Source organism: Echeneis naucrates, chromosome 4, assembly GCF_900963305.1.
Source record: "Echeneis naucrates chromosome 4, fEcheNa1.1, whole genome shotgun sequence".
Lineage (NCBI taxonomy): Eukaryota > Metazoa > Chordata > Actinopteri > Carangiformes > Echeneidae > Echeneis > Echeneis naucrates.
The window spans coordinates 24,156,588-24,228,676 of NC_042514.1; the positions used below are offsets into that span (position 1 = coordinate 24,156,588).

The 72,089-nt window shown below is 42.5% G+C and overlaps 2 protein-coding genes across 3 annotated transcripts; one reads left to right on the forward strand and one right to left on the reverse strand.

Annotated features, from left to right (window-relative positions):
• Nucleotides 1-22,625: 22,625 nt before the first annotated feature.
• LOC115041939 (regulator of G-protein signaling 13-like) lies at nucleotides 22,626-29,468 on the forward strand. 2 transcript variants are annotated; one of them, XM_029499861.1, is made up of 5 exons: nucleotides 22,626-22,769; nucleotides 25,050-25,128; nucleotides 25,330-25,388; nucleotides 28,397-28,563; nucleotides 28,812-29,465. In XM_029499861.1, coding segments are annotated over exons 2-5 (405 nt in total). In that variant the 5' UTR covers nucleotides 22,626-22,769; nucleotides 25,050-25,126; the 3' UTR covers nucleotides 28,989-29,465. The 2 variants fall into 2 exon arrangements, with proteins under 2 accessions (XP_029355721.1, XP_029355719.1); XM_029499859.1 differs by lacking the exon at nucleotides 25,050-25,128 and having other exon boundaries at nucleotides 22,647-22,769; nucleotides 28,812-29,468.
• Nucleotides 29,469-37,368: 7,900 nt separating this feature from the next.
• LOC115042188 (piggyBac transposable element-derived protein 4-like) lies at nucleotides 37,369-38,865 on the reverse strand (the record flags this gene model as incomplete). Its single annotated transcript, XM_029500258.1, has 1 exon — nucleotides 37,369-38,865. A coding segment is annotated over one exon (1,497 nt), but the record flags the coding sequence as incomplete, so codon positions are not given.
• Between the last annotated feature and the right edge of the window lie 33,224 nt (nucleotides 38,866-72,089).

Genomic DNA, 72,089 nt, shown 5'->3' on the forward strand with positions numbered 1-72,089 from the left:
GTGTAACAGTAGAGGTGGTACATCCCTGCTTTTATATCCGCGGGATAAGGAGCCGTCTTCAATTCAAACTTGATCCATTCTCCGGGTTTTACACCTAGGATGTAAGCCACGGGTGGAAAACAACGAAGATGAAACTGACCCCCAGCGTTATCTTCAAATTTCTTGTGAACGTCGTTAAAGACTAGTTTAATGTCCGATTCGATACGTCTAAGAAACGTATTGAACTCGTCCGCAAATTGCTCTGCGCTTCTGTAATAACCTTCCGTAAATCTTTGACGACGACCCCCCGTCTCTTTCTTGGACGCGCTCACAACCGCTGCTACCTGCACATCGCCTTTTCTCTTTACGAGAAGAACGGCCTTCACCTCTTCTCCCGCTTCCTCATCCTCTTTTCATCCTCATTTCTTTTTCCAATCAAAGTATCCTGCGCCTTTTGGTACGTTGAACCAGGTGTGTGGGTATGAAATTTCTGTCAAGGCCACCTGCCACGGGCCCTCTAAATCAATGTGTTGATTTCCACCTGGAAAACGCAGACCGTAAGACGTTGCGGCTGGCGTTGGAGGGAAGGGTGATGTAAAAACCCTCACTAGCTGTCCCGTTCATGATTTTTTGTACAAACCGTACGAGGGGTAAAATGAAGTGCGTACGCGGACGGCTCGCGGGATTTGTTTTATACGTTTTTCAGATCGTTGGCTCTGATCCAACTGTTGAATTTTTCGGGCCAATTTTTCCATCACACCAAGACTTGCTTTTCACCCCCCACCACCCTCCTGGCTAAAATTTTCTCCACTCTATGGAGCTTATCGGGAGCCGTCTTTACTTTTTGCAACTTGGCTTCGTAAAAAGTACCCTCGATAGGCTCGCCATCGTAGTCTTTGAGTTTATACACCGGCGGTAGACGCGGTATGCATTCAGACACTTTAAATAGCTCGTCGGTAAAGCTCTGTTCGTATTTTTGATCAAACTTTCCCTTCAGTCGGGATATTCTCACCGTGTCCCCCTGTTGTATGTGAGAGGAAAAGAACCGGACAGGTTTTGAAAAACTTGAGAGGTATTTTCTTCGGTCACCTGCTGAGGGGTCATTTTTATACTTTTATGGTAGCTATTGTTATAACTTTTCACCAAATCCTGTAAAACCTCCAAGTGACCTGCGGGTGTTTTTAGCGGTAAAATACCTCCACATTCTAGTTTTCAGCATACGGTTAAATCTTTCCACGACCGCAGCTTTCAGATCGCTGGCCGTGGCAAAATGTTTTACCTTGTGTTTCTTCATCAGCTTCTGGAAATTCTTGTTGAAAAATTCTTTACCAGAGTCCGTTTGTAACTTTTCCGGGCCCGGCTCTCTTTAAAAACAGATTCAAAAGCCTTCGCAGTCTCCGAGGCGCTTTTATTCTCACGTAGGCCTTTTTGGAAAATACATGTATGACCGTCAAGAGATAACGATAACCGTTGTTGTGCTCAGCCAAAGCCTGCATATCGCAGAGATAAAGCTGTCCGGGTGAACCGGGTTATAATATGCTTTTTTGATAACGCTTTGCTCAGACATGTTAACGCCCGTGCCTCTCCAGAGTTTATGAAAAAATTTGCGAGACTCTACTTTTTTAATACAAATTTTATTTTTTATAAAGCATCAGAAATACGTTGCAAATATATGATGGTTCAAAATATGTGAAGGTTCAAAATACATTGAAAAGATATGATGGATCAACACACACACACACACACACATTATAATATTCAAACATCGAGGCTGTACAGGGCTGTCCTCAACACCGAGGCTCCGATGGTGGCTCTAATAACACAATGCAGCTTCAGCAATTCACTCGAGACGTGTGTAGGCACACTGTTTTCTACACGTCGATTTATGACATCTACAATCAAAGCATATATCATAAATAGATGATCCACATTGTCATAATTCATCTCTCTGATCATTTTATCAAATGCTTTGGGTAATGACCGTTCATCCGTGAATTGCGAGGCAATTGTGATGAGTAAACCCCACAAGGGTCCAGCGTGATTTCGAACCGAGTCCAACCTCTTTCTCATTTCATTGACACGATTATCATTTGTTGTGTTTTCAATCACCCCTTCTAAAATAAAGACTAACCAGCCGGGAGTCCATTGATCCTCCAAATGCGCATCAGTTTTCCACAGTAATCTCCCATTTCTTCAACTCTTCTCCGCCGTTCCACAGGGTGAAGGCTTCTTCGATGCTTTTCAACTCCAGAACGTTTCCTTTTTCAACTAGTTTATCGTACAGGTCGGCAATTTTCTCGTTCACGCGCCTTTTGAATTTCAGATCGTTGAGAAAGGCTTCTGCCAGACCTTGGATCCTCTCACCCGACACGTGGAATAGCGATTTTTCAAGGCCGTGGCAATGGCGGCAACAAATTTATCCGTCCAAAGTCTCTCGTTCACCTGCTCAAAGTACTTCAGGTAGAAGTAGTCCGGCGCATCCTCCAGACACTCGTGCTCCCTCTGACTGGGGTGGTTGGTGATACAGCCGTAGCAGATTTCCAAACGAAAAACGGAGATGACGTGGTTCAGCAGATGAGACACCACGGCTTTCACCGTGTTCAGAAGAATGGCGGACAGCAGTCCGTCGGTCACATCTCCTCTCTCAACTGTGCTTTCCGTCGAAGATTGGCTCGCCTGCGGGGAAGGTGGTGTGTCAGGAGCAATCTGCGCAGCCGTCGGGGAGTTTGGCGGCGGTGCGTGATATCCGATCAACGGATAAGGAGCGATCCGCGTCAGATGTCTTTTCCTGTGAGACTGCAAAGTCAGCGTCCCAGGAGGACGAGGACTCGGTGGACGGACCGTTGTGGGTATGAAAGACATGATTTTATCTTCTTGTTCTCATCGTTCTTTTTAAAGTACGGCTGAGAGGAGGCGGAGTGACTCGCACACCGTGTTAGCCGTGGAAGGGTGTTGGAATTTGTCGGGAGGAGAAGCAGGAGGAGGCCGAGGGGTTATTCGTAGACCAATGGCGTAGAAGGGTGTAGTCTAATACACCAGAATTTTTCTCACCAGCAGAATGTCTCTGAAAGTCTGACTGCTCGCAAACAGAGTCTTCATTTTCTCCGTGTGTTCCTCCATCACCCTCAACCAGTTCTTGAACGGAATGTGCAAACATCTCTGAAACACTTGTTGAAATACTCCGACGCAAACTCGTCCTCACACCCTTCACTCACCCAACAGGCGGCTCTGTAGTACTATCGACCCGACGGGCTGCTCTTGGTCTCCCACACAATGTTGGCTGCAATTGGAACTCCTGATGATCCCTCTTCTTTTTTCCACACCATTCACTTTTAAATTTGTTACACCTACCAACGTCAGTGCCGACCAGTCTGTTGACGTGAGTGTTGCTCTCAATCCCGCCGGGCTGTAAACCTCATCTTTTTCCAACTGGTAAAAACACATCTCTTGAGAGGTATAGTTGAACACGTACTCCCAGGCACTGCCGTCCGACAGTTTCCTTCGGGTGCTGGAGTCTGAATCCGACACAAATACGTCACCTGTTTCTTCGGAGCTCCTCGTAATTCGTGATAACTCAAAACTCAAAACACATCCAAACTCTTTGTCCGTCACCCTCTATATGAAGTGAGCGCCATTCTGCTCGTACCCGCCCCCCGTATGATCTGATTGGTTGTGACCTCAGGGTGGACACACTAGGGGACTGGTTATGGACGGATCAGTGGGTGAAAACCTACCTCCTCTCCAGTCAACCCTGAGTAGAGAGAGAAACACTGTGAATATCGTCCTCTCCTTTCATTACAACAGAGGTTTGAACAACAGACGAAAATTACAAAAGACTCTAGTAAGTAACCCCTTCACAGGGAGAAAACACAACTTTCAGATGATTTAAACCCATTGTTTTGTACTCCCTCTTTGTAGAGAAACACTCTGTGAATATCATCCTTTTTTTAAATATAAATACATACTCAATCTGCTCCTTTCACTCTAGCAAAACACGTCCTCCCTCTTAGCCTGTCAACCTGGAAATGAATTTGCCGCCATTCTACTCGCCCCCGCCCTCAAATGATCTGATCGGTTGTGACCTCATCACCAGGGGCGTGGAAACACCAGGGGAGTGGTTACAAGCGGGAAACGCTTTCATTTGTCGAGACGGGAGGGGTCAAAAGTTCAACTAAGATAAAAGGACCTGTCAAGTTTGACGAGAAGGTGTACATATTACTCTCTGAGGGTTGATCTGTGGATCCTGATCAACCCTGACTGGGTGCCTGGGCCAGAGTGTATGTTGTGAGAATACTTTATGAACTCAGGTCACAACACTGATGATGTGTCCCAGTGCATCCTGGAGATGTTTCTTGAATACCCATTTTTTCAAATATCGAATTAGCCCCCAAAGCACACACTCACGTACAAACACACACTCAATTTTCCTCATGACATGCACACTTTAGATATACTGTACAGTACAGGCCAAAGGTTTGGACACACTTTCCTATTCATTTGAATGAGAAGGTGTGTCCAAACTTTTGGCCTGTACTGTACATAGCTACAGAAGGACAATAGGGTCTTCAGTAGCAAAATGAAAAAAAGAAATGTTGTGGTGGAGCATTGAAAGCAACATGGAAGCAAATTCATTTTTTGTGAAATGCCATAACACCCTTTCAGATAAACAAATCAAAAGAAGACAAAACAAGTGGCTGTGATCAAATTGGGCTGTAATGACATCTAATTTAGCCCAAGTATAGGGCCAAAAGACATGGAAGGACATGAATTGCTTCATCTGCTGCTAGTACAGTGCTTACTCTGATTTTGCAGCTGTATTGTCTCTTTGTTTCCTGCCGCACTGTACAACCTCCTTACCTTCTCATGGGCAGCCTGCAATTGTTGTATGAATGCAACCCAGAAGTGCAAATACAGATTTCTGAATAAGCAAGTAAAACTAGTCATCTTAGTCATTGATGCTATATCAATGCAGATACAAAGCTCTGCATACTGGTGATGTCCATAGAGCCAATGCAGTTGTGCAGACAGATTCAAAGAACATTTAGACATGGGGAATGGTGGGAAAAATTTGCATGCAAATTTGTCATAGATGCTGGCAGGGTTTTGGCAAACATGGTTACATTGGTGTAAAACATTGATGAATATTCTTACATCGCAATGTTGCCTCAAACAAGGATAGGGGGTTGCTACCTCGGCCCAAAGTATCACACTGTGCAATAATGATGCGTTGAAAAAAGGGACAAGCATAATAAACATACAAATGAGACGACTACTTATCAGACTACTGATCAGAGTAGTCTATTTTAACTTGTTACAAGTTAAAATAGACGGCCAACTTGTTTTTGCTTTCACTAAGGAGATTATGCATCCCATTTGTTAGTCTATTTGTCAGTAAGAATATGCAAAAAGTACAGAACTGGTTTGAATACAAACCTGGAAGAGATATAGTTTATGGGTCAGGAAGGGGACCCATTAAAATTTGGGTAGATCAGGATCTATGAATTTGATGTTTTTGTTTTTTTCTGTTAAGTCCGGTTAATGTTGCTTGTCATTAACCATGATGGAGGCCTGTACTGAAAACACAATTGCAGTAATTTGGAACACTGATAAAATTCATTTAATGCATGCATCATGTGTTCATGTCTGTACGACATATGAAAGCAGCCAATGAGGGTGTCTGGTCTATTTTTGGGTGAACAAAGCCCTCTTTGGTCCTTTATAATACAAACAATGCTTAATGAAGAGACATCAAGAGTCCTGTTTATGAGTCTTAAAGTATTTTGATGTAGCTTTACAGTTTTTTCTGCTACAGAGAGGCTCATTCAAAAGTAAACCTAGCTGTCCTATTCATACTTTGTTTCTTATAATAGGAAGTGAAGAAAATAATATTGATATTGAACATTCTATTAATAATTCAATTCAGAAATAATTTATAACAATAATAATTTATATTCTACACAAAAGGCTGCACATGAGCCAAAAGCCAAATCAAATTTTAACTGAATGAAAATTGACTCAGCAACTGAAAGAACATAATGAGACAATAACAACAGACTTAGGTATAATTTTCTCCTTTAATACAAGCAGTTGGAAGTATTAAACTCGAACTTGAATTGTACAAACCATTCCACAATGTGGCCACATGCATTCATCTATTTCTAATGAACCTGTCAGGAATTTCAGTACAGTGAATAGTTTCAAGATTTTAAGTATTGTCATGATCACAAATGGAAAAATTTACATTTTTCCCATCACTCAGAGAACCAGGATTTAGAGTGTTTTCACAAGTCTTGTTCAAAAATGGTTCAAAAATGAAAAACTCTTTACTCTGAACTGTTTTTTTTTTTGTTGTTTGGAGTTTTAGAATGAGAAATTCTGAAGCAATACCCTAAGAGGAATAAATATACAGCGGGTAATTTTTTATTTTTAGAGAAACACAAGAAACTTGTGCGACAAAAAAATGGACCAGACTCAGTGAACACCCTCCTACCAACAAATTTTCACACTGCTCTATGCTCCCTACAGATGATATCCAACTAGGCCAGTGAGCGGTGGTAGCTATCAGGTCTTCGGGGTCATCAGGTGGGAACCTCCTTTCACCGATGTTTCGTCTAGTTAGGCCCACAACACCTCCAGAAGGCTAGACCGTGAACACTGGCGTCCCAGCGTCACCCCCCTAATGCCAGCCATCACCACTCCTCACACAAAGACAACTATCTCAAACAGCACTGCTATCACCTACTCTGACCTCTCACCAACTGCACCAGTGAAAGCGGGGTGGGGATACAGACCCTGGTTCGGGTAGGGGGGGAGAAATAGAAGAGGTGGAGATAAAAGTAGGGATGGGATACAGACCCTGGTTCGGGTAGGGGGCATGAAAGTATAGAGGGTGCAGGAGGTGGAGGCAATACAAGCTGCATTAATAGATTCAGCAACTAAACTCACCTAAATGGTCTTATACTCAAACAACACTCCAACACAGGCCAGCTCACCTGTACTAACTGCATGATGTCAAAGAGGCACAAACACAAATCTCAAACACCACTGTCAACTACTCTAACCTCTCACCAATTGCACCAGTTAAAAGCGGGGTGGGGATACAGACCCTGGTTCGGGTAGGGGGCATGAGAGTATAGAGTGTGCAGGAAGTGGAGGCACTACAAGCTACGCTAGCACACCAGCAGATTCAGCAACCAAACTCACCTGAACAGCCAACACTCCAAAACAGGCCAATTCTCCAAGGCTAACCGCATGGTGTCGAAAGACACCAACACACAGCATTATTTCAAACAACACCACTGTCAACTACTCTAAAATAAGTATTGAACATCATCATTTTTCTCAGTAAATATATTTCTAAAGGTGCTACTGACATGAAATTTTCACCAGATATCGGTAACAATCGATCCAACGCACGCATGCAAAGAAATAAAACCTTAGATGTCCATACATTGAGTTATGTGTGATAAAGTGGAATGACACAGGGGAAAAAATATTGAACACATGAAGAAATGGGGATGCAAAAAGGCAACAAAAGCCAATACACCAGCTGAAATCTATCAGTAATCTGAAAGCAACCCTGCCCCTGTCAGTGCAAATTAATTCAGCTGGTTCAGTCCCAACTGATGGCCAAAAAAAGGTGTCACACAAGAAACATCTCATTATGGGTAAAAGCAAAGAATTCTCTCAAGACCATTGCCAGCTGCCAGGTCCTCCTCGCAAGATTTCTGACAGAGGATTCAAAAGAATTATCAGAAGTGTTGTCCAAGAGCCAAGGACCACTTGTGGAGACCTTCAGAAAGACCTGGAATTAGCAGGTAGAATTATTTCAAAGAAAACAATCAGTAATGCACTCAACAGCCATGGCCTGTATGCACACTCACCACGGAAGACTCCATTGCTGAAGAAAAAACAGGCATAAATGTTAAATGTTAATGTAAAGATAAATGTGAAACTTTTCCAGATTTCGGGGCACTTACTGGCTGAGATCCTGGGGGAAATCTTGACACTTCCAGCCCAGCGCTGCCTTACTTTACCTGTTACCATAATAAATGTTTCAACTGTGAACTGCAGATTTCTCCAGCTCATTCTTGGGCCTCCAATAAAAGATTTGGGTCAACAGCAACATCATGGTGTGGGGCTGTTTTTCAGCATGCAGCACTGGAAACTCAATGTAATTGAAGGAAGGATGAATGGAAAAATTTACAGAGACATTCTTGTTAAAAAATCTGCCATCTACCAGAGGTGTAAAGTACGAAGGAAGCTCAACAGAGTTGAGCTTTCTTTGGGTGAGCTGGCTTGACAAAACCAAAAACTCCAATCACAGACAACAGCTTGATTTGTCGACCCAGGCTTGCCTCATCAGGCTCTGTGCGCATTTACATTCAAAGGAGTGTTTAGGCATCATTTGACACATTATTTCAGCAGACTTTTTAACTATAAGCTCTGTCATACAGGAAAGTTTTAAGCCTGGTCTTGAAAATTACTAAAGAGTCTGCCACCCAGACCGATACTGGAAGTTGGTTCCATAGAAGAGGAGCCTGATAACTGAACGATCTGCCTCCAGATTTACTCTTGGAGACTCTACAAGTAACCACAAGTAAACCTCCATCTAGAGAGCGGAATGGCCTGCTAGGACAGTAAGGAACTATGAGCTCTCTGAGATATGATGGAACTTGGCCATTAAGAGCTTTATATGTTAAAAGAAGGATTTTGAATTCTACTCTATATTTTACAGGCAGCCAATGAAGAGCAGCTAACACAGGAGAGATATCTCTTTTCCTAGTTCCTGTTAATATTAGTGCAGCAGCGTTCTGAATTAACTGAAGGCCTTTTAGAGATTTGATTGGACATCCAGATAGTCATGAGTTACAGTAGTCCCGCCTAGAAGTTAAAAATGCATGGACTAGTTTTTCTGCATCATCCTGAGAAAGGATGTTTCTGATTTTCCTAATGTTTCTCAGGGGGAAGAAAGCTGCCCGACTAACCTGTTTAATGTGAGGGACAAAGGACATGTCCTGGTCAAAAATTACTCCAAGGTTTCTTACAGTGGAGCTGGAAGCCAAAGTGATGCCGTCCAGACTGATGAGATGATTAGATGCGGTGCTTAGAGCCGAGTACAATAACTTCTGTTTTGTCAGAGTTGAGAAGTAAAAAATTTCCAGTCATCCAGACTTTTATGTCTGTAGTCTGACTATCTGAGTGACTTCATTTGGTTTCATTGATAGGTACAGCTGAGTATCGTCTGCATAGCAGTGGACGTTGATGCTGTGTTTCCTGATAATGTTGCCTAGAGGAAGCAGATAAAGCGTAAAGAGGATTGGTCCAAGTACCGAACCCTGCGGGACTCCATGACTGACTACAGTACATGAGGAGGAGCTGTTGTTAACATGAACAAACTGATGTCTATCTGATAAGTAGGATTTGAACCACCTTAGTGCAGTTCCTTTAATTCCAATTTCATGTTCCAGTCTCTGTAGTAAAATATTATGATCTATGGTGTTGAATGCAGCACTGAGATCTAGAAGGAGAAGTATGGAGGCTGATCCATTGTCTGAAGCCATTAGAATGTCATTGGAGACTTTAACCAGCGCTGTTTCTGTGCTATGATGGGCTCTAAATCCTGACTGAAACTCTTCACACAAACTCTTCCCATCCAGATGGTCGCGTAGTTGCTACAGCTTTCTCAATGATTTTAGAAATAAATGGAAGATTCGATATGGGTCTGTAGTTTGCCAAAACATCTGGATCAAGATTAGGCTTTTTAAGCTAGGGTTTGATGACCGCGGTCTTAACTGCCTGAGGTACATAACCAGAAATAAACTCAGATTAATCAAATATAGAATTAACGGCTCAAATAAATAAAAGATCCCTTCAAAGAGGCTAGTTGGTACTGGGTCTAATAGACAGGTTGATGATAATGGAGCTATGAAGAGTTCAAACCAATAATAACAGCTAAAAGCAACACTGTTGCTGTAAACAAAGTAAGAGAGGAAGCCTGGCAAAAAATTGAAGATCGGGTAAATAAGTAAGTTAATATAGCCGATATAATATATACAGTATATATCATTATATAACTTTAATTCTCTCTTTGACATTGTCTCACAATTAAGGATACATGGAAATCACCTAGATTTGGGCCAAATCAAAGTGAAATTAATTTGATTGGTCTTATTTGTGATAAGCTATTTCCTAAATTGTTGTTCTATTAGTTGTAGTGCCAGCAGTGCAAAATGGTCTTGACAATAAATCTGGACCAAGCACAAAAGTATAATCTAAAGTATATTTGCTGTGCATTCATCACTCCCTTTAGTGTCATGTGGATTATACGCTGCGTAACATATTACGTGTTAATATTATCTGAATCAAACAAGAAGACAGAGACATTCTTGTTAAAAAACACAGACTGTTGACCTCCAGTGGAGAATTTTAAACGGTGCTGTTGCCACAAATATTTTTATCTCTGTTCTTAATCCTGCTGTTTAAAGCAAATATCCTTTTTGTGATCTCTGTGAGACTGTTTTCCACATTTTCACTGAATGAAACAAGCTCATGGAGATCTTTTTTGTTTTAACATTGTTTTTTAGTTTTTTTGGCCTTGCTTTTATGGAGAAAATCTTTATCATGGGAGCTGGCTGTAACAAGGCACACAAAGACAAATGGCAGCTCCTTAACTATATCTCAGGAGAAGCAAAGGGTATTTATTTAAGCAGGAGAAACAGGATTGAGAGCATGCAAAAACAATAAGGCAGGCAAAACTGAGGGGCAGCTAACACGGGAGAGATGTGATCTCTTTTCCTAGTTCCTGTTCATACTCGTGCAGCAATGTTCTGAATCAACTGAAGGCCTTTCAGAGATTTGTTTTGACATCCAAATAGTAACGAACGTCAGCCTAGAAGTAACAAATATATAGACTAGTTTTCTGCATCATCTTGAGAGAGGATGTTTTTGATTTTCCTAACGTTTCTCAGGTTGAAGAAAACTGCCCTACCGGAGGTTGATCCATTGTCTGAAACCATGAGAATACAATTGGAGATTTTAACCAGTGCTGCTTCTGTGTTGTAATGGGCTCTAAAATCCTGAGTGAAACTCTTCAAGAAAACCGCTCCCATCCAGATGGTCATGTAATTGGTTTGCTCCTGCTTTCTCAATGATTTTGGAAATGAATGGTAGGCTTGTTATAGGTCTATAATTGGCCAAAACATCTGGATCAAGATTTGGCTTTTTAAACTGGGGTTTGATGACTGCGGTCTTAAAAGTCTGAGGTACATAACCCAAAGATTAATCAGATCTAGAATGAACGGCTCAGTTCAGTAAAAAATCTCTTGAAAGAAGCTAGTCGGTACCAGGTCTAATAGACATATTAATGATCTGGATGATGAGACAATAGAAGCTAGCTCTGAGAGATTAATGTAGGTAAGAGCTGATGAATTCTTTCTCTGATTGTGAGAATTTTATCTGAAAAAAGTCCATCAAATCATCACTGCTGAGAGCTAAGGGGGTTGTTCTTGTTTTCTTCTATTAGTGCTGAGTAATATGAACTTCTAGCACTGCGGAGAGCTCTTCTATTTGTTTTTAAGCTATCTTTCCAAGCTCTGTGAAACTCTTCTGAGTTACTGGAACGCCAACATCTTCCAAATTTCCTTGATGTCTGCTTTAAGGCACAAATTTGGGAATTATCTCAGGGAGCCAGCCTCCTCTGTTTGATTACTTTCTTTTTGAGAGGGGTGGCATCATCAAGATTTGAACACAGTGTGTCCATAGTGCTAACCACAAGGACATCAACTTGTGTATGGGAGAAATCCTCATTTGAATGTAGATATGGTATTGTTGGTGAGCGAGTGATGACCAAATGTTCTTTTAAAATTTAGCCACAGCATCAGATAAACATCTTCGATTGCTGAATTTATTCCTCAATGCTGTGCTGCCAATTAAAGTAAACTCAAATGTAACGAGGTAATGGTTATTCAAAAGAGAGTTTTGAGGTAAGATTGCTGACTTGACAATTTCAATGCCATATATTAGAACAAGGTCAAGAATATGATTGTAGTGGCGAGTGGGTTCATCCACATGCTGGGAAAAGCCAGTTGAGTCTAGTAGGTAAAGAAAACCAGAACTGAGGCTGTCGCTTTCTACATCTACATGTATATTGAAATCTCCCAGTAAAATGATTTTATCTGTACTGAGAGAGAAAACTCTGATGGGAATTCTGAGTGTGGACCAGGTGGACAGTATACTGTAACTAATAGAAATGGTATTTCACCTTTCCAATTTGAGTGGGAAAGACTAAGAGTGAGGCTTTCAAAAGACCTACAGCCAGATTTTGGCCTTGGGTTGATTAATAGGCTTGATTGAAATATCGTGCTGCAGCCAGGTTTCAGTATACAGTATAAATCAACACGATGATCATTTATGAGATAATTGAGTAGGGATTTTGATAATAGTGGCAGGGAGGATGAGAGGATGTAGTGTTAGCAGGAGCTGCTCAAGTTCAGCCAGCAGCTGAGCTTGAAAAAAGAGTGGAGGAATTAAGCTGCAACACTTCATTGCCCCATTATTTCCTGTCGTGGCATTGAAAGATAGTTTAAGTCTGGGCTAGCTGTTAAGCATGCTAATTTAAATAGATATCTTTGTAAGACAGTAAGTCTTTGCAAGGAAATTGTAGTTGGGGTACATTTTCTATGTTGACCTAAAAATTCAGATATTGGATAGCCCCCAGTGTGAGGAGAATGGTCAATCCCCTACTAAGTATCCATGATCTGCAATGACATTATTCAAATATGCACTGTCTGTGTGCAAACAACAGTAAGATGAACTGTTTCCTCGGGTCTCTATTTTACCATGTACTAACGATAAATAATGTTCACTTACTCATATTGCCACCACAAAGGGACAAAACAACGTGAGGAAGGAGAAATTTCTCCCGCTACGGAGCAGGTAAAAAAAACAACAGCATCCGGTGAGCCCACATCACTTCCTGTCAGAAACCATGGACGCAAAAACACATGCCTGAAATTACTGCGCCACCTAGCGGCCGAAAAATGCAACTGAATGAATAAAGGTACACAGTTCCATAACACTCATAGTAATTTGCCCCTGGAATTGCTCCCTTCTCTTCTGTTGTTAAATTTCTAAAAGCTCGTCCAGCTCTTCCGTTTAGTTGCTACTTTGTAATTATTTGTTTCTACATTCATTTGCTACTAGGTCAGTAAAGTCTTTCGTTTACCACTCTCTGAGCCTCCCATGTCCGCTCTTTCGTCCAGACTCTGTTACGTAACATAATGTTCATAATTTAACTCTGAATGTTTTCAAACCAGACAAATATAGGCAGAGGCAGCACCTAGAAATTTAACCCTATAATGCCTTGCGCATCATATTTGATACATACATTTGATACCATCCCATTGGCAAAGTAAAAGAAAAATACTGAAAGGGGCCTGAAAAGGGCAGCGGTTGCAGATATCAAGATACAGATGTTACAGATGACCAAGGAGAAACGTTTCTGTGATTGCCTGAATTGGATGCAATGCCCAATGTAACAAATATAATTTAAACAAAAAGGCAAATATACTTTTTTTTTACATTTGGTTAAAGGGCCAAATGAAGATTTCAGATAAAAAACAACAATTTTCTGGTCATTATTTCTCTGGTCAGGTATTATAGGCCTTAGAAAAGGCAAGGGAAAGCCACATATTCTGATCAGCTTTATTAGCCATCCAATAAATTTATTTCCAGGTTTTAAAAAGATGAGGAAGCTCAAAGAGGAGACCACAGTGCTGAGATGGGAGAAGTATATGGAAAATTTCGCCCCCTCCCCGTGTTTATTTTCTTTTGAGAATGTAACATTAAAAGAACTGCTAAAATACCATTTCATTGTAGATTTCCTTGAATTATCTTAACTGCAGCAGTGTTCGATGTGTGACACTAGACGCCATGCCATAAATTAGTTATACAAACTATTATTAGGGACATACCGACAATTAACAATAATAAAATAGCAGCGCCAGTGCAGCACAAGGGCAGTACAGTGGCATAGTGGTTCGTGCTGTCGCCCCACAATAATTCCTTTCCGGGTCATGGGGAGCGCAAAAATCAATGTGTAAATCCAGCAAGTTCAGTAATTGGAAAGCAGATACATTGCAGATGATTTAGTAATGAATACCACTCTCAAGTCCACAGGGTTTTGTTGCAAGCATCATACTCTCAGCTTCTCCATTGGGGTTATTACAGATACAAATCCCAGTCGCAGCTGTGTTTTATGACACGTTCTTGTTTGATGTTTTGATGAGGCCTTGCGGTTTAAGCCACCACCACCACTGCTACACCCCACCCCCTCTTTTCTCTTTCCTCCCATTCACAGCTTTGACATCTCCCATCAGTCATTTTCATAGCCCCATTTCTCTTCCCGCTTTTTTATATGAGGACAACTTCACCTCTGCTTGATACTTGAGCATCTGCTTCTCTGCCATCCGTTCATATTTGATAGGATTATCTAGGATTTGATGCTTATAGGAATTCTGTGTGAGATGGGTGAATGAGCCTTCTATTTCCCACACAAATGCGTGGTTCATGGAATGGAAATGAGCGCCAAAAACATGCTGGACAAAATATTGCGACATAATCAGAGGTGAATACTCCAACTGTGAATCACTGAGTAATCCAGTACCTGCTACACCCAGCATGTGTAAAAATAGATCCAAACCGCTACATTCTGCTGATATCGCAAAATAAGTTTGACAGTAAAATGGTCATGAGGATGTACATCTGTACATCTATTTATTTACTGATAGGATAATTAGATGCAATATAATTCAGCCCAGTATTCCTGAATATATTTCCCTGTTGTTTAATTCTTTACAATGCTAAGAAATAGTATGATTCTGTCCCATTAATGTGAAAATTTGAAAGGTGGATGACCCTATACAGTAGCACATCTAATCTGGATACAGTAGTTAAGACACTTACCTCTTATAAACATTGACTGATATACTGTATTAGCTAGGTGGTATGGTGGTGTAGTGTTTATTACCACCACCTGGAAAGAAGTTTCTGTGTTTCACCAGGGACCTTCTTGTGTACATGTTTCCCTGCACCTGTGTGGGTGCACTCTGAACTTTGGGAGGAAACTGGAATACCCAAAGACTTTTAGGTTGTTTGGCTTCAAATTGTACATGGGTGCAACCTCCTCAGGATCGGTCACCCAGTGTCAGCTGTAATACGTTCCACACCCAAATGTCCTAATAAACATATTAGGATGAATGTGTGTCATCAATTGCAAGGAGTTTGATATCATCATCAAATACAACAACTGGACATTACTGTACAAAAGATCCTCCCTCTGCATGTGTTTTTCATAGTTTTTTTGCCAATTGTAAATTCCTGCACTGCTCAGGCCCTTAAATGCACCATATGCGCTCAGCTCAGTCCAGAGAAAAAGACATCATCTGAACACCATAACAACAGTGTGTGCGTCCATAGAGCAGTGAGTGATAAGTTGATTCTTGTGTTACACTTTGTGAATTTTCATGTTAATCTATATAAGTCTGTTTTCAAGACTTTACAGTAGTTTTTGCCATCGGGTTGTTTTATGTGATGCGCAATCAGCCGCTAAAGAGCAACGTGGAGCTAGCTGCTAACAAGCAATAGCCTGAGAGGTTTAAGTGGCTATATTGTTTATTTCTGTTGTTTATACATTACTGGATGTTAACGGATTAATGACAGTTTATATCCATCTTATGTTTCATCCAAGCCTGCAGATTAATGCTTATTCTGGTTTCACTGATAAATGCTGTCTGTAAATTCGTAACTAATATTGAGCTGTATTTTCCGTTGTTATCTGGATAAAGATATCTACCTCAGTATATTTTTATGTCTAATTTGTACTTTATTTCTAATCTATCTGTATTACTGTGCTTATATTGCAGAAACCACACACACACTAACTCAGATAAACAGCTTGAACTTTATTAAAGGACTCTGCTTCTTCTTCATGCACCCTGAACATTCAAACCGTGTCCTGACCCGACACGCTGAAGCGATTGCGTTGCAACCGCACTTGCTATGCTCCTCTCATGGTTGCTGTCCCAAAGCCCGAATTAATGCGAAGACAAGTAAACCAGGTAAGGATAAACACTTCTTTATTCAACGATCGTTGGAGAGCATTAAATGTAAGCGCTGTGTGTGAAAATGCTCTGAACAACAAAGAGAGGTCCTTGTCTTTTGTAGCCCCTGGATTCCCCTATGCTCTGGTTTATTACCCCATTATGGAGTTGTTTTTCTGTGTTTGCATGACAGTGAGTCTTTGCAGTTCTCGGGTCTCCCCCCCTTTTTTCTTGTTCAGAGCAGTTTTCTCAAGACCATGATTACGTAAGCTGTCCTGCTTTACTGTTACACGACCAGATTATGATTCAAACATATTATATGAATTCCCCACAATTCCCCCTTTGGATTTCTAATAAGAGATCTCTAATAAGATGATACCAGGTGTCACCTTTGCCCTTGAGTCTTACAGCATGTGACGTTCTCTGCGACACCTGGAAAGGACCCGTCCACCTGGGCTCAGTCCACTTTCTTTTGGGCACCTTCAGCAGGCCCACTTTTGGCCCGGAATGACTGCTGCCTGGTTTCCTGAGCGCTGCTCGCCGACCTGCTTAGAGAAAGCGGACAACAATGCTTGTAATTCAGCAAAATAAGCTTTCGGAGTCTGTTTTCCGCCTCTGATTTCCTCATTCCAGGAGCCTGACCTTGAAGTCCCGGGAAAGGACGCCCCGTTTGTAATTCGAACGGAGTGAAACCGGTACTGGCATTTACGGCTGACCTTATAGCCATTAATGCTAGTGGTAATGCAGTTACCCACTCCATTCCAGTCTGTGCACAGATTTTGGCCAATTAGTTTTTTACGGTTTGGTTCATTCGTTCAACCTTCTGTCCTGCACTCATCTTTAATGCTTCTACTACTGCCCTTACTTCTGCTCTCTGTGCAGACTGTGCTCCTTTCAACTTTTCTGCCTTTCTCACAGTGAACTGTCCTGCTTGTTCCTGCACAACTGCATATCCTGCTTTTAACCCTTCCTTCTCATCCCTATAACAACATCCGTCTCTGAATAGGTTCACTCCCCCTTCTAAGGGCTCAGCTTGTAGATCTGGTCTGACTTTCTCTTCCTTTGCTACCTGTTCCTCGCACATGTGTGGCTCTCCTACCCCTATCTTCTCTGCCATATTGATTCCCTCATGTGTGTATGCGATGTTGGGGGCATCCAGCACTCTGCTCAGTTTCTGTTGCCGCAGAGAAGTTAACGTAAATGCCTGACAGTGTATGTATGCTACTACACTATGTGCCGTTAGGACTTTCAGGGAGTGTCCCATGACTATGTGGGCGGTTTTCTGAATCAACTTGGCCAAACCTGCTGCATGCTGTGTACATTGCGGGTGTCGTTGTTCCATTCTGTCTAGCATTACACTCACATACATCAACACTCCCCCCCCCCCCCCCCCCTTTTTCTGGAACAGGACACCATTCATCACTCCTCCTGTTCCAGAAACATCGAGGAAGAATGGGCAGCTATAACCTGGGGATCCACAGAAGTCGCCAGAGCCTGTTTTAATGCAATACAGGACTGCTCTGACTTGCTTGAGACCAAACGACATCCGAATTGAGGTTCCTCATCCCCTGCTCCCAAATACAGGCTCTCAAGGGCTGGGTTAACCCGGTGTAGTTGGGGACATACTGACGGCTATAGTGAGACCTAGGAACGACAACATGTTTTTGACCTTCTGCGGCCGTGGATAGTACAGGATAGTGGTTCTGTGTGCTGGTGAGAGACTGGCCCCCTGTTAAGATAGTACATGACCTAGGAATGTAACCTGTTTACGGGTCACCTGAAGTGTCGACTTACTGACCTTAAACCCTGCCCTAGCCTTACTGCCGTGGGTGCGGCCAGAAGTAAATCATCCACATACATTCTTAAGGAATTGATTGAACGGTCCTGGGGACAATGCAAAGCCTTGCGGTAAACAAGTGTACCTCCATTGAGTTCCCTTGAAAGTGAATGAAAAGACATTGCGATCTTCCGCTAAGGGAAGACAGAAAAATGCGTTAGCCAAATCAATACAGGTGAACCACTCATGCGAACGGGCCAGGTTAGTCAGGACCACATAGGGATTAGGCACTGGTACGATTCGAGTCACTAAAATGTCATTAATGGTGCGCAGATTGTGTGCCATTCTGTATTTACCTGTGCCTTTCTTTTCGACTAGCAGAATGGAAGTGTTCCAAGCAGACACAGAAGGTTCCAATACGCCCTGTGATATGAGGCCCTGAATGGTGTCTGCGATTCCCTCCTCTGCTTGGGGCTTGTGGGGGTACTGATTGATCCACACTGGATCAGAGGTGTTAACCTCAAAAGTTAATGGTTCACATTGTACCACTCCCACATCTGTCGGTCCCTGCGCCCATAGGCCTAACTGCCTTGTTTAGAGGGGTTCCTGGAACAGGGCAACTCAGTCCCATCTGGTAGAGTCACCGTGAGTCCATCTGGTCCACACATTATGGATGTCCCCAGTTTTATCAACAAGTCTCTACCTAGGAGATTGACAGTCACGGTTGGAGAGTAAATGAACGGATGTATAAGGCTTTGCTTCCCCACAGTGGTTAACAGTGGCTTGGTCAATGGCAGAGTTTGTGATTCCCCAGAGAAACCCATGACGGTGGTAGTTTGGTCTGACAGTGCAGCTGGTCGAGAGGTGTTCATCGTGGAGCACATTGCGCCGGTATCGACCAGAAATGGCAGCACCTGTTTGTTGACTGAGATGGTAGCATTGGGTCTGCCATTAGGATGTCACCCAAGTCTCTCTGTGGGGTGTGTCACTGGGCATGGGATGGCCAGGACTGGCCACCGGAAGCTGACATTTGGCAGCCAGGACCATGCCCACCACCTCCACACCCAGGGTGCCCTCGAGGTGTGATCTGAGGATATCCTGTGCCTCGTCCCCGTGACCTGTGCAGACATTCACGAGCGCCAATGCCCTTCTTCTTCGCAGTAGTAACACCAGTCATTGCTCCCGATGCCTCGGCCGCCTCGTGCTCTGAACCCACCACGCCCCCGATTATAGGGGGCTCCTGATCCTCCTTGGAACATCACCAGAGGTGTTTCCTGGTGAGCCGGCTCTTCCCAAGGTGGGGTGGGATCCAGGTCCGGAAAGTCAGATCCACCCGAAACCATGATAACCGTTGCCTTTCCCAGATTAGTGTCTTTCTTTTTGGTTTTTTTTGTCTTTGATTTGCTCTCCGCCTAGCTTCTCCCACCTGTAGTTTTAACAGTTGAGCCTGAAAACCTTTAATGGTTTCCTCCTCTTGACTACCTTTGTCTTGGGCTGTGGCCAGGTGATGTATGAGGTGCCTGTCCCACATGTGCAACTCGCACCCTGCCATGTCTGGATTGTCCTTCATGACTTCTCTGACTTGCTGGGGCACCCCCTCCAGAATGGCCTGTCGGTACAGCTCTATCTGGAGCCCTGGCTTACCAGGGTGTGCACCGGTGTAGTGGATCCACTTATCTTTACATTTATCTAGAAAATCTCTGGGGTTTTGGCTATTTTCCCACTTAAAGTTAGGTACCGCCGCTGCGATAGGCAGGGGGTATTTTGCGTGTATGGCTCCTCCTATTTGGCCGCTAAACCTGGTGAATCTCTCATCATCTCTATGTTGCAGCTTCCCTGCCTGATTCTCTATTTCTCTCATGTCAGCGTTAGTCATGCATCTTCCTGCCACTGCTCTGAAGTCACCTAGAGCCAGCATCTGGCCCGCAGTCAAACTGTTCAGTTTCCCTAACCACAATGCTCCACAATGGCCTGAACATCTCCCAGTCCGAAAGGTCGGTATTTATGTTCTTGTGCTCTTGACAGTAATGGTATGGCTAACCCTGGCCCCTTGTGTTGAGTCATTGTATGTGTCCCTTTTGCTCGTACAGTCTCTCCTCTTTCCCCTAACTTCTGGTTTATATACTGTAGCAATTGTCCTAATGCCTCCAACATCTGCTCGAGGCAGTGCTACCTGTCTCACTATCCTCTGCTTCTTCTTCGGGCTCTCTATTTTCTCCTCCGAGCCAGGCGTCCTCCTGGCTTTCTGTCCACTGTCCGCTCATTTTTCCTGTGACCTGCCCTGCACTCCCATAAACCTGTCAGGTGCAATCCCACTTGATTATCTCCTCCTCCCTGTGAACCTCTCCTATTCATTCCCTCTGTTTCCCTTCTCACCTTTTGCTCCCTCATCATTTGTTCCTCCATGGTTCTGAGTCGATTCTCTAACATCTCTTTTCTCTCGCTTGCTTCGATCCCTAAAAGGATCCCTTCTACTGTCTGTGTGTCCCTGGCTTCCTCCCTCACTGGGTGACGCAGATGGTCCAGCCTGTCCTCCAGTATTGTCCGGCGGTGGATCCATAAAAACTTCTCCCCTTGAAACCCTTAATACTGGGTATAGCCCCGGCTGGGCTCCACCTCCTTTAACGTTCCCCGGTGGGGGAGTGTATGGAGGGGGCTCAGTTTTCTTTTTGAACTTGCCTGTTTCATTCTATGTTCTATACCCTGCCACCATACTCCAACGTTCATCCACCATTTCCTTTCTTTTTCTGCCCCTTTTCCTTTTTTTTTCCCATGATGCTCACCTTTCCTTCCTCTTCCTTCGCCTTATCCCTCTCCTCCTTGCACTCTTTTTCTTTTTTCCAAATTACTCTGCCTAATAGTTCTATTTCCATACCATCTTTTCCAGCCTGTTTCAAAGCCTCTTCAAATTTCCCTCTTAATTCTGTTTTGAATTCTTCCTTCTTTTTCATTTCTTTATCTGATATTGTAGCGGCTGCTGATATTACCATTTGAACTTGTGTCAGCAACGGCTTCCAGATTGGTGGTCCCCACCTGTCATCTTCTATCTCCCTGTCAAATTCACCGTCCATCCTGCTTAGTCTCTCAGCTGGTCAGTTGGTATGACACTTTCGTTCCGAGTAACTGACCCTTCTTCTACCTGCTCAGTGTAGCCAACCAGTTTGTATGACACTTATGTTCCGAGCAACTGGTCCTTGACCTCTACTGACACTGTTTATGTTATCACAGTTAAGTTTCCACAGTAGTCAGTTTCAGTCTGACACTACACCTTACAGATATCAGGACACTGAGAGACTTCCCACCCCTGTAAACTTCCCTTGTGTGTGTGTGTGTGTGTGTGTGTGTGTGTGTGTGTGTGTGTGTGTGCGTGGATACTTACAACATGGCGTCTTCTTTCCTTTATCCAATTCTGTCCGGTTTCTGTAATTACAGATAACTGAACAACGACCTTTAATTCAGGAGATCTCACCCTCTTGGATTAAGGTCTTTCAAAACCAAACTAGTGTGCCTGACACTTCCAGATTCTCGTCAGAATCTGGTAGGACCCATCACGGTCAAGATATTTACTGAGTGGCTGCTTTCGACTCCCCGAGTCGGGGCCTCTAAACCTGGAACTCAGTGCCGAGTGGCTGCTTTTGACTCTGGAGAGTCGGGGACCTTCTAAACCCGAACTCGGTCTTTCCTCTTTTTCCTCACTTTTATGCTATTCAAGTACTTAATTCACAGGCAACTTCTTATGTTATTTTAGAATGCTCAATTGTGCAGTTTTTAGAAAAGGTCTGCTTACCTTTATTTCATCGCAACTAGAAGTTGACTGATCCTTTTTCCTTGAACCCGTTCTAATGAAGATTAGCGGCCTTGTCTCGCATCCCGGACGAGCTCCCAAAATTGTTGCAACCGCACTTGCTATGCTCCTCTCATGGTTGCTGTCCCAAAGCCCGAATTAATGCAAAGACAAGTAAACCGGGTGAGGATAAACACTTCTTTATTCAACGATCGTTGCATTACATGCAAGCGCCGTGTGTGAAAATGCTCTGAACAACAAAGAGAGGTCCTCGTCTTTTGTACCCCCTGGATTCCCCTATGCTCTGGTTTATTATCCTATTATGGAGTTGTTTTTCTGGGTTCGAATGACATTGAGTCTTTAGAGTTCTCGGGTCTCCCCCCGTTTTTTCTTGTTCAGACCAGTTTTCTCAAGGCCATGTTTGCATAGGCTGTTCTGCTTTGCTCGAGCAGCTCCTCAAGGCCATGATTATGTAAGCTGTCTTGCTTTACTGTTACACTACCAGATTATGATTCAAACATATTATATGAATTCCCCACAATTGCTACCACCTAAGATCTAGTACAATCACTCTGTCATACAATTACAGTTAAAACATGAACTTAATGCTCTAAATCTAATAATTTAAAAATGCACCTCTCACCTCAGTGTCGAACACTGCAAATTGCACTTCTCAAAAAAAGTGGATGGATACATTCAAGAGCCAAAATCAAAACTCAAGCCAAACAAGAATTCAGGCCAGCAGCAGGGCAGGGTTAGTCACATTTGGGCCTGTCTGTCTCCATCAGCTTTGCATTGCAAAAAACTGACCTGCATTCAGGACTTGCTTTTTAAAATCTACAAATATTTCTGTGTGGTCCCCTGCTGAAGAAAATTCAACCAAATTAAGAGTTTTCAGTTTCAAATGGCCTTCTACAAAATAGTTCTATCTTTAAAAGTAAATCCTGGGCCTGCTTGTCTTACAATTGAACATGCATGGGCTTGTACCTGCAGGGTAAGGTGGGTAGGGAGAAAGCAATCGGAGCAACTAAGGAGTGCTGGTGAATGTTTTGTTCAGCACATATTCCGACAACGTCTTGAAAATTACTCAATATACTTCAGTATTTTCTGGCAACAAGAAACACATGTTGTAAGTATGATCTTGAAATTGGCTGCATGATCAAAAATTTTGGACAAGGGTGTAGTCTGACTGTGAGCATTTGGAAAATGTTGAAGGTTGTTGAATGTTTCACTTCCCCTCATGCCTGCCTTGTTTTTGGTAATGACTGACTTTCTTTGATTTTGCCAAGCAACAAAACATGTTGCTAAAATAAATAACTGCATTTTGTTTTACAAATGGCTCTCTTTCGTTTTCTGAGTTCGCAAGCATATGTTTTGATGGAACTGCTGTGATCTGTGCAGTTTGTTGGATATTTTGCCTTCTGTCTTTCTCCGTGGTTTTCACAGAGATGCCTCCAGGTCTTTTCCTTTGGTTCCTTCTCATCAATGTCAAAAGTCCAAAGGAGAAGTGGTTGTGTTTTTAGGAAATGCCATGTTTACTTAATTTGGGGCAGGCGGCTACATCTGCAAGCTGGAAAAAAAAGGGGCAGACCAATGTATAGGCTGCAACAGGGGATGATGTATTTATGTATGCCCAATTGGATTTCTTCATTGTGGTTCCCCTGACAAAAAGCCAACTAAATAAGCGTTTAGGGTAGCATTGCTTACTCCCGTTAATAGCCACACTGACCAGATGAAGCAGTGATGTCTCTTGTATATCTTTCAGAAATACTTGCACTGTCAGCAGAGACCAAATTCTCAGTCAGTCAGACAGCTGTCAAAGCAGAAAAGAAAGTGTGTGACACAACAGTTAGCAGTGTTGGTCTGGAGCTGTATTTTTCAGGATAAGGGGGTGTGATTATCAGCCCAATGATGCTGGCCAAAAGGAATCTACAAAATAAATGACACAAGTATCTAGACTCTAAATAGAAAGTGCAGTATGTGATGCAAGTATTATGAGCTGTTCTTCATAGATAACCTTGGTAGGAGTGTTACCAAAGATAGTCTTCATCAAGTATTGTGTGGCTTGTATTTTAGCATACCTTGTCTTGAGTGTTTTGTTGCAGCTTGCTTATGTCTGGGCAGAAGAAAGAGCAGCAGTAGTTTTTGGTCTATGCAGTTGGTAAAAATATTATTTATTCAACATATTTCTGTTGAATGTCAACTTTGATATAAAAATGGCACATTTAATTTGTGCCTGCTTATAGTCCATACAATACCTAAGACATATCGTGCACAGCAGCTCTTATCCATTCTACATGTCAGATAATGTGAATAGTTCTTTCACATCTACTTTTTCAGCATGTTCACTTGCTATAATTCTATGTAGTACACTCACTGTTCCACGTTATTCTTACGCAGTTCTCTACCAGTGCAGCTGCTACAGCTCCTACACCTCCTGCAGCTACTGTTGTAGCAGCAACATTCCCGATTTATCCATAGGGATCATTAATATTTAATCGAATTCAGAATTTCTGAAAAAGTATACAAGTGACAAGAGGATTCAGTCAGTTACACTGGTAGCTGCCATTTTGACATAAATCTAACAGTTTTTAGACAAGCTACAATTAGACTTAAATGACTTAATTAAATTCTAGAAATAGAACTTTGAGGGTAAGTTGGTGAACTAAATTCCTACAGATCATTCATCATACGAGCCAGGTAGAATATCAAGGGTAACTGTGGAAAGGGGCCGAGCACTTCTCTTTCTTTCTTTCTTCTTCATTCGAGCTATTCAATTTACACATCTCCCTGAAGGACACAATTTTTCTGATTACTCATTTCATTGATGTCCTACTTTTCAGAGTGTGATCTTACTTAAACAAACCACTTGATCCGCCTTATAAAATATAGGACCACACCCTTCCATTGCATGTGTGTGCCATCAATGACCTGTGGAGAAACAGGCCTGCGTGTTAAGAGAGACTGCATATTTGCTGCTCTCTCTACACAGAGTTTGCAGGCTCCTGGAATGCTGGATCTCTTTTCATAATAAAATTAATTTGACTTATTCTTGACAGAAAATTTCAAAACATGCAACACATAAAATGGCCAAAAGAATATATTAATACTTTTTCATGTCTGTGTCATATTCAGAATCAGTGTCGCACAGATAACAATAATGGAACTCTATCCTGATTGACTATCTGATACACAATGCAAGTCAGTCCCATCCTAACAACCCTTGCTTTATGGTCGGCTTATATGACCATAATTTAAAAATCCATGTCATGTTGCATGTTCAGCAGAACAAGATTTAAACATCCCTAATAATCACTTCATAAAGTAAATACTGACATTGCTGTACATCACATAGAAGCCTTTATTTCATTTGTCACTGTTGTATCAACTGCCTTTATGCTCTGTTTAGATGTGACTTTGGTTAGGAGGGAACTTGGTTCCAGAGGACAACACTGACTGACTAATTAAGTGTTAATATCAGCCAAAATGTGAGTTCATTCATTTCATCCTAGAATTTGAAGTATGTGGTGGCCTTTGAGATTTTTTTAATAAGCTCAGAATATGATTGATGTATGTAAAGACATTTAGCTAAAACTTAAAGAGATGAAGCATTGAGCTTATGTTATAAGTACATAGATGCACTTCAGGCCTTTACATGAGATACACTTAATTACCTTTTTGCTCTGCAGGGCTCTTGATGATGTTTTGGCATGGGGTGAGTCACTGGACCAGCTCCTGGAATGTAAAAGTAAGCCCATTTATGGATGTACACTCCTTATGTCAAATGCCGTGCTGTAATTTCCCTGTCCTTTTACTTTCACATTCACCATTCTCAATGACTTGGCTCTGCATGTCATCTCGAAATTCCCTCAGGTTTCTTTACAAATCTCTGGAATATATTCTTCTTTCATCAAATCTATTTTAAGATATATTTAAGGAGGGTAACACTAGAAGAGCTAAAAAGGCCAAATCTGAGCTAGATGTGTAGATTCCAGCCAAGTCATAATCATTTAAAAGGCTGGCGTTACTGTTGACTTCCACCGACCCAAAGCACTGCCTATATATTCATCTCATCTGTAATATTTCAACTTGTTGTTTCCTGTGTCAGGATTAACTGTTCTCCAGAAGATACATTTTGTTCTGTACCCCAGTTGCTCCATTTCCCTTTGAAGAAATGCCGTGACACACTTGACAAATAAGTAGCAAAACAGTAGCAAAAATAAATAGTTGTACATGTGGCAGATCCCATCTGGTGGCATTCATATATCATATACATCTCACGCAAGTTTCTAAAGTGCCGACTGTTATGATTGAAGGCTTGGATATGGAGCCAGAGTGATTTGCAGGTGGGAACTAGTGGCCTCTGGACATATTTTGTTTCCTGTCAATTATTGTTAGAACATCAACAATGATTTATGTGAAGCAATTTATGTGAATATCTCTTGTGCTCGCTGTAAACTGTTTGTGCTCCCAGAAGACTTACTAAGTATTTTACACCCGTGTTAGACTGGATGAACAGAAATGCAACAAAGATAAACGGTGTGAGGAGAAGAATTGTAGTGTGTGTGTTATATGATAGTTATATGATGCCGAGGCAGCGCACACCGGGATGCAAGGTTTGGATTTTGAGGATTTTGAAGTTAAAAAAAAGGTCCTCCAGACATCCACTGCAATACATGGTAGTTTGCTGCATCGTGTCTTTGTTCAACAACCTCAAACAAGGACTGCAAGGACTTATATATATATACGTGTATATATATATATATATATATATATATATATGTATATATGTATATATGTTTTGTTTTTTTTTTGTACGAGATAATTACCTGGGCACAGAACTGCTCTTGTTATCTTGTTTGCACAAAATTGATTAAATTTCTTTTCACAAGTTAATATCATTATAGAATAAGATAATAATGTAATTGTCAGGGATTGAGTTTTCTATGCTTGTTTTGTTCACGTCCTGTTTTATTTTGAAAGTCTTGTTCTGGTTCCGTTTCCCTCCTGTGATATCCTACCCTGCCTGAATGTGGTTCACCTGTGTATTGTTTACTCACTGTGTATTTAAGTCTTGTTTTCATTCTAGTCCTTGTTGGAGTTTCGTTGTTGTCTTTGGTCGTCTTATTGCCCTTGATCAATGTTCACAGTTCCTGTTTTGTCATTAAAAAATAATTTTTTCACCGAAACCTCATTCTTGGTCTCCTGTGTTTGAGTCCTCACCCCCACAGTAATTAAGAATATAATGGTGTGGGACCTCATGAAAGTGAGATGAAGCATAGTTGTACAGTATATAATGCGCAGCAGATATGATACAAAAGGTTTGTGGTATGTATGGACACATTATTCCTATATAAAACCCTGCAAAATACAGAAAACTGAAGTATTTATTTTTGCTCCCCAATCATAAACGTCCCACATCAAAATAATTAAAGTTTAATTGTATCTGATTAGATACTTCATCACTACTCAGTTGATGGCAAATAGCAGTTATGGGGACTCATTTACAAACACCCTCCAAATTTGTCTCTCAAATTTTTTTAGACCACAAACCGTTTTGCCATTGAAATAAAAATTACAAACCAACGAACTCTGGAACATCCTGAAAACCAACCAAGCTACTACTTAAGGAATATTAGAGCAAGTTTCCACAGAAAAATATTGTTGGTTTTTTTTTTTTTTTTTTTTTTTTTTATTTACATATTCTTTCCATGCTTGCATGGGTTTCCTCAAAGCACTCTGGTTTCCTCTCACAGTCCAAAGACATGCATGTTTGCCCTTGCCCTTGCCAAATGTGAACTGGCATTGGCTCCAGCACCCACTGAGACCTCTGAGAAACAGATAAGCAGTATATAATAAATGAATATTTATGATTGGACAGGTCACTAACATTGAATCAACTAACCGGAGAATTTAACTGGGACATCAAAATTGAAGCATATGCCATATCTACTGTTTTGTTACTATAATGTACAGAGTTTGTGCCTTACAAACTGCAAGACAATCAGTGGAGCTATTTATGTGGCATAAGTCTCAGTCTTGGTGACTGTGTAATAGTAAACATTAAGTTCATTTATATTTAGAAGGCTGCTGTTAACTGGGAAAACTTTGCCTAATTCCAGAGCAGGCTAACTGCAGAACAGGCTTCACTCACATTTCCTCTTAAGATTGGATATCATAAGACATTTTATGAACATTGGTAATGCTACATGAGTGAAGACTAGTCTTGAAGTGTGTTGTAGACTTTTGTGCTGAAATGCTAGTGAAACCAGTTCAGCCTGTGTCTTCTTTGTGGTAATGTATTGTACAGTGTATTAGTTGGATGCCCTGTGAATTAGGTAGAAAAAAGGAGCATTATTCATTCATTTTCATCCATTACTCTTCAACCGCTTATCGGTTCCGGGTCACTGGGGTTGCTGGAGCCAATCACAGTTCACGCTGGGCGAGGGCGGGGTACACCCTGGAGAGGTCGCCAGTCCATCACAGGGCCAACACAGAGACAGACAGAGACCAACAACCACTCACACTCAGACCAACAGTTAGAGTCACCAATTAACCCGAACATGCATGCTTTTGGATGGTGGGAGGAAACTGGAGTACCTGGAGAAAACACACGCAGGCACGGGGAGAACATTCAAACTCTGCACAGAAAAGCCTGGGAACCGAACCTGCAACCTTCTTAATTCTGAAAAAGCATTAACTTGCCCTCATCTGAAATATTCCGCGTTTCTAAGTGTTACCATCCTCTCCATGCAGCCGGCAAGCTCGTGTTTGAGGACTTTCTGCGGACAGAATACAGCGAGGAAAACCTTCTGTTTTGGTTGGCCTGCGAGGACTACAAGAAAATTACCAGCATGACAGAGAGGGAGGCTGGTGCCAAAAAGATCTACACAGAGTTTGTCCAAGTTGATGCCCTGAAACAGGTACGACTTTTGTGAGAATAGAGGTGAAAGTAGACCTGTTTAATTTCAAATCAGCCTCAATTACTTTTTCTGCAATTGTGCTTCTGTGCCATTTAATTATTTTTTACTGTGAAATTTGTTGATGTTCATGAATAAGCTGCCCCCCAACCCTCATCAGTTATATTATCTCAACCCACATCATCATGTATAAGTAAATATCTCCAAACAGAAAGGACTCATGGGTGAAATAAATGTTTTCCTCAATACAGATAAACATTGACTGTGTGACGAGAGAAGAAATCAGCGAAAATATCTCACAGCCAGGGCCAAACTGCTTCGACAGGGCACAGAGACTAATATACAGGTTGATGGAAAACGACTGTTATCCACGATTTCTGAAATCAGAAATCTACCAAGCCCTCCTGGAACAGGCTGAACAACAATGAAAGAAAACACGAGGAAATAAACCTGAAGCCAATGCCTCCATGATTGATTGTATTTTTTGGCCAAACTAATACCTTCCTTTGAGTTTTAGTTAAAATAATTTAACCAATAAATAAATAAATAAATAAATAAGGAAAAAGACTTGTCTGTCAAAAGGAAGCAGAAGCAAGTTAGAGTTGCAGGGCTACTGATATGTTTAGTGACAGGATCTGAAAAACAAACATTATATAGACAATGTATTAAGCAGCTTTGAAATCAGTTCCAGGCATGTAATCCTAACAAGCTTTGTTTAGAAAAACAAGTATCAAGGCTAAAATGGGAAGAATTTGCACACACAAATTAGTCATTCGCATCCTTGAATTATTCAGAATGATATATTTAGTCTCTAAAGTACTCATTGTCAAAACATTGTGTCCTGGTTTGCAAGCACAGAAAGCAATAAACATGTTTGAAAGCTGTGTGATGAGTACAACTTTTTATACCCAATTACACTTTAAAAATGTGATCTATTGTTTTATGTATTAACACTAGAAAAAGCACAAGGCCATTTTGACCTTGCTCATCTATCAAAATGCACATAAATCTGCTTGAATAAACGTTTGTCTCCCAGTCATTGATCTTTCCTATTGGAAAAAAAAGTCTGTTGGATTTACATAAAATATGGACATTGGTTGCACACAAAATATTACAACATGAATATTACTTTTTTAATACACCAAATCATTTTACATTAAACATGATTGATTTCCCAATTTGTTCACATTTAATAAATAAAATCATGTTTCACTAGAACAATTCTTTCAATGAAAACATAATTTTAATTGCATTTCTGTTGGACACAAAAATAAAGGACTGAAAATGCACAAGCATAATCCCCCTATATTTTCTGCTAGATAATTTGCATTTTGAGTGTTTATACTATATTATTTAATTTAGAATTTACCAAATTTACAATTAAAAGGTATAATTTAGTACTATGATGTACATTTGCCAACTGAAACGTCACTGATCTGAAATCAAATTTCCTCTCACACAGAACACTTAAACACAACACAGTTAAGGCTCTTCACACCTTTTATTTTATTTTCAACTATAAAAATAAGATGTATAAAAACATATTGGCACAAGTGCAAAATCTTTAATGTCTTCAACTTGTACAGTCAATTGAATGCAAAATAGAAAACAATTAGCCCAACTAGAAATACATTCACAGTAACCAGATCGAATAAGCCAGACTGCTCTGCAATGTTAATCTCAGGTGACAAAGTCAAAATAGACCCCCTGAAAATAGGAATAGAAGATACACCCTCTCTTAAAGGACAATTTTGGAGTAAAACAACTTGGGGTGTATTGAGGAATTCTTCCGAGTCGAAACTTTACGCAAGAGTAAATATCGCGAAAGCATTTTTTCCAGAAGGGCAATCTGAGCCTGGCTAACGATTTGTTAGTCTATGGGACATATACCTCTCGGTTGTGATATGCCCCTGCCCCATAGACTGTTTGAAAAACATACTTTTGCTCGAGTTACACTTCAACTCATGATACCTCGTAAGTCACTTTCTTAATACAAAGATGCTTTCTCTTAAAGCGATCTCTACGGCATCTTCTCTACAGCACTTTCTATGGCGCCATCTTCATGGGCCAGTGCTCTCTTTGGCCCTCTCTTTGCAGCACCTGTCTGTGGTGCTTTCTCTAAGGTTCCCTCTTTATAGTGGTCTCTTTACAATGCTCTTAGGTGCCTTGTAACCAAAAAAAAAAAAAAAAAAAAAAAAAAAAAAAAAAAGTCAAAAATCATACAACTAAAGGCAAGAGACTAAAGTGCTCTCACAAATAAACATAACAAACCCAAAATAATAAGTTAAAAAAAAAGACCTTCTAAGACCTTCTCTCGGGCACAATCTCTACTCTAAGAGTCAGATCTTCAGAACCTCAGCCCTTTGACAGTACTGTTTCTTCCAACTCCATTATGACCTTCTGTATCACCTCATAAGTGTATTTGAGTTGAGGGGGGTAATCCAGGTTCAAGTTATAAATGAGACCAAACAGCATGGCTACCACACTTGGTAGGTTGACCAACACTGTCTAGCCTTCAAGGACCTCCTGCCCTCCTGGATGGCAGTATGGTCTTTAGTCTACAGGACTGAGACGAAAAAAAAAAACAAAAAAAAACCAGAATTATCTCTCAGTGATGTACTATATGTCACTGATGACCAATAACATGTCACCACATCACTACATATGCCACAAACTGGGCATAGATAGTTGCTAATGTCGTAAAAAGCTACTGAGCAGAGATGTCTATGATGTATGTACTAGGGTTGTCACAGTAGTCTGTTACTCGGTGTTGAGGCGCACAGTCAGTAATTCAACTAACTAAGCAGACAAGTAAAATTCAAGCTAGCTTCCTAGTATTAATCACAACACAGGGAATAAACAAAGCAAATGAAGCACCTTTGGGCGCTGCCTAGAAGCCTGTCATCATCTGTGCCGAGCAGGGTGTGTGGGCGCACGGACCCGCTCTGAGTTTGAGCTTTGGGGACATTCTTAGGGCAAATGTTGTAGAGTTGACCCAACTCCCAACTGTAGCATAACGTTAGCCTAATCTAATGGCACAGTTTGCAACCTGGCTGAGAGCACTTTATTTCTTACGCTTTGTGCATTACAGTCGACGCGTTGGATGCCGCAGTCAATGTGTAGGCACGTCGAGATGTAATTAAACCTCGGGCAGATAGACACTGCTGATAGACACTGGGGAACAGGTGCGCTGGGTCTTCTTGGAGATATATACACAATCCCTTGATGATTGATTCTCTGACAAACTCAGTGTCCTCACTCTGGGAGGAGACAGTTACCTCATTAACAGGTTTTGGACTTTGGCTTGGAACAACTTACAATCAAATTGTAGCACATATTAGGCTTTAGAGTTGGAAGGATGTTACATAAGTTTACTGATTGGTAATGTAAATCAATACTTGCGTTTTCAATCTCTTCCAGGATGGTTTTCAATTTGGTTCCAACCATTCCTCGTTTCATAAATAACTTGATCAGCTGGCTTGTGTGGATATCCAGCTGGAAGAGGAATCTGGACTGGAGTAGCATGGTGGTGATCCTCTTGTACTCATTTATCTGAAAGCACACAGATAGAGAATTGATACGCACAACTGCAATACATGTCAATGCAGTGTTACCTTGAAAATTCATTTACAAAACTAGAATATCTGAATTTTATTTCGGTTGGTTTCTGGCATCCATAACTTTTACACACAGCATTGGAAGACAGAACAGTAGCAGTTAGATGTATCGATGATGCTTATAATTTGAAGAAACATGCCATTGGCTCCTTAGAAATGACTTGTCTACAGTATGAAAAGGTTTTCTCCATTTTCATCTTGATCATGTCCCTGTTTGTTCTCTTCACTTCAGACAGAAGTTGGACTCTGAGCGTTTCCAGGCTTGTATCAGATCCCCCAATGGGATGTGTTGGGCACTAGTTCACTTCTGACTGACAAGGTTTCTTGATGGCAGCTGCAGGACTTGTCTTTCTGTCTTGTCCCTCTGGCTTGTTCTTCAGCAAATTCACCATCACTTCAGTGCAGCCTAGTCTTCTCAGCTGGGTGCAGTACATGGCAAACATACTTGCCAAACTTGCCTTCCATCCAGCATAATTGGATCAGGAATTAGCTGGGCACCATTCTTTGTAAATAGCATTGCCTCTCTGAAGATTTAACCCTGAATCATAAGAAAACTTGGGCACAAGAAAACTGAGATGCCATGTTCTTGAGTTTGAGGAGCTTGCAGAATCAGATAAGGACAGAATATCTGCTGTCAATAGACGAGATGACGCTGACACAGAACTGGGTAAAAGCGGAGGATGAGCTAGTAGATGACTGACAGAGGCCTCAGCCCCTTGGGAACTCTCTATCCTGATTACTTTAGCTGTCCCTGTCTTTGAGTTCCTCCACTCTTGTGAGGTTTGTGAATGTATTTCTGAACTGTTCATCCATGAACTGAAGTCTGAAGGTACAGTTAAGGTTGCACTGTCTCTTTACCTCCTGAACCACTTTGTCAACAGTTCCAGGGAAACTATCTTCCAACACCAGTCTTTGGGAGTTTTCAGCCTCCAAGATAACTCTAAGCACTTGGAAGGCAGACCTGAATCTGTAAAAATCGGATTTAGTGGTTACTCAGAGTGCACGTATGCTGATTAGTGGGGCTGACCCCAAAAACTCGAAGCTTAGCCTACATTAAATTGTGATTGTGATGCAATATTTTAATATTTGCGATATTTAATAAAAATTGCCATGTGCCATTGTTTCATGCATTGGTGTGCGGTAAGACTGTTACTGCTGTAGTCGGTGTCAGACTCAATGTCACACATAGAGTCTGACACGCATCTTGAAATGAAATTAAAATGAAATTAGTTGTTTCTGTATTTTTTCTTTTATAACTGTTCAAGGCAGTAACCAGGTGCAGTAGGCAGGTCAAACAGGTTTTCGAAACATTTTAAACAGCGGCTAGAAAAAGGGAATCGCAATTCATTTAAATTTTTAATCAATGTTTCATGGTCCCCCCAAAGAAATCTAGTTTTATCTGAGTTGTGGTGCATTGTTACATGCCTAGTAGTAACTAATTATAGTATAAATTATAATCTAAGCATTACAGACAGCATGCAAATCAGAAGTGGAAAACATGAACTTGGATGATTGGGGGAGCCAATTGTGTGCCAGTTATGATCCTCCACCCTCAACATATCACCGCAACCACCACCGATCAAACCAACCTGTAACGATGATGTGCCTTTTAAAGGTTACCATGTGCCTTGTTCCAACTCGGTAATTGCTCAATGGATAAACATCCATCAGTTTATTAAGGCCAAGATGTTTCATCGATTTTGAGGGTTGGTCTAGTGCAAAGGCTCTGTAGTGCTCATTGTACCAAGGACACAACACATTCATAATGAGGAACAACTTACTGATGACACATTTGGAAGATTTCTGCAAACTCTGGTAATCCAGATTCTGACCCATAAACAACTATCATACCCTTACTGTATGCAACCCCACACTTGATTCTTTCATGGCTAAATGCACTTCATGTGTGTCAGGGTACTTCTGCCTAATAGCCTGAGCCTCATTCACCACATCTATAGGGACTTTGGATATATCAGAAACTTCTAGAGAAGATTTTTACGTGAGATGAGATGAGATGAGAGAGAGTTCAGTCCAACCCCTCTCCAGGAGTAGGGATCAAGAGCCAAGGCTGTGCATAGAAGTAAGCCCCACCAGATCCAACTGGTAGCGCTCCACCTCCCGCACAAGCTCCGGCTCTTTCCCCCCAGCGAGGTGACATTCAATATCCCCAGAACCACTGTCGCCCAGGTCTGGATCGTCGAGGCCGCCTGCCTTCACTGCCACCCAACTGAACACCCGACCCCATTAGTTGTCCCCACGGGTGGTAGGCCTACGGGGTGAAGAAAATGCCACGTCACTCTGTCGGGTTACTCCCTGCTGGGCTCTGTGGCCTGCCCAACCCCCAGGCGCTCGCTAACAGGCCCTCCTTCCAGGCCTGGCTCCAGGCAGGGTCACAATTTTCTTCCCTCTGTGTTTCCCCTCACCTGAGACCACTTTGCCCTGGGAGACCCTCCCAGGTGGTGGTTCCCGTGTTCAAAAAAAAGGGGACAAGAGAATGTGTGCCAATTACCGGGGTATCACACTCCTCAGCCTCCCTAAGAAAGTCTATTCCAAGGTGCTGGAAAGGAGGATCCGGCCGATTGTCGAACCGCAGAATGAAGAGGAGCAATGCGGATTCCGTCCTGGTTTTGGAACAAAGGACCAGATCTTTACTCTTGCATGTATCCTGGAGGGGGCCTGGGAGTATGCCTATCCAGTCTACATGTGTTTTGTGGACTTGGAGAAGGCATATGATCGGGTTCCCCGGAATATGTTGTGGGAGGTGCTGCGGGAGTATGGGGTGAAGGGGTCTCTGTTGAGGGCCATCCAATCTCTGTATTCCAAAAGTGAGAGCTGTGTCCGAGTGCTCGGAAATAAGTTGGACTTATTTCAGGCTGGGATTGGCTTCCGCCTGGGTTGCGCTTTGTTACTAATCCTGTATGTGATTTTCATGGACAGGATATCGAGGCGTAGTCATGGGGGAGGAGGGCTGCAGTTCGGGGAGCTGGGGGTTACATCTCTGCTTTTTGCGGATGATGTGGTCCTATTGGCTCCATCAGCCTGCAACCTCCAGTGCTCACTGGACAGGTTCGCAGGTGAGTGTGAAGCGGCTGGGATGAGGATCAGCACCTCTAAATCTGAGGCCATGGTTCTCAGCAATAAACCGGTGGCATGCATACTCTGGATAGGAAATGAGTCCTTACCCCAAGTGAAGGAGTTTAAGTATCTTGGGCTTGCTCACAAGTGAGGGAAGATTGAGCATGAGATTGGGTGGCGAATCGGAGCAGCAGGGGAAGTGTTGCGTTCGCTCTACTGCACTGTTGTGATGAAGAGGGAGCTGAGCCAGAAGGCAAAGCTCTCTATCTACTGGTCGGTCTTTGTTCCTACCCTCACCTATGGTCATGAGCGATGGGTCATGACTGAAAGAACGAGATTGCGGGTACAAGCGGCCGAAATGGGTTTCCTCAGGAGGGTGGCCAGAGTCTCCCTTAGAGATAGGGTGAGAAGTTCGGCCATCCGGGAGTGACTCGGAGTAGAGCCGTTGCTCCTTCGCATGAAAAGGAGCCAGATGAGGTGGTTCGGGCATCTGATAAGGATGCCACCGGGACGCCACCCTAGGGAGGTGTTCCTGGCATAGGAGAAGGCCATGGGGCAGGCCAAGGACCAGGTGGGGAGATTATATCTCCACACTGGCCTGGGAGCACCTTGGGATCCCCCAGTCAGAGCTGGCCAATGTGGCCAGGGAAAAGGAAGTGTGGGGTCGTCTGCTGGAGCTGCTACCTCCACGATCCGGCCCCAGAAAAGCGGATGAAGATGAATGAATGAATGGAGAGTTCAGATAGAAAGCTATAATCAGTTTTTTGAATTTTGAAGCCAAAGTCAGAGGTATGTTCTTGAAACAGCTGCTATGTCTAACAATCTGCTTTAAAAAAAAAAAAAAACTGTTTTTGGCTTCAAAGCACATTGTCCAATGACAGACAAGAGGGCCAAAAGCACAGATGATGAGTGTAGTGTTGCACATTGTGGTGCTTATGGAGAAGTTTGATGTCAGGAAACTGCTCTTAATATCTTTGCCTGTGCTCAATTTTATTTTCAAGGGATGAAATGAATTGATTATACATGGGTGCAACAAGTTCAACAATTTCTTTCAAATCCATGAGGACAAGTCATGCTGGCTAATCCTCTGGTACACAATGCCCTATCAGAAATGGAAGCAACCTCAACGAAACCCAGTTTTCATGAGCATTTCCACCAATGGATTTATGACTTTCAAGACTTCCTGGTACCACATGTGGCTTATTAGTTTTGTCTGACCATTTGAAAGGAAAAGACAATATGGCTGTATTAAGTTAACCCTCGTATTATCCTCAAATATTACTAACACATTTTACCCTTGGGGTCAATTTGACCCCAGGTATATTTGCCTCCAGAAAATGATTTACAGAAAATTGTTGACCAAGTTTTTGTGTCAGGCACTTTGTTTATTTGTTGAATACATAAATAACCCCTTGATAATGAAACCTATCAGTGAGTTTACCTGCCCTCTAGCGCCACCATCAGGCAAAACCTTTAAATTAGAATTAATTTATCTTGAAAACTTTTCATACAAATCTTCTCAAATTTACTGACAACATTAATGACCACAAGAGTATGAATCCTATTGGTTTTGGTGATGATATGACCTTCCCTGTAGCGCCACCATCAGGTCAAACTGTCAGTTTTAGAGTTAGTGTATCTTGAAAATCTTTCATCCAAATCTTTTCTAATTTGGGGTGCACATTCATGACTCTCACAGAATGAACCATATTGACTGATGTTGATAAGCCCCCCTTTCCTCTCATAAACATATTTATTTACTTATTTTTATCTCCTTTTCTTGTAACATATTTGTGGTTAGTCACTATGAAGTCATACTCACCCCTCCTCTTTTGTTATCCGGGCTTGGGACCGGCAGTGGCAGAGTTAAAGAGTTTTTTTTTTTCCTTTTTTGTTTTTTTTTTGTTTATGTTTTTTTGGTGTTTTTTTTTGTTTTGTTTTGTGTTTTTTTTTTTGTTTTTTTTTGGTGTGTGTGTGTGTGTGTAGGGGGGGTGGGGGGGGGTTACATGTTTGAAAATTCACCCATTTGTGAAACAGAAACCATAATTAGAACAACAGTCAGATAGTCAGATCATGGAACAGTTCTTTATGCCCACAGTCAAGCTTTTAGTCTGCACTACAGTACACAGGATGTGCAGAGAGTGTGTGCATGCTCCTTGCAGACATATTTCTTGCATTGCGAACAGGTCATGCTGGTCTTGGAATCATTTCGGGTGGGACAAACCTGACACCTGCCGCGTTTCTTGCCCGCGGTTTGTACCATTGGAGGAGTTGGGGTGTTTGTCTCTGTCTGTATGTCCCTCACAATAGCTGCAGCAGCTGTTGATGCTCTTGGAAGGCATCGTCTTCTCTCAATCTGTGGTTTCACCAGTGCATTACCAAGCTGCTCCAGGAAAATCCTCCTGCGGCTCAGTTTTCCCCTGTTCCAGTCCTTGTTTATTTCACACCATATAACAAACGCATTGTATGCACTCACATCAATGATGTGGAAGAAGATGACAAGGGGCCAACGGGCAGTCATGCGTCGACAGCTGTATGTGGCTGTGACCTTGTCCAGGTTGTCCACCCCTCCCTTTGTCTCATTGTAGTCCAGCACCATTTGTGGTTTTTTGTCTTCTCTGCTGCTCAGGGCATCATCTTTGTGCATGGTGCTAAGCAGCAGGACATTTTTCCCTTTCTTGGGGCAATAGGAGACCACAGTTGCTTTATCAGTGAAGGCAAACACTGAAGATGTTACCTTCCTGTTCTTGACAGCAAGAAGTTCAGAGGGAAGCTCTGGTTTATTTTTTCTCACTGTCCCCAACATCGTTACCTTCCTTTTCAGCAGTTCCTCACCCAGGGCATAAGATGTGAAAAAATTATCACATGTAATATTATGCCCATGCAGTCCTTCAGCCATATCAAGCACAACCCTTGTGCCCTGATTTTTTTCCGGTGCTTCGCCAGGAGATTTTCCTGTGTAAACCTGCATATTCCATGCAAAGCTGGACTGTGCATCACATGCTGCCCATATTTTGATGCCATATTTGGCAGGTTTGCTTGCCATATATTGTCGGAATGGACAGCGCCCACGAAACGCAACCAAGCACTCATCGACAGTCACGTGGGGGCCTGGATTGTAAAGCAGGGGTAAACGCTGCACCCACTTGTCCCACACATCCCTTATTGCCGCAAGTTTGTCACGTTCGCGTCGGCCGTGCCTTGTTTGTTTGTCATCAAAGCGTATGACACGGGACAAAACTTGGAATGTCTTCAGAGACATGGTGGCTGGAAATATTGCCCTTCCAGTCTCAGCATTCCAAAGGCTTGCTGTTGCTTCACCTTTTGATTTATAAACTCCCGCCAAAATGAGCAAGCCAATGTAGGCTTCCAAGTCGACTACATCCAAGTCTTTCCAACTGTCCCCATACACACGCTTCCCCTCTAAATTTGTCATCCCAAGTACAATATTCTCAATCGATGGTGTTATGAAGAGCTCTAATGGTGACTTGATGTCTTCAACATGGCTGATTGCATATCTGGTGGGGCCTGGAACCATTTTGATAATATTAGTAGCGCTAAGTCTACCTTGCTGTCTAAGTGGGGAAAGGGACCATATTATCTTTCCATTTTTGGAAAGGATCGTGTCTGCTGGTGGTTGAGAAGCAACAGGAGGGTCAACACTCTCATTCTCATCAGATGAGAATGCCTCAAAATCAGGGTCCTCCTCAACACAATCCTCTGTCTCAGAAACATTCTCCTCTATGTCACTTTCACTGTCAAAGAGCTGTTCCAAAACGTCATTGACAGTAAACCTTTTCCCAGAAGACATTTTCAAATGAGAGAGCGTGCAGATTGCAGTGTACACAGAGCACAAAGAAGAATGATGTGGATAGAGGGCTGCAATGCAAGCTTTTATATGTTTGCTCCTCCCTTATTTTGCATGAACTACCAATGTCCTTGCAGGAATACCCCGCCCTCCACAGAGCGGGAAAGTTCCCCCCCCCCCTCCACAGAGCGGGAAAGTCTCCCCCCCCCAGAGCGGGAAAGTTTCCCCCCATTATGTATCAACTCAAAAGTATCAACTCTGCACCTGCAGGTGTGGGGATGTTAGGTCACACACACAGACAGACAAGTTTTACACAGCTAAAACAGCTTGGGGTCAAATTGACCCCAGAGGAACACCGATGCGTGGAATATGCGTTCAGCACATTGAAAAAATATTATCATGATAATTTTACGCTTAATCAGTTGTCCCCATCAAATTAGGAAAAGTCATGAAATATGGAGCAAAAAAAAAAAAAAAGCCAACTATTGTTTTTTGAATGATAAACATTGATTGGGGTCAAATTGACCCCAAGGATAATAGGAGGGTTAATCTAATGTGAAGAAACACGGAGATGTAAAGTGTGCAAGGCAGTAAGCAAGTTCAACTGGTACTATTCCTTCAAAAAATCTTTTGAGCCAGATCAGGGGTTTAGCCACTAACTACATGGAAGTAGCCCAAATTTTCTGATAGGATACACCCTCATTTAACTCCAAAGCAACTTTTGTTTGTTTCCTGTGCTGACTTTACATGAGATTCATGCAACTCTTTTGTTCTTATTTGAAAAACACCTGATGCAATGGGACTGAACTTTGCAACTCTTTCCTGTGCACTGTCGGCAGTAGTACTGCTCATTATTGGACTCATTATTGTCCAAAAAGGTGTTCTCTTGAAAATGAAAACCATCTTGGGAGGCCTTGTACTGATCTGGCTGAGTCTGCTGCTGTCCCCTTTGATTTTTTAAAACTGTCAGGAATTCTAACTCTTAGTTTGGTTACATTGAGTTTTATTTTCATGTCACTAACTCTCCTGTGATTTCAGATCCCGCCCCCTTATCTACCCAGGCAATCTGCCCATTAACTGCACCTGGTTTTCCCCGCCCATCTCCACACCTGTGGCTCATCCTCCCATTTGGCCTTCAATATATATACTAGTCCCTTTTCCCCAGCCCTCTGCCAGATTGTCTTGTGTTCCTGCCAAGCTATCCAGCATTTTTTTTTCCCCTCCCATTCTGCCTGACTACATGATTCTTGACCCTGTCTGCCTGTCTTGGACTCCGGATTCCCTGCCTGCCCCCTGACTTGATTGTCTCAGTGTCCAATCTGTACTAGTGATTCTCACAAAAACCTTCTCAACTTTAGATTTGCTACTTAAAATTTGCTGCAGAGACTTCAAAATTGGCATGTACTGAGATGTATGCTTCTCTTTGGCATTCAAAACATATCCAACTCGTTCAACAACCCCAGTCCAACTAAGAGCTAAGAGCAGCCATGAGCACTGGGGGGGGACTCACTGTAGGAAGGCTGTAGGCAAGGTGTTGTGGATTGAGTTGCGTTCCACAGGCGGACGAAGATGAGAAGGCAAAACTCAGAGACAGAAGGCAGGTAGGTTTACCAGGGCGGAGATGATGAGCCGATGAAAAAACCAGGAAGGCGGTCCGCAGAGGAGTGCTGGAGACATAATACAAGAACGATCTGGCAATGAGTGTCTGGAGGTGGTTGCTTATATCTGGGGTAGATTGCTGATGAGGAGCAGGTGAGGAAGGCAGAGCAGACAGGTGAGTGAGGTGAGTGCTAGTTGTTCAATTAAACTAGAGAGTTCCCTGGGCTGTGCGTTTACATCTGTTGATGAGGAGCCACAAGAAACCTCTTGGCCATCATCTTCATCTGTATCAGAGTCTAGTCTGGTGGTTCTTACTATACCTGGCTTGAAGTCAGTTAAGGTGTGGGGTGTATATTTACGGCTTTTATGACTTTTAAATGTGCCATAAATATGTCTTTGAAAAGTGCAATCTAAAAATGCATCTAAGTATTCACAGTTTATATTCCATATTTTAAATTGATGGCAATGGTGGTTGCCATCAATCAGTGGTTGGTGGATGGTTTCTAGGGAAAATTTTGTTTCAGTACCGATACCAATACGAACACGGGCACTTCTGGCAATAAAAAAAAAAAAAAACAAACAAAAAAAAAAAAAAAACATTTTTAACACAATAGCCTATTCCAAAACCTTGATAAAATTTTGCCGTTTCAACACTTATTTTTTCTTAATGTATCCTGTTTAATTAGTTTGGCAAGACAGCTGGTTAATTGATTATTGGGTGGAGTAGGCTTATAAATAGGCATGTTGCTTCTGCCTATTCCCTCTTTTTTAAATCTGTCTTTTTTTTCTTCCTGTACTTTCTTGTGTTAACTTTGTCATATGAGAATGACTGTTTGCTGGAAGCTTCCCTTTCACAATAAGAGCATGAAAACAGCAGCTTCGTATCCCAGTCCAAAGTGGGACATTTTTGTATACCTCGATTAAAAAAAAAAAAAAAAAAGTGCAGTATAAAGTTTATTTATCATTTACCTATGACCCCGTGATGTAAAATCACCTTGCAAAGAAACACCCAAAGCCCTTGTCACGTGAGGCATGTGCAGAGTTAGCATTTAGCATTATCAACACTATGTATGTGTGGATTACACCACTCACCACTACTACAGAGCCTTTTTGTAGACTCTCAGATTGGCCACTAGTGGCAGGAAAGGCAGTGGGCTGGAGCACAGAGGAAAGTCAGTGGTTATCAGAATTCACATACAGACTTGAGATCAAATTATATGAATCATTACCATGTGTCAATTATCACAGATAGTCAATGTTTTGTATTAAGTTAAAAGATTTATACTTTTTTTTTTTTTTTTTTTTTTTCCTCTGGTCAATTTGACTTAAACCATCTTAAGGACCGAAAAGTTTACAGAGGACAAAAAATAAACAAGGATAAATGTTGTTCACAGCATATAGCAATATATTGTACCTACTAAACTGTAAACTGTAGATGCTTATCATGCTTCATGCCATTGCAATGAACAATGTTATGCAGCAACTGTATTGTTGCAGCATGTGGGCTTTATGCTAAAACACATATTTTGACTTCAAAAGAAAGAATATTTCCAACTCGAGTAAAATCCCAACATGTTTCATTTTAAACACAAACGTCTTCAATATATATATGGAAAAAGTACTGTTTTCTGAGGGCATCAAAATCACTGATGTTTCTGGCAATTTCCGGGCACAGCAGGCACATGTCACATGTTTCAATAACTCAAGATAGACATATTAATAAAAAGGATAATTTATGTAACAAGTAACTTCATTGGAAGAACAAATGAACCAGCAAAAATGGTGATGAGGTTTTTATATTTATTTTTTATTAATAGACTCAGAAGTCACAAGTGGGCTTATATGATATTAGGGGTTAATAGAGACACTTACCCTAACCTCACTCAAACGTACTCAGGATTTTGGCCACAGGCTAGAGGCAAGCTGAGTAGAGAATAAAAATAGATTAGCTACTCTATATTTCATTAGATTTATCCAGTGATTATCATAAAAGCTCAACACTTAAAAGGGCCAGACCAGATATGATCTAAAAAACAAACTATGAAAAAACTATAAATACCTTCTTCCCATAGCTGTAGACATTAAAAGGAATTTTAAAGCATGGATACTTTTTGGAAAATAACTTGGATCATTACTGGGCTGGACCTTTAAAATAACATAACATAAAACACATTCAAAACAATGAATTCCCCCCTGCAGGGACTGGACTCTCGCCGGACCACCACACTACGCATGGATGCCCGTACCACTGCACTGGGTCCCAGTTTAGAGGTGCAAAGTATCGCAAGTATTTACTGCTGCTTGGGCCTTGCGCACTCTATCGATAGCAGCAGCACAAAGTGAATCACCTGTGTCCTGTACTCTGCATGGCTGCAGCCGTGGTAACACACACGAACACTGTCTGTCTCTCCTACACAAGAGGATGCACGTGTGTGAATGGAGTGCTTTTCGAGTCAAGTTTGGATTCCAAAATGCAACTTCGCTGTTCATGAAGACCATCATCACATTACCATGCATGGTTTGCAAAGATGGATGCCAATTCGCAAATATTTACCTCAGGTTCAGTGCATCCAACAAAATCCAACAATATCCGACAGTGTGTAGCTAATGCATACTTTAGGGCAGAGGTGTCCAAATCCGGTCCTGGAGGGCCACCGTCCTACATGTTTTAGATGTTTGCTGCTCTAACTCACCTGATTCAAATGATCAGCTCATCATCACACTCTGCTGAAGCCTGATCAGGAGCCACTCATTTGAATCAGGTGTGGGTCAGGACCAGATTTGGACACCTCTGCTTTAGGGTTTAGGCTAATATGTAAGTATTTGGTTCAGGTGACTTTCAAATCTCCACAGCACAAGGGTTGGCCATAACGTTAGCCAGCTAGCTAGCAAGTGGTCGGTATTAGCCATATTTATATCTATGGTGTTGGGATATTGTACATATTAAAAGTATGTATTCAGATAACAATTAATCACCAGTATGCCTTTTTATATTAAGATGTGTGCTTCCAAGCTTGATGTGTTATGAAGAATATGTAGTTGCTTGGATAGTGGAAAAGTACAGAGTGTCCGTTAGAAATGAACATACAGAAGACACATGGTTTGAAGTAGATGTCCTTGTAAAGTGTGTGAGTTAGATAATGAGGAAGAGTGTGCGTACTTGTGACAGAAAGGAAATATCTCACAGACAGACAAAGAGGAGTCAGATAGCAGCGAGGTTAGGTCAATCAGAGAGAAAACAGGCGCACTGCATACACATTCATAGCAGACCAATCAGAAGTGGAAGACGACGCGTGGACATCGACAACGGACCAATCAGAAGAGGACAACGGCTTGCGTGCACATTTATCTGAACTGTTACGTCTTATATACTGGGTCAGGGAAATACAGAGTGTGAGACTTCGTGAACTGACACACATTGTTGGTGTTAGGGAAAGAAGTTTCGACCCAGAGCTCTGTAAGCTTTATTCTTCTGCTGGATTAAATAAATACTTGAATTGAGACCGAATATCTTCTCCTATTCTCTTCATAAAAGAACGCGCTGGAGACGGCTCACACATAGAGTACGTTGTTTAGTAGATTGAGCAGACTGTTCTCCAACAAATTGGTGACCCCGACGTGATGAAGAAGGAGAAGTGACGGAGAAAAAGAAAAAAAAAGAGTACACAGCGGAGGATCGCAGTTCGGTGACAACACTTGGCCGGCCACAAACGAAAGGTAAGCAGACGCCTGTTTAATCAAAAGTTCTGCAATTGGACATACCAAAAGTGTGTTGTCATTTAACTAAAGCCTCCTAGTAAACCTAAAGCAGAAAGAATAAAGCTTAAAACGGTAAGTTGTCGACAACAGGACGGGGGTGAGATGCCCGGAGACGGACCTTAAGTCCGCACTCTCTCCAAACACGCAACATAGTCGGGGGAATGGCCCTGGAATGATTCATAAAATCATCTCCTAAATATTAAACATAGTCTAAGAGGCCCTGAGACTTAGGGTGTGCCATCCAGTCTCTACAGAGGTGACCTCGCCTCGGGGGAACATCCATAAGGTGGTCCCTTGGACAGGTAATGATATAGATAGCTCGGGGAGACATCCATAAGGTGGCTCCTTGGACAGCTGGTGGTATAGTCGTGAGCGTCCTGAGAGAAGTACTAAAGAGTGAAAAAGAGGTTGAAAGACCCCTGTGTTGATTGTGGAAACACAGAAAAGAGGTTACGGAGTTTTGTAAGCAGGGGAGCGTGTGCCATGTGATCCTCAACCTGAATACTATCGCTCAAATTGAGACACGTATATTCAGCGGCTTGCAAAACCACTCCATTTCTGGAGAGTGTAAGATATGAAGTATTGTTGGTTTGTATAAAATAATTGTGGTATAAATTGTGTGGGTGGTTTACCGACAACCAGCTATTTTTACGAGGCGGAAGTGCTGTGTAGGGCCTAGTAGAGGTGGCCCAAATTCCAGCGCTTTGTCGGATCTCGAGCGGTGTCGTGTTCGGTGGGGCATAAGGGAGGAAGTTGTGTAATTTTGCCTCAAGATAGAAGCTAACTGTCGCCGAGCAATAGGCATCCCGCACCCTCTTAGGAGAGAGGTGTAGAAGCTTGGATGTGTCGGCCTGCAGCTAGTGGAACTTGAGAAGCAGAATCACAGCAGTAAAAGGGAAGAGTAAGTCCGCGGTGATCTGGATGCAGTCACGTGGCGTGTAGTTACAAAGGAACATAGTTTGATAATTCTTGTAAAAGTGTGACTACATTGTTACATTACCATGGAGGGAGAGTTCGAGAGGGAGTGTGGGGAGTATGGAGGGTGCGACGGATTAGTACGCAACCAATATAAAAACATTAGAACACAACTATTATCTGGCATCGTAGATAAAGACAGAGCAGCCATAAACAAAAAGCAGGAAGCGGCAGAGCAGGGTCAGAGCGCAGGTATGTTGCAGAGACAGAGCTGGAAGAAGAAGGAGCAGGAGGGGGAGAAGGAGCGACAGGAGTGGTCTGAGCTGCTGGTTCACTGGCAAGGCACCAAACACCTGCATCAAAAGGAGCAACTCTCCGGACTGGTAACTGCGTCTGACACCTACACATGTCCCCCGCCATATGCACCTCCAGCGCTAGGAATGTATCCTGTGTCAACATTTTCACACACGACTGCCACCGGGAATAAAACCACTAGTACTGACGGAGGCGCATGGAGTGGGGCATGTTGGGGCTACACAGATGCAGAGGAATCTGGAAAATTGGTGGCATCCATTTTTGAAAGAAATGTGTAAATATCATGTAAATACTTGTCATGAGTGTACAATGTATAATGCTCGACCAGCAGTCGAACCACATCCTGGACGTTTCCCTCTTGAGACAAAAGCAGGGAAAGAGATCATCATAGACTACACAGATATGGTGAATCCGGCCCAAGGATACAGGTATATGTTGGTATGTGTGGATGCGTATTCAGGATGGCCAGAAGCCATCCCCACAAAGCAGGAAGACAGTAAGTCTGTGGTAAAGTTTCTGGTGAACCATTACATTCCAAGACATGGTTTTCCAGAAAAGGTCCGGTCGGACAATGGCATTCACTTCAAATATCACGATCTACAAAAGGTTGAAGAAATGCTCGGGTTAAAACATAACTTCGGTTCTGTTTACAATCCTCAATCACAAGGAAAAGTAGAAAGGATGAATCAGTCTATCAAAGGGAAGATAGGCAAAATTTGTGCTCAGACTAAGATGAATTGGGTAGATGCTTTACCCTTAGCTCTGATGTCAATCAGGAGCTCAGTCAGCTCATTAACAGGGTTTACCCCATATGAGTTGAAAACGGGTCAGCAGTTCCCGGGACCGGGAGCTGGAGTGCAGACCGTAGAGGAGGAAAGGAAAGGTTTGAAATACAAACCATATTATGACCAACTAACAGCTTTGGTGTCAGCTTTTTCCAAACAGGTGACTGAACCGGAGAGAGGTGGAGAGGAAAAGGAGCCCTCAACAGCAGAGTGGGTCCTCCTGAAAGTGCTCAAAAGAAAGTGGTCAGAACCAAGGTGGACTGGCCCCTACAAAGTCGTGGAACGGACGTCCCACGCAGTGAAACTCCAAGGGAAAGGTGACACTTGGTATCATTGGAGTCAGTGTGCCGCAGCAGAACCCCCTGCTCGAACACTGGAAGAGATAGCAAGTTGCAAAGAGTAGAAACTGAAAGACTTGAAAAGGGGGAACAAGTTCTCTTAGCTGTAGCATACAGCTGTAACTTTTTAGTTTTTTTTTACTATTAGCAAAGTGCGGACGGTGGTCCTGTGAAAGGTGAGAAGGTTTAAAGCTCCTATAGGTGATTATTCTCGCCTAGAGTATAAGTGAGAAGACAATAGTCCAGGATCTAGAAAGATAGCTTGCATTTACATATACATTCCATTTTAAGTAGATTTAGCGGGATATTAAGATGTTTACTAGATTGGTAATAGAGCCTCACCATGATAAGTGGTGTTGGCTGGGAGTTATTACATTAACAGGTGTGATTGTTGTATCTTTAATGTTTTATGAATCTTCCTTCAGGGACGCAGACCAGACCCCACCACTGAACCGCTCCAAACGCAGCACTCAGAGCACAGACTGCATCGACAGATATGGAGGCATAGAATTAAAGTACACAATGGGACAGAACACGGGGTTCCAGTTCGACCTGTGCTCTGTAATAAACTGTGGAAACAAGGAGGCGAACTGGAGGGGGTATGATGTATATTTATGTATGTTAACAAATGAAGGCAGGTGGTGTCCAACCTGGGATTTTGTGCTCACCTGGACGGGTGTTAGTTGGACACCTAGACCCTGCGAGAAAGGGAAGTGGTGTACGAGAGATAAGGTAAACTTGCAACGACAAACATATCAATCACGCCAAGGCTCACACGAGCATAACCCCATATTGCTCAGTGTATATAACCTGACACAGAACCCTCTCCCCCGTGGCCCCTGCAGCACAACAGACGGAACAGCTTATTTTATCTTAGGAGTACATCATCCTGGCACAAGACACCAAAGGGTTAATTAAAATCACATTCTTACAACCGCCTCCTCCAAATAAAACTAGTACGACTACACCGCAAACCGACACAGCCCCGACTCCAGCGATGACAGTGCAAAAGGAAGGTATAATTAGCATTGACTACTCTAAATTGACACGCAGTGATATGATTAAAATTGCTACAGGATATGGTGACAGAAACTTATGGCTAGATTGGATTGCCGCTACAGCGAGCTCAATGAATATGTCAAACTGTGTAGCCTGCTCTTCAGCTAGACCTACTATGTTCACCACGCCAGCCCCTTTATTCCCGGAGGAAGATCCAAGAGGATTTAATTGCATGATTAACATGACCATGTTTGCCGAACCTAGTGGATGCCGCACACTTAGCTCAGTATTTCCTGTTGTAAAAAATCACACTGTCCCACCAACCTTTACTCCTAAAAAGAATAACTATACCTGTCTCCACAGAAACCTGTCCTCAGGCCAAGTGACGGACATGGGACATATGCAGATGGATTGGTGCAACCACCTCATCAACATGACCACCTGGGCAAACGCAAGTACAATGATAATAGCCAGAGGAGATCTGTTTTGGTATTGTGGTGATAAGACTCTCCATTTGTCTCCCCCAGCATCCTGGAGTGGCACGTGTGCCATGGTGAGACTGGCAGTTCCCCTGGTCCTCCTTGGCAGTAGGGACACAGGGTCTGCACACAATAGAAGAAAGAGAAATACATTCGAAATTGGTACTGGGTCAACCACATACATGGACTCCATAGGCATCCCTAGGGGAGTGCCAGATGAGTATAAACTGGCTGATCAGGTAGCCGCAGGATTTGAAAACATGCCCATATTATCCGCCCTATTCCCTATTACTCCTAATAAAAATGTTGACAGAATCAATTATGTTCATTACAATGTCCTTAGACTTGCTAACGCCACTAGAGATGCAGTGAGTGGACTGTCAGAACAGCTGGCAGCTACCTCATTAATGACAGTGCAGAACCGCATTGCCTTAGACATGTTATTGGCAGAAAAAGGGGGCGTATGTTCTATGTTTCAGGGATTGTGCTGTACTTTTATTCCCAACAACACCGCTCCGGACGGTTCGGTGACAAGAGCACTGGAAGGGCTACGCACCCTCTCACAAGAAATGCACGACAACTCAGGTATCAATAACCCATTTGGTGGTGTGTTTGAGCAGTGGTTCGGTAAATGGAAAAATTTGGTGGTCTCGGTATTGCTCTCCCTGATTGGAATGATTGCTGTATTAGGCTTGTGTGGATGTTGTTGTATCCCATGCATTAGATCTCTTTGTGAACGCATGATAGTAGCAGCAGTGAAGAAGAAGAGTCCTTATCCTCCCCCTCCTTATCAAATGGCTCAGATTGAGACAACTGCTCTACTTGGGAACCCGAGCCCAGACTCTGAGTCGGAGGTCGAGGTGTAAGTGGTCTCATGTTTAATGAGACCAAAAGGGGGACTGTTGGGATATTGTACATATTAAAAGTATGTATTCAGATAACAATTAATCACCAGTATGCCTTTTTATATTAAGATGTGTGCTTCCAAGCTTGATGTGTTATGAAGAATATGTAGTTGCTTGGATAGTGGAAAAGTACAGAGTGTCCGTTAGAAATGAACATACAGAAGACACATGGTTTGAAGTAGATGTCCTTGTAAAGTGTGTGAGTTAGATAATGAGGAAGAGTGTGCGTACTTGTGACAGAAAGGAAATATCTCACAGACAGACAAAGAGGAGTCAGATAGCAGCGAGGTTAGGTCAATCAGAGAGAAAACAGGCGCACTGCATACACATTCATAGCAGACCAATCAGAAGTGGAAGACGACGCGTGGACATCGACAACGGACCAATCAGAAGAGGACAACGGCTTGCGTGCACATTTATCTGAACTGTTACGTCTTATATACTGGGTCAGGGAAATACAGAGTGTGAGACTTCGTGAACTGACACACATTGTTGGTGTTAGGGAAAGAAGTTTCGACCCAGAGCTCTGTAAGCTTTATTCTTCTGCTGGATTAAATAAATACTTGAATTGAGACCGAATATCTTCTCCTATTCTCTTCATAAAAGAACGCGCTGGAGACGGCTCACACATAGAGTACGTTGTTTAGTAGATTGAGCAGACTGTTCTCCAACAATGGGTATTAGCTAGCGACTAGACCACTTCACAATTTTCACAAACGCCATTGACGACTAGTAGCGTTAACAATGTTTTGACATTCAATTTAATAAATAAAATTGCACTTACCATTTAAAATAGTCAGTCGAATGAAGCAGCTGAATAGACCACCTTCATCAAAACAACACAAGCTCTATTCTGGCTGGCTCCTCTCAATACAAAGGAGCAACGGCTTTACTCTGAGCTCCTCTCAGATGACCGAGCTTCTCACCCGATCTATTCTCTAAGGGAGAAGCCAGCTACCCAGTCGTGTGCCTTCTCCAGATCCACAAATTACATGTAGACCAGAATGTCTGATTATATTCCATTGCCTTCTGGAACTCAGTATGAGCTTAATACAATGATAGGATTGGAAAGAATAGGATAGAATCAAACTAAGGCGTGCCAAGGGCAGGTGGAAATATTACAATGAGAGAGAGAACATATCAACGCGAGGACTGGGGGAAAATTAAAAGTGAGGAGAGTAAATACAGGGTTTTGAAAGAAGTAGACAGTAGAAGGAATTTGTAGTCAGAGACAATGAGATGGAAAAACATGAATGGTGAGGGAGATAATGGTATTAGACCAGACAGAAAAAAGCAGAAAGGCATTAAGTCAGTGCGTAAACATTGGAAAAAAAGATTGGAAAGGGGGTGACTCAAGCATTCAAGGATGTTAAGAAACACATCAGGACAAAAAGAAGGTCGGAAGGAAATATTAACATGGGGACAAGACTGGGCAACAGAGGTATTGCACCCCCTGCAGGTCAATGTATTGTGACCAAACGTGGCAGAAATAAAGCCCCAAGACTTTGGTACCAGGGAGATATGAGCGACACAGTTCACATTAGGTGAGAAATAAAGTGATTTAGTCTCTGCTGACTACTACAAATTGTTCTTCCTATCTTACTGGGGAGGAAAAGACTTCACACTGTTTCAACATAAAGAGATTTCCAACGCTTTAATGGTGGGCTTTAAAAAGGTATAAGGAGTGATGAAAGAATATTTTTTTTACTCTGTCATTTTATCATCTAAGGACCCAACTGCATTTCTCTTCCAACCTCCTACCAGATAATGGGCTGGGAGTGTGTTTGTGTAGAATGAGAAACCTGCTGTCCAGTTGTATCACTGTTATCAATACTCTACAATGTTTTCAAATACAAAAAAATATATAAAAAATATATATATGTATACTGAAATTCACACAAAATAATTATCTTCTGTACAACAGGGACATTTGATAAAAATGGTTCTCTGTGTAGATTTTGACCTAAAAAAAAAAAAAAAATTCTGTTGTGTTTTATGGTACATGTGTAACATGTGGCAATGTGCAGAAAGACACAAAATGAGAACCAGAATGAGGCAAAAGACCAGAAGGCAAGCTGGGAAACTGATTTTTCTCCATACAGCATTCATCCATTTATTCATCTTCTACCGCTTATCTGTTCCCAGGTCTCAGGGCAGGGGGATGGGGACTGGAGCCAATCCCAGCTCACACTGGGCAAGGGTAAGGTACATGCTGGACAGGTCACCAGTCCATCACAGGACCAAAATACAGAGACAGAGAGGAACCGCCACTTACACTCACACTCAGACCTACTTGCAATATAGAGTCACAAATTAACCCTGGAGTACCTGGAGGAAACCCAGGTACTCCCATGCAAGCTCCGAACAGAAAGGCCCCAGGCCGGAAATCGAACCCATAACTTTCTTGCTGTGAGGCAAAAGTTCTAACCATTATGCTGCCATACTGCCCCCTCCACAGAGCAATTATCATTAAATCACGCAAAAATAAAAAAGTATTTAGGATCAGCAGCTTGTGTCACAGCAAATCATACATATGGATTTTGGACTGTTGGTGAACAAAGGACTTACAACAAAACAATCAGTGGGGGAAAAACAAGTTTAATCAAGTGAGAATGTTTTTGATCTTATGATTTTAAAATCTGGCACGTCCACTTTGCAAAAAACTGAAGAAGCCAATCATCTCAGTGAGTTAATGTATAATATCTATATAAAGATCATTGAGAATTAAAGGTCAGGTGAGGTTAAACTCTAATGTCCCCATTGGGGCAATTAAATTTACAGTGGCAGTAGTGACATGCACATAATAAATGAAAAACATACACAAGACCCACATACCGCACACTAACAAATCATAATCATAAAAAAACTGACATCAATAGTCTATTAACATCTACAATAGCAAATGGGACAAAGGACAAATAAAATGCCTTATGCTGAGGGTTCAGTGTGGGCTCTTTGTATATCAGAGGGCATCAAATGCAGATCAATGAAAACCCTTTTCATTGAGAAAAAAAAAAAAAAAAAAAACAACCTTTGGGTCCTTTATTGGGCTGGAGCAAAAGCTACAGGAATGTGACTCAGGGACTGCTATGCATAAACAAATCAGGGCATGCATTTTGCCACTAGATGACGACAAATGCACAGTACTTTGAAATGTACAGGAACAGCCTCAATTGAGAAGCAGTGCAGTTGGGAGGGACATTAAAACACAAGTGTCAATAAAATCAAACTGACTTAAGGAGCCATGTTTAATACATTGGCATTGAAATGATATAATAAACTTAAACATATAAAAGATGAAAATGAAATATGACAGTGTTTTGTACTGAAAAACCTAATATTTACACAATATTTCAATAAATGCTTTATGTTGAAGTTAGTCATAGAGAGCTGAAAACAGGATGCTTTCCTCCACAGAGTAGTATAAAAATTTTATTTCATTGTTTATTAACAATGAAAATAGAAATGTATGGTCAGTACACTGTGCTAAAGTTTTTTGCTGACTGAGATCAAAAGGATCAGGAATTGAAGTGTTAAGCTGTGTGTGGACTTCTGTCTGGAGATGATGAATGACATTATAGGAACCTATGAGTTTGACTTCCCCATGAGTCTGCCTCAGTTGCATGCACCACATCTGCATAAAGTTGTTTCACTTCCACATAGACTTCTGGTGAAACACTTGCAACACAGATTCCCCACCCTGCTGGACTGTAGGGAGAGTCAGGGTGTATTTCTGTTACCGCAACAATGAATCCAGATTTCCAGATTTGAGAGGCAGTATGGCAAGATAACACACTCAGTAACAGAGATTATTATAAAAAAGGGGAAATACCAAAATAAAGTTGCTTTACCGTGGACTTTGGCATTGCCCACAGATGTCAAGGCCTATGAAAACACAACCTATACTGCAAACTTTCCAACTCAACAGGCATTGACATGACTGCCATGAAGACATTTGGCAAATCAGAAGCCCAATTTAAAAAAAAAAAAAGGGTATGACCAATCATGGTAGGCAACTCATGAACTCTAGTCTTTCTAACACGTACATTATTCACATTATGTAAAAAAAAAAAAAAAAAAATGTGGACACAGACACAGCCTGAGTCTTTTAACAAAAAAGAAATCCAAACCTCCCTTTCGAGTTGAGGTGGTTTAAAATCAATGTAGTGTCTTCCTTTGACACAATTTAACTGACAGTGGGAAACATCTAGTCAATCAGCCACAACTTACACAGAACATTCTCTCTCTCTCTCTCTCTCTCTCTCTCTCTCTCTCTCTCTCTCTCTCTCTCTCTCTCTCTCTCTCTCTCTCTCTCTCTCTCTCTCTCTCTCTCTCTCTCTCTCTCTCTCTCTCTCTCTCTCTCTCTCTCTCTCTCTCTCTCTCTCTCTCTCTCTCTCTCTCCATCCATGTACATCGCAACATTACATGTAATGTTCTTTTGCGTAGTATGTGTATTTTTCCTCCTGTACTGTATTCTTGTCCCTGTCCTACAGGTCATCATCAGGTAATAATCTCTGCTCCATGTTCCTGCTCAGTGCCTAATGCTGCAATACACACCATTAGTTATCATTAAACACTAGTACTCATTTCCCTTCTTCTCCTAAAAACTCTATTTTCACTTACAATATTTACTAGTGCACATTTAGTACTAGAAGACTTCAACCACTACATCTGTATGTTTTTTTTATTGCATCTTCTCTGCTCTTCTTGTTTTTTGCCTCTCTCCCTTTCTCTCTCTCTCAACCTCTCTCAAACCCTGTGGAGGCAGATGGCTATCCTCCCTGAGCCTGGTTCTGAGGTTTTTCCTTGCCACTGTCACCAAGTGCTTGCTCTAGGGTCTCTTTAACAACTCTATAGAGTTTGGTCTAGCTCTACTCTATATGTAAAATGCTTTGCTGTAACTCTGTTATGATTTGGTGCTGCATTAATAAATTTGATTTGATTTTGGGCAGCACTGTGACATCGTGGTTACCACTGTTGCCTCACAGCAAGAAGTTTGTGGGTTCAATTCCCATGCCTTGCCATCCCATCCCAGGCCTCTCTGTGCATGCGCTTCTTCCAGGTACTCCGGTTTCCTCTCACAGGAAGACATGCATGTCGAAGTTGATTGGTGACTGTTTGCCTGTAGAAATGAGGATGAGTGTGCATGGTTATTTGTCCCGGTCTGTCTTTGTGTGTTGGCTTTGTGATGGACTGGCTCCAGCACCCTTCGTGAGATCCCCAGCGATGGATAAGCGGTAGAAGATGAATGAATTAATGATTTGATTATGTCTACATAGGAAAGTAACCGCAGTGCTCAGTACCTGTTTTTCCAGTTTTTGAAAGTCAGTGCCTTTATGTAAGATTTAACTTTTTCTCCGGACTGTTGGAAAAGCTAATTCCAGACAGCAGTGGGACTCAGGCACAACCACACCGAGACACTGCCTGTAGCTAGTATTCCTTTTGAAACCTCTACAAAACAAATTGCAGGAGGAGAGAGAGGACAGGAACAGACTGGCTTCAACTGAGGCACATGAAACATGGGCTGGATCCTACAAAAGGAGGCTGGAAGCTTCAGCCGCACAGCACACGGATTAATAAGAGCCTCAATTTCAAATGGGCCCACATATTGAGGGGCGAGCTTCCTGGACTCCACTTGGATGGGTAAGTCCTTGGACAGCAGCCACACCTTCTGTCTTGGGGCATAACTGGGAGCAGGGGCACGCCTGCGGTTTGCCTGGGTCTGGGTCCTGAATGAAGCTTGCAACAGCGCTCATCTAAATAAAGAAATACGAAACGACCAAGCATGTCGCGGAGCACATCATTTACCAGGGCCTGGAAGACTGCTGGAGCATTTACCAAGCTGAAAGGCATGACCAAATATTCAAAATAACCCAGTGGAGTGTTGAAGGCAGTCTTCCATTCATCACCCTCCTTTATGCGCACCAGATGGTATGCATTACGCAGGTCCAGAGTGGTGAAGATGATGGCTCCTTGAAGAGGGACAAAGGCAGAGTCAATGAGAGGCAGAGGATACTTGTTCTTGACAGTGATGTTATTTAGTCCTCTAAAGTCTATACACGGCCGCAAAGTGCTGTCTTTCTTCCCCACAAAGAAGAATCCAGCTCCTACTGGAGAGGGTGAAGGGCAGATGATGCTGGCTGCTAGAGACTCCTGTCTATACTTCTCCATGGCTTGCCGCTCGGGCTGGAAGAGGTTGTACAGCTTGCTGGTGGGAAGTGGGGCTCCGGGTAGGAGATCAATAGCACAGTCATATGGCTGTTGAGGGGGAAGAGAGAGAACCTGCTCCTTGCTAAAGACCAGGGCTAGGTCATGATACACCTCTGGAAAAGGGGCCAGATCAAGGGGTTCTGTAGCAGGGACAGGGACTAATGTAGGGGTTAGAGCAGAGCGGAGACAGTGGGAATGACAGTAAGGACTCCAGGACAGAATTTTTCTTTAGGACCAATCAATATGAGGGTTATGAAGTTTTAACCAGGGACATCCCAGGATCAGCGGCTGTCGAGCACATAGAACCTGATTACTTCTAGGTGATTTCCGGACAGGTGTACAGTTACCGGGCTGGTTCTTTGGTTGACAGTGGCCAGGAGCATACCATTTAGGGCTTTGGTTTCTAGTGGAACCTCATGGGGCTGAGTCTTGATGCCCAGTTGCAGGCAAACGGCACTGTCAATAAGGCTCTTGTCAGCCCCAGAGTCAATTAGTGCGGTGAGTGGGAGAGGCTGGGACAATTGGCAAATTAGAGTAAACAAAAAATTGTGCAACAGAAAATGCACCCGACTCAGTGATTAACTACCTTACAACAAACTTTGCCTTGCCTATGTGCCCTACAGACGATATCTAATTAGGCCAGTGAGCAGTGATAGCCAACATGTCTTTGGGGTCATAAGGTGGGAACCTCCTGTCACTGGTGTTTCGTCTAGTTAGGTCCACGACACCTCCAGGAGGCTAAACAGTGATCACTGGTGTCCCAGAGTCACTCCCCTAATGCCAGCCATCACCGCTTCTTACACAAAGACAACTATCTCAAGCAGCACTACTATCAATTATTCTGATCTCTCACCAACTGCACCAGTAAAAGCGGGGTGGGGATACAGACCCTGTTTCAGGTAGGGGTCATGAAAGTATAGAGGGTGAAGGAAGTGTAGGCAATACAAGCTACACCAGCAGAGTCAGCAAACAAACTCACCTGAACAGTCCTATAATCAAACCAAATCAAACCAATACAGGCCAACTTTGAAATAATCCAAAATTCCTCTTAATCTATTACAAACTCACGTGGACTAACTGCATGGTCTCAAAGAGGCTCAAACAAGCCACACCCTCCACTTAAACACTCCTCCTCTTCCTGGATTTCTTCCTCTGCTTCTCCCTAGAGTCTGTCTATCTTAAGAGCTCCCCCTGCTGGGCCCCCAGCTACTATTACTTTTTCTAATCCAAATCCACTGACTAGATCTTACTGCCTCATCCGACATTTCTTTGACTATTTTAAATCACACTCTGTCCCCTTCCTCCTAACTCCCTCAACAAAGCAACAACAGATCTGGCTACAAACCCTCTACATCCTACTTCCATAGGACAAAATCCTAACCTTCCACCTGTGTTGCTCAGCATCCTTACCTAGATCTGCATACCTGAGCTTTTTCCTTTCATATGCTTCTTCAACTGAATCCTCCCACAGCATATATTACATATACTCTCTTTCTACTCCTAGACCACAAAATTATATCAGTCCTTAGCTTTTTACAGGCTATTTCCTGGGGAACAACAAGCTTTCCTCCTGAAGCTACCTGCATCTCCCTGTCACTGGCATCCTCTAAGCTGCCATGCCTCCTCGTTATCTTATTAACTTTCCCTCCTTCCTGAACAAACTGAATTGCAACTCTCTTTCCCCTAGGCCATCCTAAATGTGACTGCCTCTGTATATCTTCAATACCTGCAGCTAGGCTTTTTAAAACCTGGTTATGTTGCCACGTATACCGTCCTTGTGACAGACTAACCTTACAACCTGACATGTGCTTTAGAGTTGCAGTACCTGAACACAACGAACATAGCGGGTCTCCATTTACCCAGAGATTTAGGTTATGGGGAGTTGGCAATACATTGTATGTTGCCCCTATCAAAAATCTAATACTACTTTCCTTCATACTCCACAGCTCTTTCCAACTAAGCTTTTTCTTCTCTACACCTTCCCAGTTCAACCACTGTCCAACCACTTAGCCTGAGCCACTGCCCTTGCATTCCTTAATATTTCTTCCTGTCTCCGAACCTGCTCCACAACTAGCTTCCTCTTCTCTTTTGGACCTGCTCTACTCCACACCGGTTTGCCTGGGCCAAGCCCCAACCCCCCCCGGCCTATCTGTACATTACCCACAATCACTGTGCCTAAGATTGGTTTTTGCTTCCTGCACTGCCATTCTTGGATTCCATTTTCTCCCTTTGGTTGGGTTTGGAACCACTTTACTAACAACCATGTCTTTACTCGCAGATTACAGGTGTCATGATTTGTCCTCCATACATACCTGCCTCCAGTAGTTTTCCACTCACCACTCCCTGCTCACCCAATCTGCCAGCCACACACACCTCGTCAGTCACTCCATTCACTGGTTCACTCAGCTGCAGCTCCTCAGCAATCAAGCCAAGTTAAAAGCTCCACTCTCCTCCACGCTCACTGCTAGATTGTTCTTCGTGCTATCCAAGACTTTCCAGCGTTTTTCCTCTGCCTGATCTCCCAGTTCCGACCTTGCCTGCTCCTGACCAACCTGCCTTGTCTCTGCCCTGGTAAAGACCTCAGCCCTTCTGTTTTGGACAATGTACCTGCCTTGCTCTTTCCTGGTTTTTGTCTGCCTGTTCACGGGGCTTCTCTGAGTCCTCCCTCCCCAGTGCTACAACGTGAGTGTTTTTCCTGTGACAGCTTACCTGCTGGTTCTCCGGTTCTCTGCCTGGTACTGCTGCGTCATCCACAGCTTCATTCTGGGCCCTTGGATTTCCCCCCCCCTCAAGCCCCTTAAAGGACTGCCTTTTCCCCTTGGAACTGAACTGTGCTTATTTACCTGCTTCTGCTGACAATAAAGGTAATTACAAATCTCCCTGGTCTTGTTGGTGCTGCTTTTGGGTCCAAACCTCACCCTTTTTTAGGAGCTCTGTCCTAACCTTAGTACATTTAAACTCCTCCACTAGACTAGATACTGGGAGCTGAAGTATGCCTTTCCCATACAGTGCCACAGTGCTTAAACATGTCAGAACACTGAGCCACTTCCTAATGTAAAAGCTTACTAGTCTTTCCATTTTCTCTGCAGCAGATATTGGAATCTCATATACCAACAGTGGCCACATCAACCTGGGAAATAATCCAAACTGCAAACACCACAGCTTCAACTTTCCTGGAAGTCCTGATTTATCTATTCTCTCCAGACCCTCAGCAACATACTTCCTAAACTGCACTACCTGTTCTCCGTCATGCAAATCTGCCTTATTCCACCTACCTAGACTCTTTACTGGTTTTTCCCTAATTATTGGAATTTCCTCTTCATCTATTGCAAACTTTAGATCACTTAACTCTACTAATTGAGATACTTCTAGACTTACTAGGCTTGATTTTCATACTAGCCCACTTTAAGTTTTTATCGAGTCTCTCAATAAAAACTTTTCATACATGGTACAGTTGTAGTTATCAATGTCATATCATCCATGTATGCCTTAACTGGTGTAAGGCACATCCCATCCTGTCACTTCTCTCCACCTACAACCCACCTATAAGCTCTAATAATTACCTCCATTGCCATTGTGAATGCTAATGGAGCAATTGTGCACCCTGCCATAATGCCTATTTCTAGCCTCTGGCAACCTGTTGTAGAACCTGCTGCACTTAAACATAGTCTGATATCCTGGAAATATGTTCTTACTAACTTGACAACTACTCCAGGCACTCTAAAATAGTCAAACGCCTCCCAAATAAGGCTATATTTTTGTTGCTTTGAGCTGCCCTCCCTTTTTCTGGTTAAACAATCCTTTAACAAACTTGAATAGGTCCCTGTAAAACGCTGTCCTTACATATTCTTTGTTTCTTTTTCCCAAGACATTCAGCCCTTCTGAGTACTCTTAGCCTACTTCTCAACCCCTCTTGAAACACATTAATTCCCTCCCCCTCTTCCTCTGTAGCTCTTTTCCATTGCTTTCTTAATTGTCTTCTTTCTTTAACTAATTTCCCAATTTCTCTTTTCTGTCTAGACTTAGCTACCTGTACTCTTTCAACCCTCTTTCTTTCTTGCACCCCTAATTTTTCGACACCATAGGAGTAAATAATGTCTCCCATCTTCTCTAATGTATCGCTTGTGTTTCCTCCTAGTCTGCTCAGAATTATTGACAAGTCCCTGTTGACTGTCTCCCATTCCTTGCTACTATTTGCCCTAGGCCATTTAACTCTAGCTTTCTGCTCCCTGACTGGCCTGTTCACATTATCCGCTGCATCCCTTCTTATAACCTCCTCCTCCACCTCTGTGGCTGTGTTGTTGAAAGCCTTCGAACTGTGGTTTTCTACCTGTCGCTGGATTTCACTCGACTTCTTTCTGATCGATGCGGCCACACTGCCCTTTCTTTCCCACACATCTTTTTCTTCCCTGATGCACTCTAAGGCCTCTAACTGATGTTACTTTCTGCCAACCACAAGGACAAACCTGGAGCTTCTTTCTCTCTAACCTACCATTTTTATTCTCTCCAGCCACACTCACTTTGCTCTTCACACTATTCTGCCCCCTTCTAGTCCTAGAGAATAGGTCCGTGCCCCTATCCTTCACTGAGTTACATATCCAACTCGTAATCTTATCCTTTCCAGTGTCTGTGACCATGTAGTCTGCCTGTGAGTCATCTTCCACCCCTGCTCTCGCTGACCCTTGGGGTATTTTCCTTATCTGACTTATAGCTCGCGCTGGTTGTGACAAGGCTGCTAAACCATGCCACTGCTACCATGGATTGCTAGTCCACGGCAGCACCTTTGGGGTCTTTGCCTCCTGTCAGCTGTCTATCCAAGCTGTCACATGGTATTTCCCTTGTTGTCAGCTGCCCTACTCACAGCAGTCATTAGCTATGCTAGTTTTGAATTTAAAGTAAACACAAAAACTTGTGCAACAAAAAAAATGGACCAAGACTCAGTGATTAACTCCCTTACAACTAACTTACCCTGCCTATGTGCCCTACAGGCAATAAATTGACTGGCTTGGCCACAGTACAAACAGGACTGGGTTCTCCTTCTGCAAGCTTTTTCCTCAGGTGACAGACGGATGCCGTCTATTTGCTAGATCAGGTCGCGAGGACCTGACACATCTCAGCGTGGACCAAGGGAAATGCACTGAACATCCTCCCGAGTGTGCTGAACATCCTGAACAGCTGCTGGCCAGCTTGCTGGCCCCATATGGGATGGCCTTATACTTGTTTTAGCTCCGTGGCAAAGGCTTCCGTGGACATGGCGGCAGGAGAACGTTGTTCAAAGAGGGAGTTAATAGGGGGGCCCTACAACAAGTTAACCAGATAGGCTAATTTTGCCGCTTCACTGGCGTAGCGACTGGGCGTTGAAGGTTAACTGGCATTGTGTGAGGAATTGACGACATGTGTTGGGATTACCTGAGTATCTTACCAGAGGGGGAATATGAGGTTCCGGGCCAGTAGAGCCATTGACTGGTCCAAATAGGGCAGGTGGAGGTGCTTGTTGTGCAGGTATCAGAGCGGTGGGGGTAGGAGAAGTGTCGAACCGGTCAGTGAGTGTAGTCAGAGCAGCGGTGACTTGAGCCAGTCTCTCTGTCACCTCCTGCAGGGCTTTGTCTTCGTTTTCCAAATGTGCTCTCTGGATGGTAACTTCCTGCCTGAGTGTCTCTTGCTCTGCAGAGTCCACACTGGCTGGTTTGTACTGTTATGGACTAGGTTGGTGGACTCAAGGCAGAGACAGAAGGCGGTTGACGGGTATAAGGAGTTTGATTAGAGGGAGTAGTGTGGGTCAGATGAAGGGCAGGTGGGGTAGTGTGGCAGGCAGGCGGGGCCTAACAGGAGTGCAGGAGGCTGGTTGAAGGTTGCAGGTGGTCCTGGGCAGTGGAGAAAACAGGTTAGAGATGACTGGGAATTTGATAGACTGAACAGATAAACAATGCTAATGTTTTCAGGAGCTGGAGACAGCCTAACTGTAGCAGGGTCAACAATCCAGTGCTGACTGACTGGAGCAAGGAGCTTAAGTAGGCTGAGGCTGATCATCAATCCGTGACACCTGGGAACTCCAGCACAGCAGACTGCTGTCAGTAATTAGCTGCAACCTGCAGGGAGGGGGAGAAGACTAGGAGGCAAAATCACAACCAAACAGCCTATATTAAAATACAGTTGTTATCAATAATGGGTTGAGATCACATAGATAGATAGATAGATAGATAGATGTACTTGATTGATCCCAAACTGGGAAATTCTCACATAAGGGTATTCGGAAATGTAGTACTGCAAAAATGCTGTTCTGTTGAGTGATACTTGTTCTCAGTCATACTTGATCTGCTCTGTGATCTCTAGCAATCATCAGCGTTCTTTCCCTTCACTGCTCTGCTAACAACCCCAGAGGAGGTAATCAAAGCACAGTGATCACAGATGACTCAACCAATCTTGCGTGGTTTTATCATCTATAGGCTTAGGTGAGATGTTCTCACAGACTAAAACAGCTGTGTAGCCATGATGATCTGAACGTGTAATTTCTAGCCACTGAAGTGGCTTTACTGAAAAAGTGTCTCCATAGTGGTAGATGCCAGAGATGTTTTTAGTTCTAGTTCAAATTGCTGTCTACACTCCAACTAAATACAACTTTTTATTTATATATTTATTTTGTTAGATTTTTGAACATTTTGTGTACCTCTTGAGGACTACATGATTTATTAAATGAACCAATCCTGAAGAGGGTGAACTATTCTTGGCTCAAAAATGGAACTTGTTTTGCATTGGAATGAATAGACATGACTTATTAAAGGGTCACAAGGTTTGGTATTCAGAGAAGAAATTATTTGACAAACAACATCAGTAGTCCATCTACAGCTATAGGTTAAAAGAAAGGTAGGTGGTTGGTGCTCTTCTAGAATGTTGTTGAGGCTCGCCACAATTAATTAGGGCATAAATACAACTTTGTGCAGCTTTTGGGAGAGACTCACTCACACTCAGACCTATGGACAATTTTGAGTCACCAACCCAAACATGCATCACACATGTCTTTGGACAGTGGGAGGAAATCGGAGTACCAAGAGAACCCCACTAAGGCTCGGGGAGAACATGCGAACTCCGCACAGAAAGGCTCCAGGCCCAGGAACCAAACCCACAACCTTCTCATTGTGGGGCAACAGCACTAACCACTATACCTATATGCTGTGCTGCCCTAATTTAAAGTGTAAATGTTACAATTGAATAGATCAAATGTGCAGACAAATGATACGGGTGATATACAATTTGAAAGTAAGAGCAGTTTAATGCTTGAGAAAGTAAGAACAAGAAAAGATTAAATGACCAAGCATCTGCTCCTGCATTTAGATAAAACTAACTTAAATAGAAAATGTAAAACAGTCTAAAACATTAAAATGAAAGCCATTTAAGATCTAAGGTTCCAATCATTACTTATGTAAAATTGGAAGGTTTCTGGTTTTGACTTGAAAATGGTCAAAATTATGGTTAGTCTTTCATAGCCTGATGTTATTTCGGGTTATCTTATGTTGTTTGCTGGGAGCAAAACCAATAACCCAGTCACCTGTCACTTGCCTTTCCACATGGCTCCTTTCTAGTTTGTAGTAGTGATATCTGTAGCAGGTTTGTCACGACAAGTTTTCAAAGCAACATATACAGAGGCAGATTAAAAAAACTTTTTATTTTTGAGTTTTTTTGAGTTTTGTTTGTAGTTAGGTCAATTAAATTCGTAGCTCCGACTCCAATCAGTGAACGACTTTTTTATGTTTCACCAGTATTTTTCAGCATACACATTGGGAGTGAATACTACACAGTAAATATGCTACCAAAAACTGTTTTCTTGTGGCTACATAAAATTCTGACACTGTACAAGCACATTTCACTTTCAGTAATTTTTGACATGAATGACAGTGATGTTGTGCACTACTAGAAGTAATTTGGAGATTGGTAATTAAAATCAATGATTATGAAACCGATTATTGATATCTACCTCTACTATAAGAAGTAAATTTCAGGGAACCACCCTTTTAACAGGAGCAATGTCCAAATTAGCAAAATCAATATCAATTCTCAAAAGGGTTAACAAAAGGAGTAAATTTGGGCACCAACTCTTATGAATCCAGTAATTGTCCCAATCATAATCATTCAATGACACATATCAGCTACTAATCTAGCGATGGCGATAGCTATAGCAGTAACAGTAGTAATATCATATGCAGTAACACTAATAAATAGTGATAACAATGACACTTACCATAGCACAGCAACAGCAATCGATCAAACCAGTCTATCGATCTTTAAGGTGTGTGTGTGTGTGTGTGTGTGTGTGTGTGTGTGTGTGTTGTGGGGAGGAGAGAGAAGGAGTGTGTGAGCATGTGTGGGTCACGTGAGTGATGTCTTTAATAGGCAAGATGGCGACGGAGTGAGTCCTTTAACTAGTGATATTCCTCAATCACTGATCACGGTGACAAGACAGCAGAGATCAATCAATTTAACGACTTATGGGATTTAAGGGAAATAAAACAAAGCAAACAAACGTATAGAACTGAATCCCAAATAAACAAAATACACAGTAAAACAAGATGCAATGCACACTATTCTAATTGTCTCTGCCCAGACAAGCCTCTTACTTTAGTTGCTCTGCTCCTCCGAAGTGAGGGAGTTAAAGAGAGAGAGGGATCCACTCAGAGTGTCCTTAAGCTCGGCGAAGCGGTCCTTGTTCTCCTCAGATAACAGTGATGTGATGAATCCCTCTGCGGCAGCGGGGAAGATCACGGAAGATAACGTTCTTTGTTATCTTCAGATAACAAAGCCGACATGCTGGTCCTCTCAGCATGTGGATCAGCTGATCACGCAGCAGTCTGCGCTGGGTTTGAGGGGAAAAAAGAAAATAAACAAAATGGAAAGCACAGTAGTCTATGCTCGTCCCGCAAGTTGAAGACTGTGACATTTCCGTTCTAGGTTCATTTAAATTTCGTACTCAACACAGGTAACTTGTCTTCTCCTCGCACAGTTTCCACAGACAGGCTTTTGGCATCTGCAGCATGTATCCTGGGTTTTGTTCTGTTTGCAGCTTCTTCTTATTTGGCACTGCCTCTGTTTTTGCGGTGGATGCATCTGGTGCTGTGTACCTGTCTGAGGTTGTTGTTGAGCTCCGCTCTCAATTCCTCTGCCAGCATCTGCAAAAACTTCCTCCGTGGAATTTTGATGCCGGTGCACTTGTTGAAGAGGATATGGGCATTGAATCCTGACAGGTCAAGGATATTATAAAAGACAGCCACTGGCCATCTGTGTGGGCCACCTTTCACTGAATATGCCCTGGCCATCTGGTCCAGGACATCCACACCGTACTTGATGCTGTTGCAATACGTCACCGACTCTGGCTTTGCCTTCGGCCCATTGGTGATGCCCATTGTGTTTACGGTGCTCAGGATGCACACGCTCTTGCTTGGTTTTTCCCTGATAAGCCGTGAGCATCACATCACCACATTTCAGCACCTTTGTGCTGTACAATTCTGCTTGCTGTTTCACTGAGGGCAGCAACTCGTGCTTTGTTTTCCACATGGTGCCAACCAGGCTGGTCTTCTTGGCCTTTAAGGTGGTGGCCAGTTTGAGGGAAGTGAAGAAATTGTCTGTTGTAATATTTCTTCCCTTTCCGAGGAAGTTTCAGCACCACACGCTCTCCAAGGAGCTGACCTCTGCTGCGTGTCTCCTTCCCCAGATACGGACCCCCGTTCAGCATTTACTTCAATTCCACATCTGCAGCCAGCCAAAATTTTATGTCAAATTTATTAGGCTTATTCCCCATGCATTAAATAAATTTGCACAGGGCTTTGGTGGGGAACAGCTGCTCATCCTCGGTGATGTTTGTGCTGGGCTTGTGGCAGGATAAGCAGTTTTGAACAAACTTCTTCCAAGTAGCCGAAATCAGGGCAAACTTGTCATCCTGCAGCCGCATAATTCTATTCCCATTCTTCCACAGGAATCTCATTATCTCCCTGAAGCGATTTCTTGCCATGGTTTCCTTGAAAAACGGAAACCCAAATTTCTCCGAACACAGACTGTCCAGATCCATGTTTTTTGCACCCTGTGCACTACGAATGTAAAGGAGGGCTACGAAGGCTTTTAGTTCAGCCACAGTCAGGTCCCATGTGCTGTCACCACGGTGCCGATGTGCCTCAACCACAGTGCAGTCCCTGATGTTCTTTAGCATGTCATCATCAAACACACATAAAAAGGCTCTGAGCGCATCCTCAATATTGCGCTTTGTGTGCGCTGTGGGGCCAGCAGCTTCAGTCAGGACATTCTGAATTTGCCTTCTCCCTGGATGTTCAGAGGACTGAAGGACTGTCCATAAGGTTGCATCCTTCCCCTTCTCCACAGCTGCCTCCGATCGAGATGACTCAAAGGGCAGAGTGGAGACAGTTGGCTCATAGTTATGTACTGGTTCGGGAGGGCCTATTACAAAAACAACAATAATAGTAATAATAATAAGAGGAAGAATCGGCTAACTATAATAGTAATAGTAATACTAAAAGGGTTGTGGAGAAAATGGCAGCACGGGACATAACAGTGGAGCAGCATGAGAAAAAGACAGGACAGTGGAGCTCACCGGCAGGCCTACATCCGCAGTGGACAGAACATCTGGTTCACCGATGAAGGTCGACTCCTTTTCTTGGGTACGGACTCTGACTCACTGTCCAAGGATGAAACCCTATTTTCATTCACCCAGGAAAGGTCGCTATCACTCTCCTCCTCTGACAGATCCCCTCCATCCGAATCGTCGCTGTCCAAGTTTTGGAGAATCTCCAATGCCATGGCAGCTGTCATCTTTCTTTTTCCTCTGTCATTCATTTCAGACATTATCAAGACTCCTTATTCTAAACTTTGGTATAAACAATGCTCCAAATACAGATTTATGTATTTACAAATATAATCTGAGACCGATCGTGAGCTGACAGACAGTGATAGTTGCTGAGCACCTAAAAATGGAACATTAATCGTGGAAAATGTGATATTCAATACTGCGAAATTCCGTATATGGACGAAATAGGTAAAAATTCTCATATCTATTTTGTCTTTTGTGTGATTAATATGAAAAACATTTTAAATTAAAATACAGGCATGATCAAATGATCCATTCTTAAGTTACCCAACAATCTTCCTGAGGTTCATCTTCCATTTGGTGCCCCTCTCTGAACAAATGTCTATCAAAATGTACATCCATGAACATAACATGACAAAGTCAAGACAAATTAGCATTTTCCAGGAATCAACTCAAATATTTTCTTTTAAATGGAATGCTATATCAGTAAGTGTAAGCAATGACGGTTTTATATGATTAATGAGCTTACTCCAGGTCGCCACGACCACAAATGCAGAGCGGAGGGGAGGACCGGAGAACAGCAAGGGCTGTTTTTATACAGGGACAGACGAGACCAAAAGGGAGCAGATGGAGCGAACGGGGAAGGAACGACACAAACGGCACAAAGAGAACCAGCAGGAACATGCCAAGAGAAACACACCAGTGAGACCAGTGTTGCAACAATATCTACACACAGTGGCAGAGTCTCAGACACTCTGCCAGCGGTGTAAGTACTGGAAAAAGAATCACAACATTTGGTGGGAAGTTAGTTCGGGGAAGCTATAGGATCCCGTTTTTACCCTTTTACTGGCGGTGTTTCTTGTATTTAATTAGGAGGTGTGCCTGTGACCGGCGAAGTGGACCGATGCCAGAAGAAAAAGAAAGGGTTCCTGCTGCTGAAAGAGCCATTTTAATTTTTTTAGCGTATTTTAGCTGTTGGACTTTTAGCTTTTAGCCCTGTACTAAGGTCCCAATTTTTTAGTTGTGTCCAAAAACCTGATGAATATGTGCCCTGCTACACTCTTAGGTTAGGAACTACATTACAGGCTGCAGCAGCATGACCCTGATCACAACCCATCCGATTCAGCCCTGTGGGATCAGCTGTTACTTGGGCTGCATGAAGGCTCCCTGGCTCAGGCCATTAAGGTTTACATTCGCCGCAAACCTGAGGAAAACTTTGCTGTCATCCGGCAGGAGGCACTGCTGCTTGATGCAGAACATGGAAGCCCACAACCTGAGGTATTATGTAGTGCTATAAATAACCCAAATGTGCCTTCTCCACTACAGAACCCTTGCTGGAAGGAAACTCTAAAAAGAGAGATCATGGAGGATGTCAAACTGCAGATTTCAGGACTCATCCCAGAATTGCTAAGGGAAATCAAACCACTCATGCAGCCCACCAGTGCCGCACTACAGCCCCCAACACGACCCTGGAGAGAGCGACAGTGACTCACATCTCACTCATGTCTTAAAAAACCTGCCCAGGTGCATCAGATTTGGTTAGGGGTAGATCATTCACAGGCAGGAAGTCGTGGTAAAACAGCACTACACTACAGCACTACAGAATATAAGCATGCAATTAAAACCACAGCCATTCAATCAAAATTAAAATTAAAATTAAAATCATTAAAAAAAAAAGAAAAAAAAAAAGACATGCATCATCACTATTACACCTTCCCTGTCTGGTTAAAGCTAAACAAGAGGTAACAGATCTGTTTCCAGCTATTATGGCAGGGTGTATAATTTCTCCATTAGCATTTACAATGGCAATGGAGGTAATTATTAGAGCTTCTAGGTGGGTTGTAGATGGGGAGAGGCGGCAGGATGGGATGCGCCTTACACCAATTAGGGAATACATAGATGAAATGACATTGGTAACTACAATGATGCTATGTATGAAAAGAATACTTGAGAGACTCATTAAAACTTAAAGTGGGCTAGTATGAAAATCAAGCCTAGTAAGTCTAGAAGTATCTCAATAAGTAGATGGAAATTAAGTGATCGAAAGTTTGTAATAGATGAAGAGGAAATTCCAATAATTAGGGAAAAACCAATAAAGAGTTGAGGTAGGTCGTATAAGGCAGGTTTGTATGACTGAGAACAGGTAGTGCAGTTTAGGAAGGATGTTGCTGAGGGACTGGATAGAAGAGACAAATTAGGACTTCCAGGAAAGCTGAAACTGCGGTGTTTGCAGTTTGGATTATTTCACAGGTTGATATGGCCACTGTCACCGAGATTCCAATATCTGCTGCAGAGAAAATGGAAAGACTAGTAAGCTTTTACATTAGGAAGTGGCGAGGTGTTCCGAGATGTTTAAGCACTGTGGCACTGGGAAAGGCATACTTCAGCTCCCAGTATCTAGTCTAGTGGAGGAGTTTAAATGTACTAAGGTTAGGACAGAGCTCCTGTTATCTGGGAGTAAAGATGTGGCAGTTAGTAAGGTGGTTCCAAACCCAACCAAGGAGAGAAAATGGAATCCAAGAATGGCAGTGCAGGAAGCAAAAACCAATCTTAGTCAAAGTCAAAGAAAGTCAAAGAAATGTCGGATGAGGCAGTAAGATCTAGTCAGTGGATTTGGATTAGAAAAAGTAATAGTTGCTGGGGGCCCAGCAGGGGGAGCTCTTAAGATAGACAGACTCTAGGGAGAAGCAGAGGAAGAAATCCAGGAAGAGGAAGCGTGTTTAAGTGGAGGGTGTGGCTTGTTTGAGCCTCTTTGAGACCATGCAGTTAGTCCAAGTGAGTTTGTAATAGATGAAGAGGAAGTCTGGATTATTTCAAAGTTGGCCTGTATTGGTTTGATTTAGGTTGATTATAGGACTGTCCAGATGAGTTTGTTTGCTGACTCTGCTGGTGTAGCTTGTATTGCCTCCACTTCCTGCATCCTCTACTTTCATGCCCCCTACCTGAACCAGGGTCTGTATCCCCACCCCGCTTTCACTGGTGCAGTTGGTGAGAGGTCAGAATAGTTGACAGTCGTGCTGCTTGAGATAGTTGTCTTTGTGTAAGAAGCGGTGATGGCTGGCATTAGGGGAGTGACTCTGGGTCGCCAGTGATGCCACTATTTAGCCTCCTGGAGGTGTCGTGGACCTAACGAAACACCGGTGAAAGGAGGTTTCCACCTGAGGACCCCAAAGACATGTTGGCTATCACTGCTCACTGGCCTAATTAGATATTGTCTGTAGGGCACATAGGCAGGGCAAAGTTTGTTGTAAGGGAGTTAATCACTGAGTCTGGTATGTTTTTTTTGTTGCACAAGTTTTTGTTTACTCTAAATTCGTACACGTGGACAGGGAGTGTGTGAACCATACTGTGTATGTAAAATTCAACCTGTTTTATAGTTATGACTTGTCACTGTTAAGACTGTTAACTAATAGTTATATAATAGATATATTACTAATACTAATACTACTAATTACTAATAGATATAAATAAAATATAAAGATAAAAGTTACTAATAGATATATCACTATTTTCACACAAAATTTCAAACTCATTTTTTATTTTTCCAAAAAAATATAATTTTTTCAGTGGCTTTATTTTGACTCAATTCAATATTTTAAGTCAATAGATGTAAAGTAATTTTTTTTTTCTTTCATTTAAACCATCAGCCATAGTTCTGGGATTAGTACTTCTGTAGTTTTCAAGCTTTATTTGCAGTGATACAAAGTCCGGCGGAAATTGCCAAAAACTGGCTCAGCATGAAAAGATTAATAATCTTTCTATTGAGATTAAATGATTATAATAATTCCATCTTTTGTTGTTGTTTTTTTTTTTTTTTTTTCTCTTTTCCAATTGAATGCTGCTGCGAAAATATTAACAGGAACTAGGAAGAGCGATCACATCTCTCCTGTGTTAGCTACTCTTCATTGGCTGACAGTAAAATACAGAGTAGAATATAAAATCCTTCTGTGAACATATAAAGCTCTTAATGGCCAAGCTCCATCATAACTCAGAGAGGTAATAGTTCCTTACTGTCCTAGGAGGCTTATTTGAATATCCCCCTCATTCTCCCCCCCATGCCTCTCTCAGCCCAACCAGTCGAGGCAGATAGCTGCACCCCCTGAGCCTGGTTCTGCCCGAGGTTTCTGCCTCTTAAAGAAAGTTTTCTTTGCCACTGTTGCCAAATGCTTGCTCATCTGGGGATCTGTTGGGTCTCTTTAAATCATTTTATAAAGAGTTTGGTCTAGACCTGCTCTATATGTAAAGTGCCTTGATGTAACTTTGTCATGATTTGGCATTGTATGTAGAAATCTCATTTGATTTGACTTGTCAGTTTTTCATCTTTGTTAGGATGTGCAGTAAAATTGCTGGCACTAGATCTCTCACTGTTATACAGGGTCAGAGCCGCAAAGAAGGTCCACCCAGTCCTGGCTGACCAGTCACCCCCTGTGCAGGGAGTACATGCTGCTCCCATCAGGCTGCAGATATGTTCTCGCTAGATGGCAGACCAATAGACTCAAATTCATTTGTGCCGGCTTCCATCAGCTTCCCAAACAGCTTCTTGTAACTTTGTCACTTTTTGTCTTGTTTTGTAATATTGTTGTTTAAAAATGTATTTAATTTTTACTGCTGGCTATGCAGTAAATTGCCCCTTGGGATAATAGTTTTCCTTGACCTTGAGTATTTCCTACAGTCTAAGTTCAGTGAAGAAAACATCGAGTTCTGGCTTGCATGTGAAGCCTACCACCTCACTGGACACCATTTGCTGGAAAGCAGAAAAGAACGAGGTGTTCATCCAACTCATGTCCTGCAGAAAAGTCATTCTGTCAATAACACCAGGGTTGATGGCTCAACGCGGAATGTGATGCACATTCTTTGGAATCCTTATTGCATTTCTATCAGCAAAGCCACAATTTCCACTTCCTGTATTCTTCAATTCAGATTAGAATAGATGCAATCTAATCCAAATCCAGGAGGTAATCAACTCATGAAATGTGAAGCTTTCAAATCCATTAAATCTATTTAAACAAAAACTAAAAATGTAATCATTAGCTATTTCAAGGTTGCATATTTTACACTTTTTTTTTTTCTAAGTTGTTTTTTTTTTTTATCCAAAAACCATCTAAAAAAATTTGTGAGTGTAACTAAGTGTCAAGAAAGCAGCAGAGTTCTGACAGGTAGTTTAAAGGGTCAGTTTCCAAATACAGCCTGTCTGCATTTCTCTGACAAAGCACAGTACTTTCACAGTTCTTTTGAGTCTAAACCTGTGGCTTTGCTCTGTGGCGTTTGCATGTTCTCCTCTTGCTTGCGTGGGTTTCCTGCGGGCACTCTGGTTTACTCCCATCGTCCAAAGACATGCATGTTTAGGTAAATTGGTGACTCTAAATTGCTTGTAGGTATGAATGTGTGTGAGAGCTGTTCATTTCTGTCTTTGTGTTTACCCTGCAATGAACTGGCAATGTAAATCAGGCTGTACCCCACCCTTGCCCAACATGAACTACGATTGGCTCCAACACACCCCACCCACCCCGACACAGAAATGGATCAGCAAAAGATGATGAATGAATGATTGAATGAACATGGGACCTTTTAATATTTAGGAACTAAAAATTTAAGCTTGGTATAAAAACGTTATTGAAATGGCTTCCTTAATGCTTGTACATTTTCATAATAAGTTGGCCAGTTGGCTCGATAATAGAAAGGTCTGTTCTGACATTTCTCCTTTTGACTCCTGTGCTTTTGGTTTCATACAAGCATATTTATCAAGTCAAAATATATATCTTTTTATATTTTGGCGTCATATTTTCAAGAATCACAAATGGCACAGCAAATTCAACCAAGATGTGAATATTCAGCATAGATTTCATCCCATTCTTCACCAAGTGTACTGATTGTTTTAATTAGTTTTCTTAGTTGATCCTCACATTAAAGAGAAAGTC

Excerpts from the sequence above, each read along its gene's own strand:
- LOC115041939 (XM_029499859.1), top strand. Across the intron at positions 25,389-28,396 it reads CCAGCTCCTGGAATGTAAAA|CCGGCAAGCTCGTGTTTGAG; the intron begins GTAAGCCCATTT and ends CTCTCCATGCAG. Across the intron at positions 28,564-28,811 it reads AAGTTGATGCCCTGAAACAG|ATAAACATTGACTGTGTGAC; the intron begins GTACGACTTTTG and ends TCCTCAATACAG.